The 56,514-nt window shown below is 39.6% G+C and overlaps 4 protein-coding genes across 4 annotated transcripts; 1 reads left to right on the top strand and 3 right to left on the bottom strand.

Annotated features, from left to right (window-relative positions):
* Nucleotides 1-11,485: 11,485 nt before the first annotated feature.
* kcng4b (potassium voltage-gated channel, subfamily G, member 4b) lies at nucleotides 11,486-16,282 on the top strand (the record flags this gene model as incomplete). The annotated part of the gene is made up of 2 exons (XM_079230520.1): nucleotides 11,486-12,244; nucleotides 15,437-16,282. 2 exons carry the CDS (start codon nucleotides 11,486-11,488, stop codon nucleotides 16,280-16,282), a joined length of 1,605 nt encoding a protein of 534 aa, XP_079086646.1.
* Nucleotides 16,283-20,149: 3,867 nt separating this feature from the next.
* Nucleotides 20,150-21,825, bottom strand: LOC306747561 (C-C motif chemokine 22-like). The gene is made up of 3 exons (XM_079230618.1): nucleotides 21,776-21,825; nucleotides 21,563-21,683; nucleotides 20,150-20,525 (listed from the first exon to the last, which is right to left on the bottom strand). The coding sequence occupies exons 1-3, from the start codon at nucleotides 21,801-21,803 to the stop codon at nucleotides 20,405-20,407; spliced, it is 270 nt and encodes an 89-aa protein (XP_079086744.1). The 5' UTR covers nucleotides 21,804-21,825; the 3' UTR covers nucleotides 20,150-20,404.
* A 4,782-nt stretch (nucleotides 21,826-26,607) lies between these two features.
* LOC306747905 (gamma-aminobutyric acid receptor-associated protein-like 2) lies at nucleotides 26,608-32,089 on the bottom strand. Its single transcript, XM_079231007.1, has 4 exons — nucleotides 31,863-32,089; nucleotides 29,139-29,194; nucleotides 28,884-29,056; nucleotides 26,608-27,053 (listed from the first exon to the last, which is right to left on the bottom strand). Exons 1-4 carry the CDS (start codon nucleotides 31,894-31,896, stop codon nucleotides 26,963-26,965), a joined length of 354 nt encoding a protein of 117 aa, XP_079087133.1. The 5' UTR covers nucleotides 31,897-32,089; the 3' UTR covers nucleotides 26,608-26,962.
* A 2,441-nt stretch (nucleotides 32,090-34,530) lies between these two features.
* Nucleotides 34,531-39,675, bottom strand: nqo1 (NAD(P)H dehydrogenase, quinone 1). The gene is made up of 6 exons (XM_079230518.1): nucleotides 39,568-39,675; nucleotides 38,470-38,637; nucleotides 38,220-38,350; nucleotides 37,330-37,443; nucleotides 36,641-36,742; nucleotides 34,531-35,231 (listed from the first exon to the last, which is right to left on the bottom strand). The coding sequence occupies exons 1-6, from the start codon at nucleotides 39,569-39,571 to the stop codon at nucleotides 34,917-34,919; spliced, it is 834 nt and encodes a 277-aa protein (XP_079086644.1). The 5' UTR covers nucleotides 39,572-39,675; the 3' UTR covers nucleotides 34,531-34,916.
* Nucleotides 39,676-56,514: the final 16,839 nt, after the last annotated feature.

The raw sequence follows: 56,514 nt of genomic DNA, 5'->3' as shown, positions 1-56,514 counted from the left end.
TTCTTTTGGCTTGTATTCCATTTGAATCTATGTTAACTTAATTTAGAAACCCTCCCTTCATCTTGTTGAAGCGTCTTGTTATTTTGTTTCTGGGTTCAAGAAGGACGATGACGACGATGGAGAGAAAAGGAAGATAATAAGTTTTGTCTGCCAAGAAAGCGTCATGAATAATAATGATTTATTGTGTGCTAGCTGACTATTTCTATTTCTAACAGTGATAATAAATTATATCAGTGGCAGCCGTAATGGATCAAGGACATTCCAATCATGAAAAATCACTCCGATGCAATTATTGAGTGTGTTTTAATGTGTGAATGTCCAGTTTCATTCTTGCAGCTAGTAATGCTCTTATATTTCCATTGTCCTGTATTTGCGTGCATATGAGTACGTTTCTGTGTGTGTGTGTGTGTGTGTGTGTGTGTGTGTGTGTGTGTGTGTGTGCATGTGAGTATGTGTGTGTGCGTGCATGTGAGTACGCGCATGTGTGTGTGTGTGTGTGTGTGTGTGTGTGTGCAGGCATAATACAATGTGGAGGTTTCAGTGCCAGCTGTTATTTCTGCATAAACAAACTGTGAGCCCTGAGGCAAGAACCAAGCCAATGTTGACAATCGTGCACACATTTACACACGCACGCACACGCACACGCACACACACACACACACACACACACACACACACACACACACACACAGTCCGACAGCTCATTTGTTAAACTCGAGGGAATGATTCGATTTCAGCAGAGTTACTCTCTCCCCATCTCTTCCTGCTACTTGACCTTTTCCTGGTGTTTTCCAATCAGCAGCTCTCCTTCTTTTTCTCCTTCTTCTTCTTCTCCTTCTTCTCTTCTCCGCTGTACAATTTCCTATATTGATTTTTCAGGGGAATAAAGGCTAAATACTAAACACATAGCATGTCTCTCTTAAATGGATCATGTCTGGATTCCTGTCCCTCGTGTTTCGTAAGTATTGATTAATAAGTACGTCGAAAATTCATGGACAGCAGCTGGACCAGACTCATGATTGGATTTGAAAGAAGTATGTCGATGGAGCGACTTTAATCTTCGTTTAGTGCGCAATCCAGCGGTGGTGGAAGAAGTAATCAGATCTTTGACTGGAGTTAAACTAGCAGTGTAAAAATACTCTGTCACAAGTAATTAAAAAATCCTGCATCTCAAGATTTTACTTCAGTAAAAGTACAAAAGTATAAGCACCAAAATATACTTAAAGCACAGAATGTAAACGTACTCATGAGCCACAGTGGTTCCTTTCAGAATAATATAATTGGATCATAACTGATGATGCATTCATGTGTTCATCACTTTAATGCTGCAGCTGGCCATGGAGCTAATTGAATTACTTTACACACTGCTTGGTAGGTTTCACCAAGGGATCAATAATAATAATTAATTATAATTATATTTTCTTTTACAGATGAGCAAGAGAGTAGTGTGCTGACTGGAAACATCTCAAACCGGCACGGGGCTGTGCACATCCAGGAGGGCTCTGCAGTAGTGCGTTAAAACTGCCAAAAACATCATTGGTGCCCATCTACTGGGATGTTGGTGAGAGGTGTCTGTGAAGAGATCAAAGGATATTAAAAGACAATTCCCCCCAAAAAAGTATCAGCTGCCAAACCACCAGACTTCATTTTTTGTTTTGTTTTGTAGCAAAATGAGAGTTCAATCTGCATTTCAGTAATAAACCTCATAACCTTGTACGGTCCTACCTTTAACACTTTATAATATTACAACAAGTATCATTAATCTGAATCTGCAAAGGAAGTTATCAGATAAATGCAGTGGAGCAAAGAGAGTGCAAAGCGTCTCTCATCTGCAGGACCAGAAAAAGTTCTACCCGGAGCCATTTGCTTCTGAAGGACTCTTTTTGGGGGAAACGTTTTTTCAAGAGTTCTTTGAGAGACTAAGTTCCATTGAAAACCTGTTTCATCCAAAGAACCCTTTTGGTAGAAAGAGTTCTTAAAGGATTGTTGAAAGCTGCTAGTTAATTGTTGAAAGCATCTAGTTAAAAGGGAACGCACACAATCCAGCCCTCCCAAAACAACTGTGACTTTGAACCGTGGTGGCTGGACGGCCAGTTTGAGATAAAACCCTTAGAATATAAAAGGCTAAGCCGGAGAACCTCCTGGCGTTCTTGCGGGGAACTATTACGTCATACTGAGGGGTTTTACCCCCAGTGTGTCTGCAGGCAGCACTGCTGAGTTGCAGCGATGCACTCAGCAGTGTGCGTACTAATAGTTCCGTTAGCCGTTAACCGTTAGCCGTTCGACAAAACACACCGTCCACAATGCGCTCGGCTGTGTTTTCCTTCCCGGCCCTACCGGCCCGGCGTGGGGGCAGTTAAAAGAATAGTGAGAGAGGAGACAGCAAGCAGTCAATGGCGGTAATAAAAAGATGTTTTTGAGAAAATGTGAGTCACCGCAACCATGAGAGGTGCTTGAGCATGCAGCCATGACTGGAGACGCAATTTATTCATGCAGTTTGCTATCGGAGAATGAGAGATTATTCGTGGGCAGACTCAGAATGGTGCTTAGTCTGGAAGTGTGAGAGATATATATATATATATATATATATATAAACTGGTATGGTGGAAAGGTAAATAGTACATTGTCAATGCTTTAAATGAGAGCTGTATAATCCTTTAAAAGATTGTGTCCTTGTTCTTGTGAATCTCCAACAACTCGGCTCGATTTATCTCTGACAGCTCAGGGAAATTTGAAATCCCTGCTCTCCTAGAAGATGACCTTTATCCCATCATGCATCTCCTCCCCAAAGATAACAGTGTTGTCCATGCAGTGGTTCTTAACCGTGAATCCCATCTAATGCTCCTCTCTTTTTCATGGACTGAATGTATAATGTATACCTGGTGGACAAAGTTGTACCGTAAATGTTTGATATTGGTGATGACAGATAAATTAAAGCTATAAAACATTATTTTATATTACAAACTGTCTTCTGATAAGTCTTCAAACTCGTGATTCTATTACTCAAACTGAATAAAGTATTATTAGCATAAAGTACTTGGAAAAATAACTCCTCACGCACAGTGTAAAAATACTCATTATTGAAGTTGAACATCTTTCTGCACTCATGCATTATGTAAGTTACACATTTTTTATGTTTAACTTTGCCATCGCGACCGTTGTAGCAGGTTTTCTTTCCTATTTCTAAACCGCGGACGTTACGAATATTGACTGTATTGGACATAATCACAGTGACGTCACTCTTTGGTTTGAAGACTGATGCGGTGAAGCCTTGAGTTCGCCGTCGCCATCTTGGATTACGGCCCTCGCCATGTGTTTTTTTTTTGCAACCAATTAACAGAAGTGACCATATTTTGAATGCTGTATACAGCTCTAGAGACCTGTCAATCACCTCATAGCCCCGCCCTAAAGCGTCCCCTGCTTTATGGTCTGTTTGACTCTAAATGACCATAATTTACTAAATGAACATCATGCTGTATTGAAGAAGACTTGAAACTAGAGATTGAGACATAAACTCATGTTTACAATGTTTACTGAGGGAATAAATCAAGAGAGGAGTCATTTATATAGACTTCTATACAACCAGAGGAGTCGCCCCCGGTGGTCAGTACAGAGAATGCAGCTTTAACACATGAAGCATATACTTCTATACAACCAGAGGAGTCGCCCCCTGCTGGTCAGGAGAGAGAATGCAGCTTTAACACATGAAGCATATACTTCTATACAACCAGAGGAGTCGCCCCCTGCTGGTCAGGAGAGAGAATGCAGCTTTAACACATGAAGCATATACTTCTATACAACCAGAGGGGTCGCCCCCTAGTGGTCAGGAGAGAGAATGCAGCTTTAACTCATGAAGCATATACTTCTATACAACCAGAGGAGTCACCCCCTGGTGGTCAGGAGAGAGAATGCAGCTTTAACTCATGAAGCATATACTTCTATACAACCAGATGAGTTGCCCCTGGTGGTCAGGAGAGAGAATGCAGCTTTAAGACACTTGGCTTCACTCGGAACGTAGAGACGAGTAAATGAGTAACAGTCAACAACTTGATGCTTCATCCACACGCTCTTGTCACAGCAAAACACATTGCTATCGCCAGATGAGTGAACATTTTCTGTTGCATTAAATGGTGGAATTAGCAAGATAGCTATCTAGCCAGGTAGCGCGCTAAGGCCACCATGCTTTGATGCTACACTGGTTACAGAACTAAAGCAGAGCAGCGGGATACGGGAAACAAGTTCACTGTTCTTTTAAAACGGAACTACTCAAGTAAACAGGTACCTCAAATTGTGAGTGACTGTACTAAGTTTGACTAAATAAATTCAAAACTACCTGCAGGAAGAGAAATGCACTGGACTTAACTGAAGACATTTGTTTTTCTTTGTGTGAACTTTAAACAACATTTAAGGAGCAGCCGCTGTGGCGTTGTCTTTGAGCAGGATGGTTGAGTGTACGACGCTGTCTTAAGGATCTGTCGGGCAGCTCGTCGATAACTGTAAAAGGACACTTGGCCGATATAATCTGATTCCGTTCTGAAGATTTCCTTCCCGTCTCTGCGCTCCATTGACTTCCTGTTTGTCTTCTTTTCATTATTAGAAACTGGAGAAGGAGGGGAGCAGCTCCAACAACGCCTGCATTCTGAGTGAAGCTCACGTCAACGCGCCACGCTTAATGAAATACAGCTAATTTGAACGTTTGGAGGAGACCTGAATTGAGGCTGGGGTAATTAATCAAGTGCTTTTTTGCAGAGTTATCAGTTGCCCCGCTACCCGGGTCCCCTGGTGATTGGACACAAATTGAGAGAGCAGAGCAATTCCCCAGGAGTTTGGTTTAATTTCTTATGTGGGAGCACTGAACCATGTCAACCCCACTGCACCGTCAGGAAATGAAGTAAAAAAGAGGCTTATGCTTCCCAAACAGGATGAAATGAAAGGCTGCAGCTGCCGGCCGATCAGGCTCTGAAGAAAAGAACACTGTTTTAAATATGAATCACGAAAACAAGAACAATGCGTTTTCTTTAAGTCGACGAGAGCTGGAGAACTTTTATTGCTCTGGAAAGTGAGGTCAATGAGTTCAAGGTTACATACGAGGCTCAAGTTGTCTTCTCTGTATTACCACTAATACATTAATAATCATGTTTACTTTACTAATACTACACTAATATGCATGTTTACATGACTAATACTACACTACTAATCCTGTTTACATGACTAATACTACACTAATATTCATGTTTACATGACTAATACTACATTAATATTCATGTTTACATGACTAATACTACACTAATATTCATGTTTACATGACTAATACTACATTAATATTCATGTTTACATGACTAATACTACACTAATATTCATGTTTACATGACTAATACTACATTAATAATCATGGTTGCATGACTAATACTACACTAATAATCATGTATACATGACTAATACTACACTAATATTCATGTTTACATGACTAATACTACACTAATACTCATGTATACCTGACTAATACTACACTAATATTCATGTTTACATGACTAATACTACACTAATATTCATGTTTACATGACTAATACTACATTAATATTCATGTTTACATGACTAATACTACACTAACATTCATGTTTACCTGACTAATACTACACTAATATTCATGTTTACATGACTAATACTACACTAATACTCATGTTTACATGACTAATACTACACTAATACTCATGTTTACATGACTAATACTACACTAATATTCATGTTTACATGACTAATACTCATGTATACCTGACTAATACTACACTAATATTCATGTTTACATGACTAATACTCATGTATACCTGACTAATACTACACTAATATTCATGTTTACATGACTAATACTACACTAATATTCATGTTTACATGACTAATACTACACTAATATTCATGTTTACATGACTAATACTACACTAATAATCATGTGTACATGATTGTCAAACACCCCCAAAAAACTCCATCTGCTGAAGAAGATCATGTGATATAATTGAAAGCTCCAGAACCGCTACTAAAGGGACCTTGAAGGGAGTTTTATTTCTTTCTTTCTCAAAGTCAAGAATGAACTTTGAAGCTTCACATTCAGTTCATAATGTAAACTTTGTGTTGAAAAGAAAAGACTTCCCAGCATGCTCTCTGGTTTCCCTCCGCCTCCCTCCTGCTCGTGGATTATCATGTAATCCCTGATATTCATCAACTCGGGAGGTCAGAGGTCGATTTATTACAACATTGCTCTGGTTTTGAGGTAGATTAACTGGACTGTACTGGTTCATGGGGTTAAAGAGGAGCACAGAGACGTTTCCAAATGAAGAAGGACTCCTTGATATTCTTCCTCTTTAACCAACACATCACCGCTCAAATGCACTCCAGTCAGTGAACGCATCACCACAAAAATACATGTTAAGTGAACACATCACCGCTCAAATGCACTCCAGTCAGTGAACGTATCACCACAAAAATACATGTTAAGTGAACACATCACCGCTCAAATGCACTCCGGTCAGTGAACGCATCACCACAAAAATACATGTTAAGTGAACACATCACCGCTCAAATGCATGACAGTCAGTGAACGCATCACCGTTCAAATGCATGTCAGTCAGTGAACGCATCACCGTTCAAATGCATGACAGTCAGTGAACGCATCACCGTTCAAATGCATGTCAGTCAGTGAACGCATCACCGCTCAAATGCATGACATTCAGGAAACGCATCACCGTTCAAATGCATGTCAGTCAGTGAACGCATCACCATTCAAATGCATGTCAGTCAGTGAACGCATCACCATTCAAATGCATGTCAGTCAGTGAACGCATCACCACTAAAATGCACTCTAGTGAGTGAACACAGCACCACTCAGATAAAAGTCAGTAAGGGAATGCAACACAGCTCAAATGCACATCAGTAAGTGAACGCATCACCATTCAAATGCACTGCAGAACGTACGGCAGTAAGTGAACACATCACCGTGCACACGCTTGTCAATGAGTGAATGCATCGCGGCTCAAATGCACTGAAGTATATTTGTCAGTTGTTGAATCCCTCACAGTTCAAATGCACTTAGTTTATACTGGCGATAACACTTACATCCTGCTTCCACTGTTTTGAAAGCAGGATGAAGAAAACCCTCGTTTAAAAGCTTCAAAGAGCCTTTGTGAGCCCGATGCACGAGGTTTCCTTCTATTGAAACAACACGTAATGCATTCATTTGTATTCATTCAGCATTCATTCATTTCAGTGGGTTTGCATGCAAACCCACTGCTTTTTAAATCCTCTGAATCTGAAGATCTTATTCTTGAGGCACACTCGTCGAGGCCAATCAGTTACCACGGCAACGCCATCACGAATAGTCAAACAATACACACGATAGCCAAAAAAAAAACAACACAAAAAACACACGTATAGCAAAGCAAGTCCACAGAAGAAGAAACCCAGCTAACATTTACTTAACAGGTCAAAGCCGGCAGAGCGAGAATGTCAGCGTTTATTAGACCTGCAGCAGAAGAAGCACCTGCTTCTTGTAAAGCAGCACTGCAAATCATGCATGACATAACACTGTGTGTGTGTGTGTGTGTGTGTGTGTGTGTGTGTGTGTGTGTGTGTGTGTGTGTGTGTGTGTGTGTGTGTGTGTGTGTGTGTGTGGCTCTGTGTTTTATCTCCTGTCCTTTATTATTAATCCTCTCTGCGTTTGGACGTCTGCCGGCACAAACTTAGTCAATCAGCTTTATTTCAAACAAAGGCTTTACAGTCCAGTTTGTGCTGAAGAGTCCTGGTGGAGTACGGACACGCAGCCCTGCACTGTAAAAACTAAACAGCAGCTCGTTGTTTACTCTGTTCGTTGTGTTGTAGAGCGTTTGTGTGGTAGTATGGTCCCGGGCTTTTTCTTTTTGCATGTTTTATTAAATAAATCTAATCAAATTAAAAATGACAAAGTAACTAGTCAGACTTGCGTCACAAACTTGATAACCGTAGACTAGACTTGACCTGTACTTATTCACACACAGTGGTGCTACTTTACTTATGCGATATTATGTACTTCCTCCACCGTATTTTAGTATTTTTCACACTTCTTCTGGAGTATTATTACACAGTGGTACCTTAGGCTCAGTAAGAGAGTACCTCTTGACCGCATTCTGCAATACTTTTACTGATTTCACACAGCGGTACTACTACGTGTACTTGGACTAAATAAAAGGCCGGAGTACTTCTTCCAGCCAATTCTGAGTGACTTTTATTACTACTGGAGTATTATTTTACTGTGGTACTTCTACCTTTATTGCTCAGTAAAATAGTACTTCTTCCAGCACATTCTGCATGACTCTAATATAATATAATATAATACTTTACTTTAACTCCTTTACACTGCCAGTAAAAGATCTTATCAGTACTTTCTACACAATGTTGTGAGGGGAATTGCCTGAACGTCGTTTTTTACAGTGTAGAAGCGAGCTGGAGATGAGAGGGAGGTGTAGGGTGAAAGGAGGAGGAGGAGGAGGGGGAGGAGGAGGAGGAGGAGGAGGAGGAGGAGGAGGAGGAGGAGGTCCTGCTGTCAGACACAGATGAGGATGCAGCGGCAGGTTTCAGGAGGGCACCGCCGATTAGATCATCACATGTATTCTCTCCGTCGGGACCAATGGAGGAGCAGCGACGAGTTGAGCACGAAAATAAATAAATAATTGTATTGTAATTTAATCCAAACTCCAGAGCTGCCGGAGAGACGACGCGTGCAGACCGGCGACGCTGCGCGGACACACGGAGAGCCGCAAACTTCAGAGCGGATCATAAACTGTGGGAAGACTGAGGGACCGCTTCCATCATAAGAATAACAAGATAAACAATATGGATTAAATAGTGAGGCGCGTCGTCAGTAGAGCAACAGATGAAGATGCACGGGGCGGATGACAGCTGAGCACACCTGTGAGGTGAGTGAAGAGCAGCGGCCATTACTTATAACGGGACTTCTTTATCTGATTTATGATTTTAATTATTCCACCTCAGAGGAAAGACTTCCCTCTCCCCTGCTGGTAGTTTCCACATTGACTCCATTGAGTCATGCTGCTTTTTTCTTTCTCTTTCTCTCATGTTTGAGGTTATGTATATTTGTAATAATGTGGAGGTTTGGACTAAACCAACAGGTGTCACTTTGGGCTTTTCTCTCTGTCATTTGTGTAGAACATAATCCATCATGAACATAATACTCAGTGTTCAAACCGAGCAGCTAAAGCAGTACAATCCTGCAAATAATAATCCCATCATATAATAATTAACAGAAGTACATTTACTCATAACACGTTTTTTATACTTCCTCCAGCGCTGTTGTCATCTTGTTATTCTAATTATTTAAAAGCTGGAACAGATAGTCTTCTCTGTTTAATTATGGAGAATATGTGCAGTGTATTCAGAATACATTTGGAAGTCTACATACATTTGGAAACTAATCTGTATAATGTGACAAATAGAAGATAATTTTGCTTAGTTATATTTTACTTCTTGTATTAAGTCATGTATTCATACTTTTACTTCAATAGACATAAGTATTGCAAAATGTACTTAAAAGCATCAAAAGTAGACATTCAGGCAGTAGAATGACCTTTCAGAGTGTTTTATATTATTATTGTATTGTTATTATTATCAGCTGTTTAATAGCAGTTTGATGTGAGGCTCATTTCTGGTACTTCTATATTATTTAGTTTATTCTAAAGACTGATGACATGTTTAGTCTGTAAAATATGAATCTGCAATGTCATTTGTAACTATTGCTGTCAAATACATTGAGGGGAGTAAAAAGTACAACATGTATTGGAGTAGAAGTACATCACAATTAATGTGAAGTGCAGTACTTGACTTGAGTAAGTGTACTTGGTTCTTTTCCACCACTGACCTTCAGCATCTTACCAAGGATCCACCTGCTGGAGAAAATGTGGAAGAACAAGGCTTTTGGAGAATGCCAAAGTTATATATTTTTACATTTTAATCAAATAAATATGTGATAACCCGGATAAATTCGGTGTTATAGTAATAAAGCAGGACGAACCACATGATGACGTTAAACACCACATGGTGGCGTATGCAGTGAAATAAAAAATGATCTTCGGCTTCTGAATGTAAAATGTTCAAAATTGCACTTTTATTAGAATCTAATCTAATCTAAGGACAATAATGTATCCATGAAGCAATGCACCTGCAGATCAAGTTAAAGCGTCTTTTCCATTAAAAACAAAACATAGAAGAATGAACCGGTGTATGAAAAGGATTTACTTTTTGGTGCTAAAAATTCAACAGCAACATTAATTTCTGGGCTCAAATGTGTTGGCCTCCGTGCAGAAGAGCTGGAAACCTTGAAGAGTGTTTAGTGTTGATAATCTGTGGCCCAGTCTAATGCTTCGTACGGCTGGTTTCATGTCAATTCATCACCAAATCTTAGCCGACATTTTTACTTGAATTCATTTTGAATTAAATTGAAATGAATACAAAGTCCCAGTGAAAACGGTTGACAGTAAAGTCTATCAGAGGTCGGTGAGAAAAGGTGTTTTTGTATAAATGCATCTGCCCTTCACGCTCAGTGTGTGTTTGCATGTTGGCAGATTATATTTCCATTAAACACCTTTTTATGGATGTCAGGTTGAAACAGAAGTTGTTATATACAGGAGTTTTTTTCCAGTTTTTCCGGCTGGTGGTCCTTCCTCAGACATCGTAACCTCTCCGGCTCGTTCACACCCGCGATGTCACGCCGCGCCGGTGAGAGTTTTTAAGGTCACGAGAATCCAAGCGTGAATTGTTGTGAAGTCCACTCAGAAGGGTGTCAGGACTCAAAGTGGGAGTCTTTCTTTCTTTCTTTCTTTTTCAGTGAATTATGATTTTATTATTAAGAGCTGGAAACAATGTGGCAAACATAGATTGTATAACATCTTCGTAGTCGCCGTGACGTCACCAATAGGTTTCTGAAGAGACACTCCAGACTAACCTAAAAAATGGGCAAACAGGTAGATCGTAGGAGGAGCTGAGACGGCATCCACCTGTCACTCAAAGAGGCCACGCCCCAGCGTATATTCCTGAAAGTTTGCCATTTTAACTTGGGGGTCCGTGGGGATTGAGTCGTTGATAACAATAAATTATGCTTTGTCCTGAATTAGCTTGTGCACTTTTTGGATCAAACATAAATTGAAGAATCAGGATCAATGGCTAGATATAGATGGGTGTCATCTGCATAGTGATGAAAGTCAATGAATCTGAATCCATACTGCTACCACACTGAAAAGTATAGGGGACCCAGGACAGAGCTTTGTGGTACTCCACTTCAAGTTGGCAATTAAAAGGCTGCATTAATAGAAAAATAGCTTCATCAGGACTCGATGTACAAAAGATTGCCCTTTTATTTGAATTTGTCGTTGCAGCTTCTCTGAGGATCCTCCTTCTAACAACACACAAATACCTACTCCGTCCCGTCACACACACTGAAGCCAGCATGCCCATCATCAGCAATGCCAACCACGACTTTAGCACCTACTCAATCAGCAGCGACGACAGCAGCCTCGACCGATTCTTCACCGAGATCCCGGAGACCGAGACCATCAAGGGCGTCTACTTCCAGCGCGCCCAGCTGCTCCGCGACCCCAAGGCCTCGTACGTCGTCGACCACGCCCTGCAGGTGCTCATCAATGTCGGGGGCAACCGCTACACCTTCCCCTGGAGCACCTTGGAGCAGTTCCCGCAGAGTCGCCTGGGACGTCTCCGATTCTGCACCACCCCCGAGGAGATCGCGCGGCTCTGCGACGACTACGACGAGACGTGCAGAGAGTACTTTTTCGACCGCAACCCGACCGCCTTCAGGGTCATCCTCAACTTCTTGGCCGCGGGGAAACTGCGTCTGCTCCGGGAACTGTGCGCCGTGTCGCTGCACGACGAGCTCGACTACTGGGGCGTGGACGCCAGCCACATGGAGCGCTGTTGCCGCCGCCGCATGAACACCCGCGTGGAGGAGGTGGTGGAGCGAGAGCGCAAGGAGCAGGAGTGGAGGCAGAAGAGGGTGACGCTGAAGAAAACCACCACGGAGACCAAAAAGGGCTACCGCAAACTGACCTGGATGCTCCGAGAGGTGGTGGAAAACCCTCAGTCGGGGTTGGTGGCGAAGATGTTCGCCTGCCTCTCGGTGGTCATGGTGCTGGTCACCGTCATCAGCTTGTGCATCAGCACCATGCCGGACCTCAGAGATGAAGAGACCAGGGTGCGTATGAAGCCGGCGGAAAGCTGACAGCAGCACAACATCCTGTTGAACCAGTTGTACACACATTCATTATTTTATCGGCCAGTAAAAAGAGGTGTATGGAGACACAAAATAAGCAAATTAACCTCATAATATTATCTGCTAATTATATTTCCACATTAAAATGAGGGTACAATCCTTAAGCTGCGCTAATTAACATCTACATAGTGTGGTGATGAGTTCTGCAGGTCCTTGTTTTTTCGTTGTTTTCCGGTTTTTCCCTCCATCAGTGGCATTTTCAGCCAAAAAGCACAGATGAGCGAAACGACAGACACCGCTCGCAGCAAGCTGGTGATGACAGTCGAGCCTTTTGCAGCTAAAAGGTGTTACTGGGAATTAAAAGTGACAAATGAATGCTCTGTGACACATTTATTCATTGCAATTCTTCAATTGCCCAATGCATGGGAACAATACAATTTACCTTACCTCAATTACAATGTATATTTTGTAGCTTTTTATCCAGCTTTTTCAAGTCAACAGTTAATAATCAGAGGCGAGAATGAAATTAAATATGTTCCGTTTGAAATGCAAATAATAAATTAACCAATGATAAAAGTCTATTGGTGAGTAAACATAGATAAAATATGTCACTGCAGTAAGAAGACTTCCAAAAGGAAGCTACACAAATGGTGGACTAAGCACACACAAAAATGCAAATATAGAGCGAGGCAAAAGGCCAAGTGGACGAAGCTAAAGCCAAAGCGAGGGTGAATCCGTGGTTTGGCTTTGACTTTCCCCGCAGTGAGCGATGCTGCAGTGGCACTGAGTAGAGCAACGGGGTCGCGAGGAAACTTTGAACACGCTTACAAACAGAAAGCGGCAGTTTGCCAACGTATCGGTTGAGTCGTAGATAGTCAACAGAAGCAGACTGTAGAATTGATTGTTTAAGTAACTGTCGGTGTAAAGAGTCTGGGGATTATGTTTCTGAGCCGGAGACGGTGGATTGATTTCTCCCTGATGCTTTGATTTGTGATCGGTGCAATCAAGACACGAGAGAACCAAAGCATGAAACGTGTGTTTCAGTTCAGAAGCTGAAAAGCACGACATTGTTTTTCTACATCGAGAATACGAGGAGTAAATGTACTTCTATGGTTCCAGCAGCTTTTCTTTGTGTTTCTTTATTCATGTTGTTGGTAAGCAGGAAGTTCAGATAAAGTTCACCCACATTTCCTAAATATTACTCCCTATAAACAAATAATTCACTAATTTCTGGGAGTTATGTTTTCGTTGGTAACACAAGATTAGAAGTATTGATTGAAGCACTCAATGAAAAACGTTCTTGTCAGTGAACAGAAGATTATGAGGCAGAAAAGTGTTTCAGAAGGTCAACATTTCTCATCTCTTGGTTTCTGCCATCATTCCAAAATTAAGTGGAATTTTTTTTCGTTCTACTTTATCGACTGACCCTCCACAATACAACATGCACTTACTTGTTTTAATGTATTCTGTGCCAAAGAAATGTTGCACGAGCTCAGGTAAAACACTAAAATCAATATATGTGCTGTGTAGTTAAAAATAGGCTTTTTGCTTTGAAGTTGAAATGAACGTGGGCACAATTAACAATACAACACTATGTGGAGGGCAAATTGTTTTCACAGTCAAGGTTGCTTTTTTTCCGTTTTTTCCTCATTAAAATCCAAGGCATTTAAAGCTGCAGGGTGTTTGTTGTCCAAGGTTCATTGATTTAGCCGTGAAAATATCTGTTGTTCTCAAGGACGAAGTTATACGGCGTAATACATTGAAATGAAAACGACAACTTTCAAGTGGAATGATGGGACACATTTAAATGGTAAAAGAAGTTTTTGCTTTCAACTTAAAGTGATTGTAGAAAAGTTGCCAGTTTAGTTTGATTCCATATAAAGAGACAAAATGTGTGAGGAAGACTTAAAGGGACAGTTCACCCCAAAATCTAAACCACATATCTTTCCTCTTACTTAAGTCCTATTTTTCAGCCAAGATCATTTAGTATGAGTTGCCATAGTTTTGGAGACAACTGTCATCGGTTATTTGGGGGTACTGTCCCTTTAACTCCACAATCTTCAATTCATCACTATAATCTTTTAAATGATATTGATATTATATTTTATTCTTATCTTTTATACATTTTTCCTCTTGTATTTATTTTTCTAAATATTAGTTTTCTTTGTGGCGGGGTTATGTGTATACATGAATATATACTGTATGTGTATATATGAATATATACTGTATGTGTATACATGTATATATACTATATGTGTATACATGTATATATACTATATGTGTATACATGTATATACACTTTATGTGTATACATGTATATATACTGTATGTGTATATATGAATATATACTATATGTGTATACATGAATATATACTGTATGTGTATACATGAATATATACTGTTTGTGTATATATGAATATATACTATATGTGTATATATGAATATATACTGCATATGTATACATGTATATATACTGTATGTGTATACATGAATATATATACTGCATGTGCATACATAGATATATACTATATGTGTATACATGTATGTATACTATATGTGTATACATGTATATATACTATATGTGTATACATGAATATATACTATATATGCATACATGTATATATACTATATGTGTATACATGTATATATACTATATATGCATACATGGATATATACTATATGTGTATACATGTATATATACTATATGTGTATACATGTATATATACTGTATGTGTATACATGTATATATACTGTATGTGTATACATGTATATATACTGTATGTGTATACATGTATATACTGTATACTGTATGTGTAATTGTGTACATCTTATTGGCTCTACCATCTAGTAATCCACTATTCAGTGCTTAATGGAAATTTGACAAAAAAGAAAGTGGAGAAGATAATTGTTGCATCAGATATTCTGGTCCTAAATTGCCCACAATGCACTCTGCCTGAGTGCCATACTAACAGATAATAATGCAGGTTTTTTACTCTAAATTGGAGGCCTGTGGGCCCGGGTCAAAGTCCTCCAGATGAGATGTTAAACAACGGCTTTCACAGGCTGAGTAGCGTTAACCCCGACCAGTAAGCTGATCCCGTGTGTGTGTGTGTGAAAATGGCGGCGGGACCCTTCGGAGTGTCTTCTCGTCACAGTGCGTCTCTGTGTCTGCAGGGCGAGTGCTCCCAGAAGTGTCAGAGCATGTTTGTGGTGGAGTCCATCTGCGTGGCGTGGTTCACGTTGGAGTTTCTGCTGCGATTCGTCAACGCCCAGAGCAAGCTGGCCTTCGCCCGCGGACCCCTCAACATCATCGACGCCATCGCCATCCTGCCGTACTACGTGTCCCTGGTGGTGGACGTCAGGGACGGCTCGCGGGACGACGTCATCGTCATGGGCGCCGGCCGGGGCTACCTGGACAAGCTGAGCCTGATCCTGCGCCTGCTGCGGGCGCTGCGGATCCTGTACGTGATGCGGCTCGCCCGCCACTCGCTGGGCCTGCAGACGTTGGGGATGACCATGCAGCGCAGCATGCGGGAGTTCGGCCTGCTGCTGCTGTTCGTCTGCGTGGCCGTGACCCTCTTCTCGCCGCTGGTCCACCTGGCGGAGAGCGAGCTGGCGCCGTTCGCCGCCACGCACCCGCAGCACAGCTTCAGCAGCATCCCAGCCTCCTACTGGTGGGCCATCATCTCCATGACCACGGTGGGGTACGGCGACATGGTGCCGCGCAGCATCCCCGGACAGATGGTGGCGCTGACCAGCATCCTGAGCGGCATCCTCATCATGGCGTTCCCCGCCACGTCCATCTTCCACACCTTCTCCCGCTCCTACCAGGAGCTGAAGCAGGAGTACGAGCAGCTGTGGAAGGAGGAGCGAGGCGAGGAAATGGCCGCCGAGTCGGAGGAGAGTTGGTCCAAAGTCAACTGGTCACCAAACAAGTTCACGTTTGCGTCCAAGGAAGATAACGACGGCCCGATTCCAGGCAAGAGCCCTCAAGCCACGGTTCCATCGACAGCTTTCTGATGAGAGACGCTTTCATTCAGTAATTACGTGTTAGAAATGGTGACATCATACTCTCCTATATAAGCACATTTAGACCGTTAAGGACTGTTATATTAAGTTAATGGAGTCAAGTGTGTTACACTTTAAAGTTATTGTCTGTTCACGTCTTGGATTCATGCTTTTATACATTCGGCTTCCAAACTATAAGATACTTATCAGGTAATATTCCGCTTTCTTTTTTTAAATATCAGCAAATAAATGACATACAAACCTTTAATGAAAGTACAGATAATCAAAATTCTTCTTTTTGTGTAAGAGAATATATATTCTGCAATCTTACTGAAACTGTGTGCACATTTTTTACAAAAAGATATACATGCATATATATATATATATATATATACATATATATACAGTAATATTAAATATGATTTAATATGTACGAGTGTTGGCAGGAGACTCTCTTGCTGTATTGAAGGCTTTTTCATATACAGTAGTGTTAGCTGTCGGCCGACATTCTTCTAAATTTGCTGCTTTTATGTTTTTGTTCCATTCAGAGAAGAAGCTAGTTAGCATCGCCTGTTAGCATCGCCTGTTAGCATAGCTGGTTAGCATAGCTTGCGAACGTTGGCACTGATTTCCACTAGACGCTAGTTTTTGTTCATGTTATGTTATTTTATCAGGAAAACAAGGGAGGCGTCTTTCTACATGGGTCCAGGAGTGATGAGATATATATATATATATATATATATATATATATATATATATATATATATATATATATATATATATATATATATACATTAAAAAAACATAGGACTCTTGATACAATATGTTTTCACATAGCATTAGCTGGCTGCCGTTAGCAATTTTGTTGGTGGACCGATTGTCACAAACAGAGGAGATTTGCATTCTATTGACATCTGAGAATTGTTTTTTATTATTTCAATTGTGACTTTTTACACTTCGATGTTGTTTGCAAATTAAATGAGGAAACCGTGAAGGTAGATGAATATAATAATGAAAACACAGTCAGGGAAAAGGCAACAACACAAAGAAACAAATACAAGCACAAACAAAACAAGTCACTTTATCCATTACTTCACTGTTTGCTTATTGTTTGTATTTCAATTACACGTATAATGAATGTGTTGCTTTCACGTCACCAACTCTCACATTTCGGATGTTGGGAGTGTCCTTAAATGCACCATCAAGTGACAATGATTCAGTGGTGGTGGTGACACAGTCTTCACTGTGAGAGATTTCACAGCGTTATGTGTCCCATATCTGTCGGTTAGTTTTCGATCGGGTATCAGTTTGCTGTCTGGAAGGTAAGAAAGTAATTTAAACCTTTGGTATGTTGTGGAAGCCGATGAGCAGACGTGCACGACGTGCATTTAATGGACCTTTAATGTGTAGATTAACGTCATAATCTTGTTGCTCTTCTTGTCTCGCTGTTTGTCCGACCAGGCACTTTGTAAATTGACAATAAACTCTCTTGCTTTTATTTTTAACTGCCTTAGTGTGTGAATGGTTTGTTCAGTCTGCTGGAAAGTTAAGGAACCCTTAAAGTTACAACAAGCAACTTTCCTGGCGCCCCCTGTGGACGTACGTGGTAGTGTCTCTAGGAGGAGAGACGCTGCTGCTGCCGGGAGCTGAGCTCTCCTCCTCCCTCCGGAGCTCCAGACTGCAACTAACTTTAAGGAGCTCCAGAAAAACTTTAAAGAAAACGTATCTACTAAATGAAAGCACAATTCTACCTGTTGACTGAGTTGAGTTGTTTGAGCGGATCAATAATAGATATAAACTCAGTTTCATGCCCAAACTGCATCATTCCTATCACATAGAACTAATTTAATTTAATTCAAATTATGTTTACATTGAGTGTTATTCACCATTGTGTTTATCCTTAAAGTCCAACAAACGTGTTTCCTTCCCTTAAACATTTGCAAAGCTGATTTTTTTGAAAGGTTTCACATGGAATTGTTTGCAATTAGGGGTTCTTCTTCTTCTTCTTCTTCTTCTTCTTCTTCTTCTTCTTCTTCTTCTTCTTCTTCTTCTTCTTCTTCTTCTTCTTCTTCTTCTTCTTCTTCTTCTTCTTCACTGTCTTTGCTACATGTGAGGTTTAGATGCATTTTAATATACAACTTCAGAATAAACAATCAATGGGGAACATTATAATGGCTATAATTGTAAAAATACACGGCTGTTAAAATACTGAAAATAAGCAGCAAAATGCACCAAAAGTAAAAGTACAGATTCAATAACATGTTCCCTGTGAGGGTTTTACTATTATATATGATTCATAATATTCTGTATTTGTACTCCTTTATAAACTCTTCTTATTTTTACTTTCTCATTTTCTCTTTTTTTACTTCATCTATTTATACAGTACAATAGTTACCTCTGAGATGTAGTACAGTAAAAAGTACAATATATATATATATATATATATATATATATATATATATATATATATATATATATATATATATATATATATATCTAAGATGTACAAACATAAAATAAAAATGTTGTACTTAAATACACGACTTGAGTAAATGTACTCTTTTGCATTCCAACAGCTTCAGCTTTTAGGAAATCTACTTTTTCTAATATTCGGACATTTGACAATCAGAGACAGCATTTAGCATTTTGTTCTTCTTCTCTCTGCCAATGATCATTTAAATGAAGCTGAACTGAACACGCATCAGTTCTCCTCACGCCGACATCTGTTGTTGGTGTTGGAGACAGATGGAGTGTTTTTGAAGAGCCTCTTTCTGCCGCCGCACAACTTCTTCAAACACTGTTTTTGGCACGACGACATTCACTCAAGCCTCAAACAATGGAGACATTATAAACTCACCAACAGCCACTTGTCCTCGTCCACCACCTCTTCTTTCTTCCTCCACCCTCAGCAACAACCATTGTAGCATTAAATCCTTCATTTTAAAGATAATTAATTAAACATCTTTTTAGCCATCAGATGGCAATCAATGGTGGAAAGTACACCTACTAAAGATTTGTACTTATTCTCCATTTATCTGGCATTTTATAGTTTACAGATTCAGATTGAAAATACAAAATACAATGCAACAAATATATGACAAATGTTTTGTATAGAATATTACCCATACTAATACATACTTAGTCTAGCGACATGTTTTAATTTGCGCAATACTTTTATGACAAAATATTTGCGACACTACATTTATCATCAGCCTCAGTTGTACTTTGTGTTTAGTGCTAATTAGCAAATAGCATCATAGAGATAGAGTACGGGTGGAACACACTCCGTGGTCATTTCACTGGTACAAAACAAAATGGCGGTTGTTGTTCGTTGTTCTGGCGAGAACACATCTCAGGGTAAAGTGTTGCGTGGACGGGCGCCCACGTAGCACTAAAGCATGGTGGAATTAGCAAGCTAGCTAACTAGCCGCAAGTATGCTAGTTGGCTGGCTAATCCCACCATGCTTTAGTGCTATGCTGCATGCTCTAATAATAACAATACATACTCCACAACATCTATATGATTGTATAGATGTAGTGGAGTACAAAATATAAAGTAGCAAAAATTGGAAATACTTGAGGAAAGTACCTCAATATTGTGCTTGAGTACATTAGGTAAAAGTACTATCCACCAGTTGCAGAGTCCCTTTTACTTTTAAATTATATATTTACCCTATTCACCCAAAATTTATATATATATATATATATATATATATATATATATATATATATATATATATATATATATATATATATATTCACATATTCTTATTTTGTATAAACTTAAGCAGCTTTAGTGAGCAAACGCACGTCACTCAGTTTGGTTTTTGACTCCAAAATAAAGACAGCAGAACATTTAATACAAAAATCAAGCTTTTATTCAGAAAGGTTCTGAACCTTTTGTTGCAATAATACATCTTCCTGTTATTAATATTAAATTAGACCACAGCTGTCTTTCGTATGAGGATATAGCTAATATGTTTGATATATTACACAAGACATTTTTAAGTCTTTTCACATTAACTTTCCAGGGTCACAACGTCCTTTAAGGGCATCAGTTTTACAAAGTTCTGTCAGATCGTCATTAATTATTCAGTTGTGACCTAAATGTCAAAGGAACAGCGTTATCACTTGTTAGGGCTTCTTCAGACACTTCTTTGGATTTGAAGTGGGAGATGCATTCGTAAAGCGCAGCTTCTTCGCCCAGTCCAACTTCGGATCAATGCAGAACGTCTTGTTGTGTACAGTTGTGATTCTGTAAGGAAAAACGCACAAGTTGCACATTGTTAGAACACACAAGTTGCACATTGTTAGAACACACAAGTTGCACATTGTTAGAACACACAAGTTGCGCATTGTTAGAACACACACTGTGTCATTGAGGCTGAAAACAAGTATTCAGGTCATTATGGTGTTTTGTAAAAACACAGCATTTTATCTGTTTCACTAAAAGGAAAGTTTTGAGTGTTTACTTGATTACATTAATCTGATATATACATATATATATATATATATATATATATATATATATATATATATGTATATATATATATATATATATATATATATATATATATATATATATATGTATATATATATATATATATATATATATACTACAAAACATACAAAGCCTCATTTACAACATGCATATTGTAAAAGATGAAATAACCCGATGATATCAGTTCACAGATCCTAGAATAAATCTTCACCGGATACTTTAAAGGACATTTAGTTGTAAATACGCTAATACTTTTCCTTAAAACAAGAAACAGCAAAAACATTGTTTTTTTTGTAAAATATTGTGGTCATTTTCCTTACATAACATATCATCTTGCTTCATTTGCATATTGGAAAGCTACAATTTCAGAAAACTTGTAATACAAAAAATATCTATGAGGTCATGTGTTGACCCTCTTCACCTGTAGAGTCTTCATCATGATGTCATGTCACTAAACTTCTCTTTAAAGTTTTCTCTCATGAGTTTGTTCTCAGACTCTGACCCAGAAACCTCACTTCAGCAGCTCTGACATCACCAAACTTTATCTTTCATTCCTACATATATTCTGAGGCTTTATGCAGAGGGGTGTGTTCACACATTCATAACCTCATTTATACTTTTACAAAACAAAAACACATCTTGAAACATGCATTTTGAACCTGGCTTCATCCAATGTCCCTTTTTTAACGTGAGTTAAGGAACTCAGTGGACCTACCAAAACATTTAAATTACAGGCCTTTTGTGCTATCATCTGCAAGCTCTTGCACAGGTGAACAGGCGTGAACACTTACATCATGGACTTGAGTTTACATTCATTGGAGGTCATCACCACGCGGGCCACGCAGTGTTTGGGAACGTGCTTCCGATCGTGTCCTGGGCAGCATTCGCCCTTATGCAGGGAGAGCTGCGTACCTGGTGGCGCGAACGCAGACGCACACATTTAATATTTAATGCAGTCGAGACTTGACGGCTCACAGAGGAAAAAGCCAAGCAGAGTTACTCACCGGCAGAGATGTGACACAGGCAGCACATCAGAAGGACGAGAGGCGCCAGAGTCTTCATGGTTCAGAGTCAGAGGAGTCAGAGCAGCTTCTGTTTGGAGGAGAGAGCCTTTAATCTTCTGTGTTGGAAAGCTGCTCCGTGCCCTCTTTATACAGCTGGAGTCCCCGTCGCCTTCCATCCACATTCTCAGAAAGCAGCTGGTGCTTTCCTTCCTCTGTTTCCTCTTCTTCTTTTTCTGCACTATACAGAGAAAGGGAGAAGGTTGTAATACCTCGTAAAACACTTCTGCAAAAAAAGGCAATGTGGGGTTTTCTGCTTCACCACTTTTATTTTAATTAGACTAATCAGGATGTAACTGACATTAAGAAATTATTTTTAGCTGCAAACCCAACATTATAATAAACGTCTATGAGTCAATATGTCTTTGAATCCAAAATTAGCACCGCTTATTGATAACTATTTACTCATTTACTTGTGTATGCCTTTTTTCAAAAGTAGCTCATCTGATGTCTTTTGTGGACAAACATGTCTACATTTATGTATAAATATGATTTTACACTTTAGTTAATCTTTTAACTTCATCAGTGCTGATCATAGTGAACACATATTCATTCATTTTCAGTATTTTCAGCCTTTAAATGCCACTGTTGTTATTTATGTGAATAAAATAAACATAATAATTGAATTATTTTCTGTATATTAAATATTAGAGGGGATTTTTTTGTCTGAGTTATGTCAATTACCAGCAAGAACATTGATTTTGATGTATTCTATTCAACATTATACGGCAAAGAAGAGGAATAAGCTCAATCTGGTGGAAAATGTTTAAACTACATTCATGAAGCTTGATATACCAGAATGCATGCGTATATATATATATATATATATATATATATATATATATATATATATATATATATATATATATATTGTTATGGCTGTGGGGTTAAACATTGTGGTTTTAATGGAGACATTTCTGTTACACAGTTTTTTATGGACACACACTTAAGGCCAACATTAAAATGCCAAAAAATCCCCCCTGTGAACGAGGGTTGAGAACAAATTTGAAGTACTTTGAGTCAATAAATACACAAAGGTCGACTGACATTGAATTTCAGAAAGAAAAAGAAAAAAATGTTTTCCTTACAGAAATATTTTTTTTAAATTAATTTTCTGATTCTTTCGTTTCGTGCATTGTACGCACTCAGAAATCAAGTATTTGTTAGTATGTGTACTTAGTGTATGACTGTTAATGTTGTCACTTTACAAGCATGAACACGCCACATTATCAAAACCTGCTAAGAGTTTGTGTTTGATATAAAAACTGGAACTTAGATTCAGATTGTTGTATTCAGCAAAGCTTTCTGTTTCAGGGAGTTGACTGAAGTAGAAGTAATAGTAGTAGTACAATGCTGAGGTAGTATGTAGAGGTAGTATAGGTTTACTTCTAGACTAACAATAGCAGTAGGAAATAGCAGGTATAGTCGTAGTAATCGTGGAGGTGGAGTAGTACCTGAAGCAGTAATCCCATGTGTGGAAAGTACATTTCCTGAAGTATTGTACTTAAGGGCAATTTTGAGGTACTTGTACATTAGTTAAGTATTTCCATGTCATGCTGCTTTGTACTTCTACTCCACTACATCTCAGGAAGTAATATTGTACTTTATACTTCACTATATTCATCTAAGAAATATAGTTACTTTTCAAATTAAGATTCATTACAAAATTAAAGTACAAGTTATTGCATCACTACTAATGATCAGTTGTACAACAGTAAAACACGGACAGAACCCATTCAATGTATAATGAGTACTTTTACTTTTGATGCTTTAAGCACAATTTGTTGCTAAAACGTCTGTACTTATACTTAATTAACTACATATTTGAATGCAGTGTGTTGACTGTGATATTGCTACTTATGTAAATAGATCTGAATACTTCTTCCACCACTGAGTAGTGTACGGCACTACAATACTGTATTGAATAGTACTTTGGTAGTAGTAGTAGTAGTAGTAGTAGTAGTAGTAGTAGTAGCATCACTTGGGATATTAGCAGTGTCAGTAGTAGTATTATTCACATTATTAACGTTGTGAGTTGATATCTAACTGACATGTGATTTTCACTTCCTCATCTGTTTCCATCAGAAATGTCACGTCAGCGTTTCTGAGAACAAACCGAGACGTTTTTCACAAGAAGAAGTCATTCACAATAATGTAATATATATATATATATATATGACACCCGATATATATACTATAAATATATTTGTACTCATGTATTTCACCCCCTCTTCTTCTTCCTGTAATCTGCAGAAGTAACGCTAGATATGTTAATATGTGCAGGATTTAACACTGATAGAAGTGAAGAAGAGTATTTCTTGTTGGTAAAAAGAACACAGGTGGAGGTTTTACACAAAGAGTGCCAAGAAGAAGAAGTGGGCCGAGTATGATTCCCTGAGGAACCCCGAAGGAGAGGAAAGTAACTAAGTACATGTAATCACGTCCTATTTTAGTTCCATTACAGTAACTTGAGTATTTTCAATGTAATGCTGCATTTTACTTCTACATACTCCACTTCTTTTCAGAGTGAATATATTTACTTTTTTCTGCACTACTTGTATTTGCAGCTATAGTTAGTATACTTACTTTGTTTTTGCAGTATTGTGGATTAGAGGCCCGGCACACCCACACAGGTGTTTTCAGTGAAAAGGATCATTTACTAATATTTGACATTTTACAACACAGGACTGCAAAAATAAAATGTAAATTGTGTAAGAATGATGTCCACGAAATTGAAGTCTGATTTGAGGAATTTCTAAACGAGGACGTTCTGCTTGTTTGATACCGAGTATGCAACACATTCGAGGAAAAGCTGCTGCAGAGACGAGGAAGTGAAAACAGGGAAAGAACAATTACTTAGCCAGACAATTTTGTCTTCATTGATAGTATTTATATTTTGTTATGAATTAACTCTTTTACTTTCACTTTTCCCCTTTTTCACAAATCTTTCAACACAGTCGTCTATAAATCTTGTATTGAATAGATATATAAACTTGAAACTGAAGTAAAACTACAAACAATACTTATGTGTACGTAAATATATACCACGATAGTGACTGATACCATTATGTATAGCATACTATGTTATAAATGGTTTTGTATCTGTAAGTTGAGTTGCATAGATGATAATTGAGAATAAAATACAGAAATATATATCTATATATATATATATATATATATATATATATATATATATATATATATATATATATATATATATATAATACAATTATTATTGTTATAATTATTTTTAGAATGAAAAGTCAAACATTAGAGGTAGTAATGATAATCACTTTTTGAAGATGTGTAAAGACATTTTAAAGTAAAAAGTAACAATAGTGAAGTGTAGAAAATACGATCACAAGTAAGAGTATTCAAAATCTTAATGAGTAAAGGTACAGAAGTATTAGCATTAAAATATACTTCAAGTACTCATTATGCAGAATGGCCCATTTCAGATTAATATATATTATATTACTGGATTAGAATGATTGTGTTCATCACTTTAATGTTGAGCTGTACTTCATGTTGAGTAAATTAATATATATAATAATTTAATAGTTGATTTATATTTAGTTTTAATAACCTGAATCTGCATAGTTGCTTAAGATATCATCATATATTATATTATATTAGATAAAGCCGCACAAAGTGAAAACATTGAAGTACAAAAACCTCAAGATTGTACTTTAAGTACACTTGAGTAATACATGTATGTTTGGTGTTTCCCATTAGTTCCTCATTCCCATAAATATAATTCTGTATTTAAACTTTGACTTTTTTAAAACCAGTACACTTACATTTGTCTTAATCATTCATTTATTTGTTATTACAATATGTTGTAATGAAGTTCCCACAGCGACATCAGGAAGATGCCCTGCAGCACCAAGAGAGATGTAAGAATCACATTAAGTAATGTTTATTAATTTAGACTTTGGGGATTTCAGTTCACGTTCAACAAACTCAAATTAATCACATTTCAGTTGAACACACGCAGACGTACTAACAACCGATCCTGAAACAGCCCAGCCTATTTATTACTGTTATTTAACTCTTTTTAAAACTTATCTAATACCATTTACTGTACATATACCCCGTATTTATAGTGTTTTTATATTTTTAGTGTGTTTTTATTTCCTAAACTGTTGACTCAGAGCCCTGCACAAGCATCCTAATGTGTCTGGACTGTTGGTCGAGGCACAAATAGCAAATTAAAAACCTTGAACAGTGTGTGTCTCAATACCGCCACCTAGTGGACCCCAACGTGTAGAGACAGCTGACGGAGTTTTTCATGACTTCATGTCACAACCATACTTGGATATTGTAACAATGCATAGTGCGTTTTATACAATGAGCAACACTATTATCATACTTTTGTGCAATACTGCTACTATATTTTGTGCCTTATTTTTATTTATTTTTAACCTTAAGTTTATTGTAATTCTGTGTGTAAAATAAGCTTTTCATTGTACAGAGTAACTGTCTGTTATCTGTGCATATGACAATACAAATATCTTGAATCTCTTATCTATATATACATATAAACATGATGGTAACTAGGTCTCTCTCTCAAAATGGACATTTATATTACACACATATACAGTATACACTGTACATGTATCTCTGTATCACTTATCGTTATTTGGAAAAACGACAACAACAATAGGCATATTTCATTTTAAGCTTTTTATTGGTTAGGTCGTCCTAATTTAATTTCAAATATTTAAATTAAACTTTCTTTTTAAATATTGTATTTGAAGAGGAAAACATAACTAAAAGCATTCATTCACGCATATCATTTAAAATGTGAAAAAAAAAAAAAAAAAAAAAAAAAATAAAAAAATCACACCAACAACAAACAATAATAATAATTGAAATGGAACACACTATACACAACTGAATCTATCAATCTTTTAAGAACTGGTGCAACTTGGGCCAGAACCAACACGCCGCTGAGCTCGTCTGGTCGTCCAGTCCGGTGAGCCGCTCTGCTACCTTCATGTCTCTGATTCTCTGTGGGGTTTCCCTGCAGTTTCTCCAGGGGGCCGAGTGAGGGCTGTGATGAGAGGAGGAGGAGGAGGAGGAGGAAGAGGAGGAAGCGCCGGATCCGATCGTGGCGTTTCGTCTCATCTAAAAACCAAAGGTGTTCTCGCCGCTGTAAGCTACGTACAAAAAGCCGTCCTCGTCCTTCTCCTTCTCGTACAGCTGCCCCATCGTGATGCTGCAACAGGAAGGAGACGCAGCCGTTATTGATCCGGACAGCCGATCAGCTCACGTGACCAGATACCTTTCAACTAACCGTAAAAGTCGGGTTACAAGCCGCTCCTACCTCCGATCAGTGTCCCGCTGTAGCAAGCTAGGAGCAGCGCTGCCACTAGCTCCCCGCTCCTGCTGCTAGCTCCCCGCTCCTGCCACTAGCTCCCCGCTCCTGCTGCTAGCTCCCCACTCCTGCTGCTAGCTCCCCGCTCCTGCTGCTAGCTCCCCGCTCCTGCTGCTACTTCCCCTCTGCCCAAGTCGGGTGTCAAGCCGGGGCTGGTCCCGCTACCTTCGGTGGTTGTCGGGGAGCTAGCGGAGCGGAAGTTAGCGGAGAGCTAGCGGAGAGCTAGCGGAAGTTAGCGGGGAACTAGCATGAGCGCCAGCTGGCTATAGCGGGGAGCAAAAGAGGACACTGACCGACGGTAGTAGCGGCGTGTAACCCAACTTTTACGGTATTCTGAAAGACAACATCCCCAAACACTAATATTCTGATTAAGGTTTTTATTCTATGTTAATATTTAGATATTTTATTGATAAGTAGGATTGTTCAGTTATTCTAGAAGTTTGCTTATTTACTGTATGTCAAAATAGCTTTTTATTTTGACCGATAGACGATAGTTGTTGTTGAGAATACTTAGTTTTTTTAATTGGATAACACTGTGGGCACATTCTGCCTTACCGGTTGAGTCTTTTTAAAAGGTGAAACAACGAATATCAAAGAAACAGAACTTCTATTAAATCATTTATTCTCTGCGCAGGGAAGAGTCCCTATGAGTGACGAGTGGTTGATTACTTGTACCAGGTGCGGGGGATGGGAGGCCATTTGCTTTGTAAACTGCAGGAGAGAGGAAGATTTGCATACAGAGGTTTGTGAAAAATAAAATACAACTAAGGATTTCAGTATCAACCAATGGGATTGGAGCTGAAAGCCACAGAGTAGAAACCGAAGACTATAAGCTCGGATAGTTTGGTTTCTGCACCAGAGCTTCTCTGCATTGTGTGAAACTTTAAAGCCGCTGTCCTCAGAGGTCTTGTTTCTCTGTGACGGAGCTAAAAATACAGACAGAAAGTGCCGAGTCACGGCCGGTCTGAGGAGCGATGGTGCAGCTCCTGCTCGCCGTGTCACCGTGGATCCGCCTGAATGTTGAGGGCTTACAGCACAGTAACTCCAGGCCTTTGGCCTCAAGAGGATCGTGTCATTCTCCTTACTCAAAACCAAAACATTCTCCGCTTTGCATTTTCTTCTTTTAAATCTAATTTATTTCAACAAACATTCACTTTTCCTAAACTGGCATTATAATGGAGGAGCAGTCACACGGGTAATAATTGAGATAAAAAGCCAGTAATAACTGCTAGGATCCCCAATAACATGACAGTAATAACTGCTAGGATCCCCAATAACATGGCAGTAATAACTGCTAGGATCCCCAATAACATGACAGTAATAACTGCTAGGATCCCCAATAACATGACAGTAATAACTGCTAGAATCCCCAATAACATGACAGTAATAACTGCTAGGATCCCCAATAACATGACAGTAATAACTGCTAGGATCCCCAATAACATGACAGTAATAACTGCTAGGATCCCCAATAACATGACAGTAATAACTGCTAGGATCCCCAATAACATGACAGTAATAACTGCTAGAATCCCCAATAACATGACAGTAATAACTGCTAGGATCCCCAATAACATGACAGTAATAACTGCTAGAATCCCAATAACATGACAGTAATAACTGCTAGGATCCCCAGTAAAATGACATAATCATCCTTCAGAATCCCCTCACCTGGACTGGGGCACCGTCTTGTCCACGAACAGGAAGATGGCCTTCTCGGAGGGCAGCTGGATGCGCTTCCTGATGATCCACATGAACTGAGCCACCGTGATGTCGGAGGGGACCAGGTACTTCCTCTTGTCGATGTCCACGATCTGCGAGCCCGACACTTTCTCCACGATCACCTGGCGGAACGCACACAGACGGCGTGAGAACGGGCCGACCGCCGAGCCGGCGCACGGCGGTCGGCACAGCAGAGTCACTCACCGGGACGCGGTCAGGGTACTTGCTGCGGATCTTGGCCGACTCTATGCACCGATGTTCTGGTGGGAAGAAAGAAAGAAAGCAGCGTTACATCAATGATCACATGGAGGCAGAAGCAGGGGTCAGACCATGACGTTTAACCAAATGTCCATGACCAAACATGTTGTGAAATCTGGGTGTAAACAGTAAAAAGTGAGTAAATGTAGTATTTAAACTAACAATGAGAACACAAAGCATACAGTAAACCTTAAATGACTCACATAATAAAAATAATTTGAGCGTCTTTCTTTTAAAAGCATTTTAATTATTTCAAACTTTTTTTTTTTAAAGGACTTTTCCAGGCCTGGAGATAACCATTTTAAAATTCCATGACTTTTCCAGGTTTTCCATGACCGTATGAACTCTGCATCTAGAAAACTCACGGGAGATTAAATCGATAATGAAAATAATCGCTAGCAACATAAACTACAAATCCCAGGTACAGGGTTCATACACATCTTGACCAATAGATTTCCATGACTTTAAAACAAATTTCCATGACTTTTAACCAAATGTCCATTACAAACATGTTGTGAAATCTGGGTGTAAACAGTAAAAAGTGAGTAAATGTAGTATTTAAACTAACAATGAGAATACAAAGCATACAGTAAACCTTAAATGACTCAAATGAATGAGACAATAGTTTGTTTAAAAGAATAAACATTTATATAGATGCCTGTATGTATGCCTGCTTATATTTTGAGAGTCTTTCTTTTAAAAGCATATTAATTATTTCGAACTCAGCGTAAATGAACGACATGAACACATGAATATAACACATTTAAATGACTTTTACTAAACTTTTGGGATTTTATTTTTTTCAAGGTCTTTTCCAGGCCTGGAAATAATCATTTTAAACCTCCAGGACCTTCCCAGGTTCCCCATGAGCGTAAGAACCTGCAGAATGCTCGTTCTCGCGCTGGGCTTCGTCTTGTGAGCCGACAAGAGAGAGACGGCGATGGACAGAGATCAATATTTAACAGAAGTAGAGTCCAGTCACTTAAGAGGGTGAAAGTGCATCATCAATAAAACACCAGCGCGTTCACTCGTTGTGTTTTTACCTCTGGAACATAATCCTGCAGAAACCCATCATCAATTATTATTAAATATTTAACTTCTTTCCTCAAATTTTTACTTGATGTTAATTTTTATTATTATTCTCCTGAATTGTCTTATTTACGCTCCTATAATCGGCATTAAAATGTGAGTTTTAACCAATTAGAAGGAAGATTCAAAGACATGCTCCTCTTAAAAGACAGTAAAAAAAATAATGTGTAAATTTTAAATGTACACAGACTAAAGGGACTACATTAAAGTTACATTATTTTATGCTCCTGAAACGATTAATAAATAGGCATTAAAATGACTTCTGATAATTAGAAATGTACTTTATACTTTGATTATTAATACTTTAACACTATTTTATGTTTAGACTAATGTATCTGTACGATCAATCAGACATTTACATATCACTTCACTTTAAATATACACTTAAACAGTTTAATAACATTCTTCTGTTAAAGTACTCTTCATTTGTTTGTTTATTATATTGTTAACTCTAATATTGGTATTGTTAAATACTTTCTTACACTATTGCCCAGTGTGTTTACCAGCAGTCCAAATTCCTCCTATGTGCAAACACACTTGGCAATAAACATCCTCTCTCACAGGAAGCAGAGGGGTTTATGGGTAATGTAGTCTCAGCACTGACACCAACAATAACAACTGTGGTGGAGAGATGCCAAACGCCGGTTTTACACTTTTAACATGTAAAATGTGAAGCCCACATTATTTCTCAACACTATTAATAATATCATAATTAATAAACATGTAAACTGCGCATTAAAGGTTATTTTTAAAGTATGATAAACAACTACTTGCTACCGCCAGCTAGCCTGTCAACAGGAAATAAATATAGATTATGAATGTTACAACATTTTAGGATCACAATAGTCATAATTACACCATCAAATTTAGTTTCAGATCAATAAACGCAAAGAACTGCTTTGCTTCCTGACTCTCAAATGTTTCAGCATAATTAATGAGAGTATGTAAACTACTTAAGACAAAGTATGCTGTTTTAAGGATTTAGGAACCTAAAAACATTTGTCTTCACGTTTGTGGAAACAATAAGTTTATTTATAGATAAAACAAATCTGAATTAATGATATTACACTAAAATGTGAGGTGAAAGCCTGCAGGCCTCACAACTTTTCCTTTGGTCCCGTCGGGCCTCCAGTTGATGGCAAACTGGAAGCTCGGGGATGAAACCCGTTCATCTTGATAAAACAGACACAGGTTCGATCCCCAGGCGGCGGGCTGTGACCCAATGCAGAGAGGAGGCTTCAGCAGCTTAACGCGCCTGCACCTCCAGCCTGAATACGAACAAAGACACGGTGCTATTTCACCGACAACGCGTCAGATGTAAGGCCAGCTAACGTGTGCACCAGCTGACATTAATACACAACATTTATATTTATGTTTATGCACAGAATAAACCCCAGAGCCTTCTCTGGAGACAAAAGCCTGCACAGGCCAGCGCGTGCCACCACCTTGTTATGAAGGCTTTACGTAACTGCACACCCGAATTTAACCCACACCTGCGCACAAATTGAGCATTTAACTTTATACACAATTAAATAGGGTTTTAAATGTGTGTTATCGATGCAAAAGTCCTCCCTGCCTCACCCAAGGAGTGATCCTCTTTGAACATCCATTTCATGTTTCCGGGGCTCTTTGCTCGCGCGAGGCAGCTGGAAAGGTCACAATAAACACGAGATGTTAAATGTATTTTCTGAATATGATTCGTCAGAGTTTAAGCCTCTGTTTAGCGTGACTGTTTTAAAAAAAAATGAGCGCACGAGACGGACGCAGCACAGCTGTGTAACACTTCGGAGCTAAAACAACAAACAACAATCTCCTCTTCGCGATCAGTCTGCTGCCCGGGGACGGTGACGTCACAGCCGGATTGGTCCATTCCGCCGCGCACCTGAGGGGTGCGTCGGCGGGAAAGAAACTGGGACACGCTGAGTTTCTTCACACTTTGAGGATTAAAATCAAATACGAATATTTATTTTAGTTGGAGACTATGATGTTTATTGTTTTATGTTCAGAATTCACGTTGTGTTTGCTTTTTAAATGGCAACCCTTTGACATGGTTCCCCTGTTCATTATATGTGGTCCTACCCTCTGCGAAGAACATAAACATAACCATATCCTACAGTATCGCCTAGTTAAAGGTGCAATTCACGATTACTTTCACTAGCAATCACTCTGTTGATTTTTTTTAATTTATGAAATAACAGAAAATGGGAGAAATAGCCATCACAACATCCCAGAGTCCAACAATTAAGATATTCAGTTTTTAGAGATATAAAAACGTCAATAAAAACGTATTGGTACCTGTGGGAGGATACAGGATACAAACACATTGCACAGAAATGTGTATATCTGTACAAAATAGACAGTATTTCTTCCACTGACATGCATGATCCGTTAAATTAACATACACAATTGTCAACAGAGGAACAAAATGTAATTTTCTGAAGGTTTCAACAAAAAACTAAACTTAAGAAACTTAAAAAGTTGCACTTACTGTTTCTTTCCGCAATATAGTATATTATTGTATAGTTTAGTATAAAATAGTAAAGTGTTGCATTGTATAGTATAGCGTAGTATAGCATACGACAGCAAAGTATAGTATGGCCTTGTATATTATAGCATAGTAGGGTTATTTATAGTATATTGTAGTATCGTATAGTCTTGTGTATTACAGGATAGTATAGCATTGTATTGGATCGTACAGTATAATATTGAATAGTAGAGTATTGTTAAGTATACCATATTATAGTATAGTATATTGTTGTAAAGTATATTGTAGTAAAGTATATTGTAGTAACGTATATTGTAGTAAAGTAGTCTTGTGTATTACAGGATAGTATATTATAGTATAGAATAGTATAGCATAGTTTAGAATAGTATAGTATAGTATTGTTAGGTATACCATATTCTAGTATAAGATAGTATACTACAGTATAGTATAGTATAGTTTAGCCTCAATTAAAGTATAGCGTAGTAAAGTGTTGTATAGTATATTATATTAAAGTCTGGTATAGTATAACATAGGCAGCTTCGTCGGCTGAAGAGGAGGCCAGAGATGGGGACAGGATTCTGTAAACCAGAAACACACTGACGAGGGAGACCAGCTAAGAAGAGCTACACTGAAAAGCTGGGGACAGTTTTCAGCCAACGACCTCGTCAGTTAGGAGAGGCCTGGAGGTCCTCATGAACTACAGGAGACCATCCCCCCACTGAGGACAATCACCAACTGGCTGACGACCTGGATGTCTTGTATTGCAGGTTTGAAAAGCCCACTTCCACCTCGCCCAACTGCCCCAACAAGAAATCCTCCATCCCAGGATCACATGACCACAGACCCGTCGCCCTGACGTCTGTGGTCATGAAGGCCTCTGAGAGGCTGGTGTTGACCCACCTGAAGGACATCACAGTGTTGCATCACAGGGTTGCCTGGTAGGCGAACTGCAGGGGGCCCTGCTGGACCCCCTGCAGTTCGCCTGGTGGATGATGTAATCAACATGTGACTGCACCATATGCTGCAACACCTCGACTCAGCAGGGACTCATGCAATGGTCCTGGTGGTGGACTTCAGCTGGGCATTCAACATGTTAGTTAAATGTTAATGTTGATGCTTAGTTCTGTGTTCTACTCTGTTGTCTTTCTCTTTTCAGCAGCCCGCTGCTCCTAAAGGGCTTTGGATGGATTAAATGCAGAGACCGCATTTCATATATGTATGTAAAAAGTATGTAATATGACAAAATAAAGTGTATTCTTCTTGTTCTTCTTCTTCTTCTTCTTGTTCTTCTTGTTCTTGTTCTTGTTCTTCTTGTTGTTCTTGTTCTTGCTCTTCTTGTTCTTGTTGTTGTTCTTGTTGTTGTTGTTCTTGTTGTTGTTGTTCTTGTTGTTTTTGTTCTTGTTGTTCTTGTTGTTCTTGTTCTTGTTCTTGCTTTTTTTGTTCTTGTTGTTGTTCTTATTGTTGTTCTTATTGTTCTTGTTGTTCTTGTTCTTGCTCTTCTTGTTCTTGTTGTTGTTCTTGTTGTTGTTCTTGTTGTTGTTGTTCTTGTTGTTTTTGTTCTTGTTGTTCTTGTTGTTCTTGTTGTTCTTGTTCTTGCTTTTTTTGTTCTTGTTGTTGTTCTTATTGTTGTTCTTATTGTTCTTGTTGTTCTTGTTCTTGCTCTTGTTGTTCTTGTTGTTGTTCTTATTGTTCTTGTTGTTCTTGTTCTTGTTGTTCTTGTTCTTGCTCTTCTTGTTCTTGTTGTTGTTCTTGTTGTTGTTCTTCTTCTTGTTGTTTTTGTTCTTGTTGTTCTTGTTGTTCTTGTTCTTGTTCTTGTTGTTCTTGTTGTTGTTCTTGTTGTTCTTCTTGTTGTTCTTCTTGTTGTTGTTGTTCTTCTTCTTAATGTCTTTTTGTTATAATAATATAATATAATATGTACATAGGTACGAAGAGAACAAGGTGTAAGCGGAGTAAAATTCCATGTATGTGTACACACACAAGGCCAATAAAGCTGATTCTGATTCTGATATATAACTTTTAGTCTTCTGTCTTCAATATGTAAACACAACATTTACATGTTTTGCATCTAAATAGAAATAGAAGTTCCAGTAATTTAAATAGTCTTTATTTCAGCGCCCATACATTGGCATCCACATGAGAACAGAAACGTTCTACTTCCGTCCGTCCGGAGCTTTCGTCTGGTTGTCCGGCGGCAGCGGTTTCCCCAGATGGTGTCCCGTGGTGATGCCGTACGGCCGCGACTCTCGCTCCTCTCTCACTTTGGGCCAGAGCTGGAACCCGCCCTGAAAGCTGAGGTCAAACAGCTCACAGGGGGCAAAGGTCAAAGGCTTTTCCGCCAACAGTCCTTTAACCCGGGCTCGCCACCCGTCCAGCATCACAGTTCTCACGGCGTTGGGACTGTGAGCCGGACTCCAGAATATCTGAGGAGCGAGAACCTGAAAGCCACAGAAGTGCAAAGTGCCGTTCTGGAGAAAATACAAGACACACAAGTTAACAACCGTCCACCAACACAGAACACATTTGAATCCTTATAGATTATATTTATATCATTGTTTTTTGCAAAAACAAATTAGTTTACAGCTGAGATGCAGACAAGAAGCTGCTGGAATCAGACCAGGATATGATCATGTGGTGTTTACAACAAGATCACCATTTCGCCCTGAGATTCATTCATGAGTGCTATGAATTACGGCAAAGTTTAACACAACTTCCAACCCTTTAAGGTGCAGGGTGTAGTTCTTGGCGCCATCTAGTGGCGAGGCTGCAGATTACAGCCGACTGACATTTCCCCCGTGTGCTGAGCGTGTCGGAGAACGTTGACCGGCGTAAAAAACACGGAGGTCCCGATCTGGAGCCAGTGGTTTGTTTGTCCGTTGTGGGCGACCGGCTCCGGGAAAAGGACGCATTACAGAATGAGACGGCTCATTCAAAGGTAATTAAAACACAACAATTCTTATTTTAAGGTTATTAAACACTAAAGAAAACAATAATATTGCATTTCTGCTAATGACAATATTAGCGTCCGTATTGATGTGTTTCAAAGCGTTAGTCATATCTTTTAGTTTACGGCTCAAAAAACACTTTGTTTGCAGTGTGCAGTAGAATCACAGACAATCCCTTTATTGATTCTTTTATTGTGTTGTAAAATACTTATTTTATTTAACTCTAGCTGTTTTAATGCCACTTATGTTCCGTCATGTTGCGTTTTATCTTCAGGTCCAAATCTTGCCTTTCTAGTGCAAAGTATTAATTACCGTAAAAGTTGGGTTACACGCCGCTACTACCTTCGGTCAGAGTCCCCGTTTGCTCCCCGCTGTAGCCAGCTGGCGCTCATGCTAGCTCTCCGCTAACTTCCGCTAGCGCTCCGTTAGCTCCCCGACAACCACCGAAGGTAGCGGGACCAGCCCCGGCTTGACACCCGACTTGGGCAGAGGGGACGCGGGCAGTAGCAGCAGGAACGGGGAGCTAGCAGTAGGAGCGGGGAGCTAGCAGCAGGATTGGGGCGCTAACAGTAGGAGCGGGGAGCTAGCTAGCGCTGCTCCTAGCTTGCTACAGCGGGACACTGATCGGAGGTAGGAGCGGCTTGTAACCCGACTTTTACGGCAAATATATTCCATCTCCAGAGCTGGGTCCACCATTGCTTGGTGCTGCACTGGTAACAGAAAATATAAAAATAAATGGCTAAGCTTGCACTTCACAAGAGATTCGATTGGCAGTTTATCATCTCAAACGATTCCAACACCCAACAACTTAATGAGATGACATGTTTTAAAGCGTACCTTCCGTCCATTACTCGGAGGTAATTCCTGTCTCCTTAGTTTTTTCCTCCAGCGATCCAGGGATGTACATACAAGAGCTAGTGTGTTGTGTTCACCTGCAGAGGCCAGAGGGCGATGTTGATGTCTCCATTGATGCCGTCCGGCTGGTACATCGACTGTGTGGCTCCAGTAGTGAAGCACAACATCGCCTTCTTGTCCTTCACGGAAACATACAAACACACGTTTAGTTCAGCATGAAAGTGGAGGCTGCCGTTTACACACAAGGGAAAATACAATAAAACTATTTTAATGATATATGTATGTTTTAATATCTGACAAATACTGTACATTAATACATATTGCAATGTGTTAATTATTACATTATTGTTTACTATCAATGTTAAATAGTGGGAATTGAAGTGAAGTGAAGTGATTTTATAAATCATGGTTATTATTAACAAATACTTAATATAGTATATAAATATGTGACAATGTGTGCAATTCTGTTAATGAAATGTGTACTAAAGTAATCATAATGTAATGGTTATTGACATTTTTGACATTTATCAGCTATGATACAATATATAATTTATACATTAATGATTTCATATTAAACAAACTAATGATAAAAAACACATTACAATTAATACAAACAATTGTAATTATCATTTCATTGTTTGTTAGCATTAAAATAAGTATTAACTAAAGAATCATTTAGTATTAGTGTACCATATATGTTAATAATAGTTCATATAAAGTGGTATCCTCCGTGTAGATAGATGTGCTGTCCAGAGGAGAGACGGACCTTGAACACCCCGTGATTGTAGATCTTCTCCAGGGAGAAAGCGAAGCCTTGTGTGAGAACTCGGTCTATCCAGCCCTTCATGATGGCCGGCACACTGAACCAGTACAAAGGAAACTGGGAGAAGAGACAGACAAATATATTTACATTTTTATACTTTATTGTGTTATTTCTCCCAAGTTTTATTTATTTATTTGCTTGTTTTCTCACTTAATTCTATGTTTTTAACTGTAGAAAAGTTAAAGTTAAAAACACGGACCGGTCAGTACTGTTAGAGACCTGTCAATCACAGTAAGCCCCGCCCCTAAAGCGTCCCCTGCTTTATGGTCTGTTTGACTCTAAATGACCATAATTTACTAAATGAACATCATGCTGTATTGAAGAAGACTTGAAACTAGAGATTGAGACATAAACTCATGTTTACAATGTTTACTGAGGGAATAAATCAAGAGAAGTCGAGTCATTTATATAGACTTCTATACAACTAGAGGAGTCACCCCCTGGTGGTCAGGAGAGAGAATGCAGCTTTAACACATGAAGCATAGACTTCTATACAACCAGAGGAGTAACCACCTGGTGGTCAGGAGAGAGAAGGCAGCTTTAACACTTAATGCATATACTTCTATACAACCAGAGGAGTCGCCCCTGGTGGTCAGGAGAGAGAAGGCAGCTTTAACAGTTGAAGCATGTACTTCTATACAACCAGAGGAGTCGCCCCCTGGTGATCAGAGAGAATGCAGCTTTAACACATGAAGCATAGACTTCTATACAACCAGAGGAGTCGTCCCTTGGTGGTCAGTAGAGAGAATGCATGTTCTTCAGCATTGACTTTACTATTCAGAAGATGAAGTCGCCACCTGGGAGAAACTATTGCGATGTCAGTGACCTCTGACCTGGAAGATGATGAGCTCAGCCTCCTCTACTTTGCGCTGCTCGGCCTTGATGTCGTCGCTGAGGCGGCCTTCCATCCAGGCATGCATGGTCTCCTCTCCATACTGGAAAAGCTCCAGGTTCTTCAGGTCACCTGAACACAACACACTCTGTCAGAACTGCAACAACACAAAACAGTGAATGTTTAGTGAACACAAAAAAACAACAACAGCATGGCCCCGGGTCTCGAGAAGGGATAATATGTGAGGTCACCGATGACGTCGTCCTGCGTGCAGTTGGCTTTGAAGTTCGCGGCGTACAGGTCGGACACCAGCACCCTGAAGCCCTGCGCCGCCAGCTCCTGCTCCGTCACGGCGCGCACCGCCGCGTTGAACGAAGCCGGACTCTGGTGGGCGTACACGATGAGGGCCGTCTTCTGAGCTGTGTGATAAATACGTGGGTTATGGTTCGGCTGTACTTGCATCCACCGATCATTTTACTTCCATAGAAGAAGTGGGCGTCACCCATTGCTTTTTGGAGCCTCGAGTTTAGCATGTTGGCCGTAGCCATCTTGTTTTTATTTGTATTTACTTTAATTCATAAAAGCATAAAATATTACAGTGTGAAATATCATAGTTTAAAAACTGTATGCAACATTGACGAGTACATAAAGAAACATTCATTGATCTGCACAATCTACATTTTTGCAATTAATATTATTTTACGACAAAGAATCTGACAAAATTGGTCAGAGCAGCAGGAGAGAAACACATTCATAAATATTATAGATTTTAAGTTATGCCCTACATTTTTTATTGATTAAATGGGGTCACACATATGATCAAACCAAAAACTATTGCCTCCTGATTTCTTCAATTTGAAACCTATGGAGCCAAATCTGGATCAAATGTTTTGTTCATTTGAAAAAAAAAAGATTCGATACTGTAAAAAAAAAGTAAAAGTTGAAAATATCAAATCTGCTACTGAAAACTGAAAAAATATATTTTATAAAATAAAATAAAAAACAGAACTGAATCAAAATTATATTTAACCCCCCAAAAAGTGTTCATACACTCATTTTCATTTAGAATACATTGTTGAATTTTTAAAAGTTCAACAACAAAACTTGATTTTTCAGCTTCAAATCTTTTTTTCAAATGAACAAAACATTTGACCGGCACATGGCTCCGTAAAAAGAGCACTTTTTAGCCAGAGTTTGGTTTGTCTGGAGAAAGTGTGTGTGTGTGTGTGTGTGTGTGTGTGTGTGTGTGTGTGTGTGTGTGTGTGTGTGTGTGTGTGTGTGTATGTGTGTGTGAGAGAGAGAGAAACAGACTTACAGGAAGTGAAAGCAGGAGACGAGTAGATTCTTACCCATGTTGTGTGTCTGCTGGACCCGTCCGCTCTGTAGATCTGGTCCCTGTAAACCTGGTCCCCGTCTGCTCTGTAGATCTGGTCCCTGTAAACCTGGTCCCCGTCTGCTCTGTAGATCTGGTCCCCAGTGGCTTTTATAGACTCCAAGGCATGCTTTGCGTGAGAAATATGGCTCGATATCAGATGAAGCAAAGGTCCCTCAGTCACGACTAAAAAATGTCTGCTGTCAAACTGTAGAACCGGTTTAGTTGATTGCCTTGAAAGGGAGAAGTGTTTGTCTAGGTGTGTGTGTAGTGTGTGTGTGTGTGTGTGTGTGTGTGTGTGTGTGTGTGTGTGTGTGTGTGTGTGTGTGTGTGTGTGTGTGTGTGTGTGCGTGATAAGTGGGATAAGATTGGTTTCATTTGGTCTGGAAAAGAATGTTTGGGTCACTTTCAAGGGATTATCCGGCGGGGTCATGTGGTTTAATAAACTCTTTAATCCGACTTAATTTCACCTCGTTAGAAGAAAAGCGGAGGAAGGCGTCAGGTTAGTGATGCCTGAGCTGCTCCGTCTCGTCCTCGTGTTGCATGTCACCTGTCACCGGTTTCCCTAGAGCTGCAGAGGCGGGGAGAAACCCTTTCAAACACTTTATGTATGTATTTTCCCCTCATTGTTTTTTTTTATTAATTTATTTTGTGTTGGATTTGTTATCTATTATGTCAGGTTAGTTCTCTTTTTAAACTTATTTATTATTATTATTATGGATTTGATGAAGTCTTATGTGTGTGTTTTTTCACATACCATGTACTGTGCCAACATGGAGGCTCAGAAAAACAGACGTCATGTGATAACGAGGAACAGAGACATGTAGGCATCCCCTCTCATGACTATCAGAAGGTCACTTGAAAAGCAAAGTAAGTCAATGAGAAGTCACTTGCGTTTACACAGTATGTGATTAATAAACCGAACATATGATTATTAATATAATTATTTATATTTATAATTAGGTTTTCAAAAGGATTATTTATAAAACGATTTTTGAGGGTTACAAGTGTGAATGCAATATATGTATATGGAAGATGTATGTCTACATTTTATTTATTATTATTTATTTATTTTTTCTTCATTTCGAATGAATTATCTGATTTAATTGTTAATAATAATTTAGGATAGGAATATATAAGCATTTTTTGCTTCTACCTATACCGTTTCAGTCTTTCTGTTTTGTATACATAATATTGTATGACTGAATAAAACACACAAACAAACAACAATTATTAATATAACAGTGAAACAGTAATTGATTAAGAGTAAATACGTTTTTTCTTCCAACACCATGGTTTCTTCGTTTTCTGGCTTTTATTTTGACATGGAAAAAAGGATGTGCAAAAAACTAAATTGGCGCATATTTCGAGTTTGGTTTTCTCTTTTTGCCGTTTTTGGATTCAGAAAAACGAAGAAAACGAAGAAACCATGGTATTTCCGTGTTTCCGTGTTTTCGAAAGAACCATAAAAACAAGCGAACAAAACGTACACGGACCAATGTGGTGCACTTTTGTAAAGGTAGATCTCAAACTGTGAGATGGTGGAGGCCTCACAAATCTGACTGGCTCGTAGAATCACATGTTTTGTGACTGAAGCAGCCCACGAAAAAAGAAAAAGAAAGACGGGTTTGTCTTGGTCGGGACGCCAGAGGCCCAGATGTCCGTAGCTTTTAAAACCCGACAACTTAAAACCACGTGGCAGAAGACAGGGAGTGGATGGTGGCGGTTGGAACGCGTCCAAGCCGCCGGTTATCCTGCTTATGTCTGCTCCTCACCTGGAGCAGGAATGTCACCTGAACACTTCTGCCACCTGGCGATCAGCTGACTGAGCTCAGAGCTGCTCAGACTACCTGAAGGGTATTTAGACCCTTTATGAAGTAGAATGCATGTAGAAGTACAAAAATACTCCAATCTACAAGATTCAGGAAAAAAAAACACTTTAAAATCCCCTACTATCAAAATAGTTTGTGGTAATCTTTTAAAAGGCACAGTGGTATTTTATATATATATATATATATATATATATATATATATATATATATATATATATATATATATATATATATATATAAACTAACTTTGATGCCCGTTCTAAATATGTGATTGTATCCCACATTCATCTGTGCATATACGTGCGTGTATGTGCGTGCGTTTGCTGTTAGTAGAACATGCTTTTCTTCATTTGCATGTGTGTGTGTGTGTGTGTGTGTGTGTGTGCGTGTGTGTTTGTTTCTCACCTCTCCTCTCTGCTGCTTACACAAGATTTCCCCCTTATCTCTCGCTTGCCCCCTCCTCACATCCGCCAGATTCCTGATGTCTTTGTGCTTTCTGCACTTGGTTTTCGTCCCACTGTGGACACTCAAAAAGTCCAATGTCTCTGGTGGCATTTGTGTAGCTATCTGCCTGTGATGACGGCGTCCACGTCCACGTCCGTTCCTTTGCTTAGTGCCGTCAATGATTAACAGATCGACTCATTTTGGAAACTGGACTGTGATTCCAGCGCAGAGTTCAAAGGTTCCAATCAGATATGACAAACAAGCAGAGTTTCTCTGGTCAAGACAAAATGCCTCCATTCGTTTATTCATGCTTGCGCAAGCAGGGAGAAATCTCAACAGACATGAATCAGCAATGCCTGTCAGGGTTTTCACACAAATCATCCATCCGACAGTCAGTTATATACATTTTCAAATGACCATCCCTTTAAGACCCATCTCATCTCTAATTGGTTCCCACTGGACCGGACATGTGATATACATTGAACTGTGTGTTCCACGTCAACACACACATTGAAGATCTTCCACGTGACTTGTACTTTGACCTGATCCTATATTATATTTTTAACCAATCCACTGTCTCCTTAGAGTCTGTCTTAGAGTTCTTATCAGCTGGTTTGAACTTGAGTAGCTTCAAAACCTATGTTTATCAGTCTCTCCAAGTCTACTTGCACGTTAATCATCAATCTGGCCCTGAATATAGACCTCGGTGTAGTCCTGGTCCTCTACAGACCTCAGTGTAGTCCTGGTCCTCTACAGACCTCAGTGTAGTCCTGGTCCTCTATAGACCTCAGTGTAGTCCTGGTCCTCTACAGACCTCAGTGTAGTCCTGGTCCTCTACAGACCTCAGTGTAGTCCTGGTCCTCTATAGACCTCAGTGTAGTCCTGGTCCTCTACAGACCTCAGTGTAGTCCTGGTCCTCTACAGACCTCAGTCTAGTCCTGGTCCTCTGTAGACCTCAGTGTAGTCCTGGTCCTCTATAGACCTCAGTGTAGTCCTGGTCCTCTATAGACCTCAGTCTAGTCCTGGTCCTCTGTAGACCTCAGTCTAGTCCTGGTCCACTACAGACCTCAGTGTAGTCCTGGTCCTCTATAGACCTCAGTGTAGTCCTGGTCCTCTGTAGACCTCAGTGTAGTCCTGGTCCACTACAGACCTCAGTGTAGTCCTGGTCCTCTGTAGACCTCAGTCTAGTCCTGGTCCACTACAGACCTCAGTGTAGTCCTGGTCCTCTGTAGACCTCAGTCTAGTCCTGGTCCACTACAGACCTCAGTGTAGTCCTGGTCCTCTATAGACCTCAGTGTAGTCCTGGTCCTCTACAGACCTCAGTGTAGTCCTGGTCCTCTACAGACCTCAGTGTAGTCCTGGTCCTCTATAGACCTCAGTGTAGTCCTGGTCCTCTACAGACCTCAGTCTAGTCCTGGTCCTCTACAGACCTCAGTCTAGTCCTGGTCCTCTACAGACCTCAGTGTAGTCCTGGTCCTCTACAGACCTCAGTGTAGTCCTGGTCCTCTGTAGACCTCAGTCTAGTCCTGGTCCTCTACAGACCTCAGTGTAGTCCTGGTCCTCTATAGACCTCAGTGTAGTCCTGGTCCTCTACAGACCTCAGTGTAGTCCTGGTCCTCTACAGACCTCAGTCTAGTCCTGGTCCTCTGTAGACCTCAGTGTAGTCCTGGTCCTCTATAGACCTCAGTGTAGTCCTGGTCCTCTATAGACCTCAGTCTAGTCCTGGTCCTCTGTAGACCTCAGTCTAGTCCTGGTCCACTACAGACCTCAGTGTAGTCCTGGTCCTCTATAGACCTCAGTGTAGTCCTGGTCCTCTGTAGACCTCAGTGTAGTCCTGGTCCACTACAGACCTCAGTGTAGTCCTGGTCCTCTGTAGACCTCAGTCTAGTCCTGGTCCACTACAGACCTCAGTGTAGTCCTGGTCCTCTGTAGACCTCAGTCTAGTCCTGGTCCACTACAGACCTCAGTGTAGTCCTGGTCCTCTATAGACCTCAGTGTAGTCCTGGTCCTCTATAGACCTCAGTGTAGTCCTGGTCCTCTACAGACCTCAGTGTAGTCCTGGTCCTCTATAGACCTCAGTGTAGTCCTGGTCCTCTACAGACCTCAGTGTAGTCCTGGTCCTCTATAGACCTCAGTCTAGTTCTGGTCCTCTAGAGACCTCAGTCTAGTCCTGGTCCTCTGTAGACCTCAGTCTAGTCCTGGTCCTCTGTAGACCTCAGTCTAGTCCTGGTCCTCTATAGACCTCAGTGTAGTCCTGGTCCTCTATAGACCTCAGTCTAGTCCTGATCCTCTATAGACCTCAGACTAGTCCTGATCCTCTATAGACCTCAGACTAGTCCTGATCCTCTGTAGACTTGTATGAAAAGTGCTCCAAAAATTAAGTTAATTATATTACATTATAATAAAAGGTGGAGCTCAGGTAAACCACACTGTTGGGTCTTTGTGGATCTGCAAAATAACTGAAATACATTCATGTAGTGGAGTAAAAAGTACAATGTTTTCTTCTGAGATGTCATGGAGTATAAAGTGGAAATAAAACACAAAAAGTCTCTAAAGAATTGTACATAAGTTCAGAACTCGGTTCCCTTTCCACTAATGCATAAACTTCAAGATATTAGTGTTGAAATACTCTTTCATGAAGCATCAAATACCTCTGTCTGCTGTAAACATACAAAAACTCCACTAGAAAGTTACTATAATACTGTTAATAATAATATCTGATCAATCAATGTTGTGTTCAACTCCTCTTTAACGTTTCCTCTAGCGCCATCTTCAGGCCAGAAGTTGTATTTGACCAGTACTGTAGCCCTTTAAGCCCTAACCCTAATATCCTATTTATTGTTTGAGTTGTGTTTAGAGCTTGTACATCGAGATTATATATTATTGTAGCCCTGATTTTTATGTTTAATTTGATACCTAACATGTTTGTTTTTTTGGGGGGGAGGGATTTATACCATACATTAATTAACCATATATCAGGAAAAACAGGTTTTAATTCAAGACCCAAAACCTGCAGAACGAAAGACATATTATATTTTACATTATGTACTTTATATTATGTTGTACATGTACCACTATGTCACAATATTTCCCATTTTATTATATCTCATACCCCGTATTATGTTTCTGTATACAGACAAACACTCGTGTAATTATTTTAATCATAATATTTACTATTCGTGTACACTGTTATAGTAGATGGCATCATATTACTGTTACGTATACTACACTTTGCATATTTTACTTCTACATCTTCAAGGGAAACAACATCCCCTTAAAGGCACAATTGTTAGTATTATTTATACTTTGTATTTATATTTGTTCATATTGTTCTCTCCAGAAAAGGAACAAACCTTGCCCTATCACAGAAACATAATCATATTCCTCCAGTAATACACAATGAACTCGATGTATGAATCCACATTATTCTTTACATGATATAGTACTCTTTGTGTACACCACTTTGTTGACTAATCAGACCTTTATGACACTTTACTTGAGACAGCACTGCAGTATTACTTTAAGTACAACTCGTATACTTCTAATTATTACTTATATTTATTTAACTGTACTTGTTCATGTCCTTGTGACGCTCCAACACCTGTATTTCCTTTCTTGGGAGCATCAAAGGTCTCCTCTCATCTCATCTTATGCGGTGCATCCTGAACCAATCACGTGCGAGGAAAACTGTTTTCCAGGTTTCCAGGAGCTCCCGCTGCTCGGTTGTGACAGTTTTGTTTTCCATTGCGCACCGCTGGTAATCCAGAGAGAGAGAGACGCTGAGAGAGCACAGCAGAGAGGCGGATCCCGGCGTGTAACTGGATCTCATTATTTCCCTCCAACATCGTTCGCTTTTATTCACAGTGAAAACTGGACCGGCGTCACAGTCGGTGGGATTCTCAGAATCAGAGAGTTACCTGTCGCAGGAAAAACACCTGCTTTAGCTTTAGGGTCGCAGAGGGTCGGGAAACGTCCGGAAAGTAAAGGAATAGTTCACCCAAAGGGATAATGTCAGGAATATATATATATATATATATATATATATATATATATATATATATATCCCAGAGAGGCAACGGTGGACTAGTCTCTGCTGGAGTCTGAGCTGAAGGAGGTTCTGGTGAACCTGCATGATGTCTTGCCTGAATGTTCTCTGTTCTAAACCCTCTCCAACTTTGTTCTGCTTCACTTTATCAAAGTCAACCTTTGCAGAGAGAATGTTCACATATTGAGCTATGATTTGGGTTAGAGAATGTTCACATATTGAGTTATGATTTGGGTTAGTGAATGTTCACATATTGAGCTATGATTTGGGTTAGAGAATGTTCACATATTGAGTTATCATTTTGGTTAGAGAATGTTCACATATTGAGCTATGATTTGGGTTAGAGAATGTTCACATATTGAGCTATGATTTGGGTTAGAGAATGTTCACATATTGAGCTATGATTTGGGTTAGAGAATGTTCACATATTGAGCTATGATTTGGGTTAGAGAATGTTCACATATTGTGTTATGATTTGGGTTAGAGAATGTTCACATATTGAGTTATGATTTGGGTTAGAGAATGTTCACATATGGAGTAATGATTTGGGTAAGAGAATGTTCACATATTGTGCTATGATTTGGGTTAGAGAATGTTCACATATTGAGCTATGATTTGGGTTAGAGTTGGACCTTACAGCTGCATCATTTCAAAGAAATAATCATCCTGAAAGTGATTTTTTTTATAGGCGGACCTGAAACCTTTTCATTGTTTTTCTGTCATCTTCATTTACTCTTAACCAGTAACATATAGACTGATATTTAGACCTCTGAACAAAATCTCACATGTGTACATTTTATTATAACACCAACATTATTCAAATAGCCCTAGTGGTTGCAGAGATACACCCTTTATAGTTTATAGAGGCCTAAAAATAGGTTGGTTTTATATTGGTTAAAAAGATACTCAAAACAAAAAACAGTCAAAGCAATAACAATAAAAACAAAAGCAAATAAATAACATTATAACAGTAACAAAAAAACATTATAAAACAATTAAACAATGGATCACAGGTACAACCAGATTTAAATAGTTGGGTTTTGAGGGAGAATGTGTGTCCATCTCACACTGGAGGTGTCACACGGCTGCTTTACTGAGGGCTGAGCTTCTGTGAGGCTAAATACAGGAGGCACACATTTATACCGAGAAAGAGGAGGAGGAGGAGGAGGAGGAGGAGGAGGAGGAGGAGGAGGAGGAAGAGGAGGAAGAGATTGCAGCCAGTTTGCATCACCCCACATGACATCACTGGTGTTTGTGGCCCTGAGGAATGTCAGCTATGTGAGCTGGACGGCCACCCAGGTGGTGAGGATCACCTGATAGACACGAAACCTTTGTCCTCTACCTGGCCATCAGCTCCTCTGCCTTTTCTGCTTCTAAACAAAAGTTTTGAATTCCAGATAATTCTCATAAAAAGACAAAAAAACAATGCAGTAAAATCACATTAATCTGTGTAGTTAAGCTATAAATAATGATGTATTGAGTTTAAAAGTTCATTATTGACTATAGGAAAAATACTCTCAATTTGTTTCTATTGTTTTATATGTAGATTTATTAACACTATGCGGCATATTAGAGTCAAATAGACCTTAAAGCATCTCTACGTCACTCCTCCACCCTTAAGAAAAAAATCGGGTTACATTTCGCTTATTCTTGCCCTGCTGTCAGCAGTTGGATTTCATTGTTTAGCTGTTTAATTGCTTAATATACTGTATATACACCGGATGAGTGTACATTTAGATTGCGTGGACCCAGAGGTAGAGGTGAAATGTTGCACACTGTTTATTTGGTGCGCGTGGAATTGCACAGCGTTCCACTGCTGACGACACATGGAGAGCAGTATCACTGAGTCCTCATAGCTGCGTCTGGATGTTTGCCAAAAGATGTCCTCAGCCTGTTTGACCTGTGTTGCAACAGCCTGTACTAAATCAAAGGTGTTGCAACACAATAACTAAAAATAGCTTTGCGTGTCTATATATGTCTACACATCTACAGAACAGCAAAAGATGATCAAAATAACCTCAAGACATTTTGTGAATGAGTAAGTTACATTTACAGCAACCTCCTAGAATGTCGACATTTCCTCAGGAAACAGATCGAATGACATCTTCTGAAAGAGTTACTTCCCATTTCATGTGCTTTTACGTGTCATGGTACACATCATGGTTTGGGTTGAAATCACTACAAAAGGGACGTTACTTAAGTAGGAAGGTTAAGTGACAAATAAATCAATGTTGACTGCTTTGTTTACACTAACAAAGGTCACCTGGTGGAAAGCTTGGTGTTTGCATGACCCACCTGCCGTGTGCGGGCTTTTTGCAGTCTTTATTCTTAGTTCATGATTACATGGATTACATATGAAATAATTTCACGGGATATTTACGAATTAGGTAAAGCTACGAACGTTAGACGAGAACAGGCTGTTCACACAAGTTTCATAAATATGTTTTATAACGTAATGTAAGAACTTAATGTAACAACTTAACGTGATAATGCAACAATGTAACGTAACAACTTAACATAATAACTTTCCGTAGTTTGCACATTTTCCTTTTTTCTTGTAATAACGTAACAATGTAATAACGTAACAATGTAACGTATTAACGTAACAATGTAGTGTAACAATGTAACGTAACAATGTAGCATAATAATGTAACAATCTAATGTAACAACGTAACAATGTAATGTAACAATGTAACGTAATAACGTAACAATGTAATGTAATAACGTAACAATGTAATGTAATAACTTAACAATGTAATGTAACAATGTAACGTAACAATGTAACGTAACTCTTATACTGATCCACGTAACAGCGTTGTACTACGTCCACATTCAACGTATCCGTAGTTTACATTTTCAACAAAACATTCCGACTGGACTGTATTTACAGTATTATTGTTATTTAATTACGCAACGCATGCCAGACAGCTGGATGTTAAATATAACGAGCAACAGTTTTGTTTCGACAAAGACAATGATTCATTCTTGATGGCTGCCATTGAAAAAAAGTACAAGTTGATGATGTAACTGGGAAATCCCCTCGGACAATCAGCATTTCCCTGAGAGGCTTCCTGAAGGTGCTAGAACATTCCTTTCTTTTAAATTAGCCGAGTCAGCAGTATACAGAAATATCTCAACAAAAATTCTATGAATTGCCATGAAACTTTGAATAGACATTCATGTTCTCCAGAGGATGAATCTTTCTGGTGACTATAGCCCCACCATGGTTGGGAAATGTTGTTGCAGGACAGAAAAAGTTCAAATAAATAAAGTAAAAGAAAGAAGTAAGAGGTTTAAACAACTTAATGATAATAGAATAAAAATAGGAACGCAGCAAGAATATAGACAAAAAAACACGAGATAGCGTGACAGTGGTGTGATTTAAAGTCGGCAGGTCTTTGTGTGCACTGATTACATATGTATAGTAAACATTGTACTGGAAATGCAAACACATGCAACTCAACCTGATGTTCTTGGTGCTCTGGGGTTTTCTGTTTACTCCCCGTTTGACTTTAGTGATCTTGTTGAGAAATGAAGCGAGCTGCTCTCCGTGTGTCTAAATGCAGACTGCAGAGCATTTATATCTGCCAGGATCCGAGGGGGAGGAGACATGTGGGGCAACTCTACAGAGGAACGGTGTCGTCATGTGTGTGCCAAAGTCCACCGGGTGTTTTGTTTTCTCCTCACCTGCATCTGAGGTCAACGGCGCACTGAACTGTGTAACTATGGGTGTCATTAGTGGGGAAATGTTGCATTGCATCAGAGTCAGCATTTTTAAATACACTACATGTTTTTAAATAAATAGAAATAAAAGCACTAAAATACCAACAACATAAATAAACTAGATATGTGAACAAACAAATGAACCCATATGATAACATAGAAGGGTAGTGTGTCAATCATTAAATAAAAAAATGAAAGCATGATGAATAATGTATGAATACTCCTTATATCGTGTGCTATTTGTATGTGGACCATACATACTCCCGAAGTGTGTGTGTGTATGTATATATGTATTTATATAAATATGTTCCAGCTGGTAACAGTGGAGCTCATAAATAATTAATAAATGTATGACTTCATCGGAGAATACCATAGATTATGGTATACAACAATTGTTTATAATATATATACTTGAATTATATTAAAGCAACAGTGTAAAGCATTTAGGGAGGATCTATTTGAAATTTAATATATTATTAATAAGCATGTTTTCTTTCGCCTATCATTTACATCAATCCCCTGAAAATAAGAATCGTTGTTTTTTCTGATGGTAGAATGAGACGCGGATATCTAATCGTATTCTCAAAGCCGGCGGCCATGTTTCTACGGTAGCCCAGAATGGACAAACCAAACACTGGCTCCAGAGAGGAACGGTCGCCTTTTCACGTCGGCTCCCGGAGATCTCCGACACGAGTCGGATGAAGTTTCGGATGAAGTTTCAGTCTGTTGCAATCTTCAACCCGACCACTCGATGGCACCAGAAACTACATGCTGCACCTTTATAGTAAGGATCTCTTTGTGAGAGCTGCACGGTATGTGCAGTGGCGAGCGCTGTCACCGCGCAGCGAGAGGCCCGGGTTCAACCCCCGATCCTGTGTGGAGTTTGCATGTTCTCCCAGTGGCAACGCGCATTCTCCGGCTTCCTCCCAAAACCATGCAGCTCCGGTTAATTGGAGGCTCTGAATTGCCCGTAGGTGTGAACGGTTGTCTGTCTTTATGGTTCTGTGATAAACTGGACACCTGTCCAGGTGAACCCTGCCTTCGCCCAATGTCAGCTGGGATCAGACCCCGCGACCCTGAGGAAGATAAGTGGTTTGGATAATAAATGTGAAAATATACATTTTAGATAAATCATATAAATCTGAAATGTTGTGTATAAAGTTGAAGCACATTCTCATGCTTCTCTCATCCATTCAAAACTATATAAGAACTATAAAGAATAATTAGAAACAACAACAGTAAGACATTCTAAGACAATAAATGAATAAATAATCGACCACATTGGGATAAATATGTTTATTTCCTTTGTTGCATTTGAGAGCAACTTATTTATAATTTTTGTCTATATTTACATTTTATTTTAGCTAATTTTTAAAAATCTTAATTGATTTAATGATGTTTTTATGTTCATTTTTTGCTTGTGTTAGAAATGTGCTATAAGAATGAAGCTGAGGATGATGTGAGAAATAGTCAAAATAATTTATTATAAAGTAATATAATTTAAAATAAAGTAAATAATGTTTACTTATATACTACATGCACACAATGCTGCGTTTACAGAGGAACAAACAGACTTTTCGCGGGACTTTTGATCATAAATGCGTGATATTAAACATGCATTAAATTACGTTTTTAAGCTCAGAGATGAGAGAAAACGCCCAGGGCTGGTGGGCGGGGCCACGATGCTGATGTTTCTCTTTCGTTGACACAGGAATTCAGCAAAAGGAAATAGTGCGATTACAAAGATTTCCCCATTCAAGCAGCAGCCTGCACATGTATGGATGGTGTATAAATACTGCGTCCAATGGAGCTGCAGGACTCACTCAATCTCCTCCGGGCTCAGGATGACAAGACTTGTCAGTCTGCAGATGGTAATGCTGCCCGCGGCCAGAGGGAGCGCACTTTCTACCTGAGGAGTCCGCCCGCAGCTGTGAGCCTAACGTTTGTGTTTTCACGTTCACAGATCTCGCTGCTGATCTTCAACGACCACATGTCTGCCGCCGCCAGGTGCGTGAGCGCGGAGCAGGTGAGCAGGTCCCTGGACCGGTTCCAGAGGAGGCTCTGGGGCCGGATGAGGGTCCCCAACCTGCCGCAGGACGCGCGGACCTGCGCGCAGACGGCCGCAGCCACGCGCGGAGGAGACCTGAGCGGCCGCTCCGTGTCCCCGTGGACGTACAGGTGAGTGGCAGCATCTACGGACAGCGCGGAGGGACAAACGCGCTCACCGTTATCACGAATGAGGAGAACTCGCTTTCACAAGAATACTGCAGAGGTGGAAGAAGTACTCAGATATTTATATGTATAAGTAACAATGCTGCATAGATGGAATAAGTACATATAGTTTACTCAATTTAAGGTAATACAACAATGTGAAAATATGTTAGAAGTATAAGTAACAATACTGCAGGGGTGGAAGTAGTATTCAGATATTTTACTTAATTTAAGGTAATGCAACAATGTGAATATATGTTAAGTAAGTAAGTAAAAGTCCTGCATTACAAGTATAAATACTGCACAAGTGAAAGAAGTACAGAGACCTTTTACTTATTAAAGAAGCAATATGAAGAGTTCAAAATACATGTTATAAGCACATGTACTACAATAAGAAAATAAATATTTAGAAGTACAAAAGTATTACTCTGTTTCAAGTAAAAGTTCTCAAGTAAAGCAGAAATACTGCAGTAGTGGAAGAAGTACTCCAGTAAAATAAGATTAGCTATGAAATAAACTAAAAGTACCAAAAGTAAAACTGCATGCTGCAGAATGGCCCATTCAGATTAATAAATATTAGATCAGAGTGAGTACTTTTACTTTTGGTACCATAATTTAATGATATTACGATGCCAGTACCTTTGTACTTTTACTAAAGTAGAAATAATAATGCATAATAATAATAAACATAATAATAATACTAATAATGCAATAATGCAGACTGGGAATAACTAGGAAATGTGGAAAAATATGCGACTACTTTATTGAATATCATGATATTACTTGCGATGAATGAACAGATATTAAAGTGTACTCAGTTTTGCTTTGATCAGAATTCCACAAATAAATAAATAAATACGCATTTGACTTCTTATTCCCTTTATTGAACAAATGTAACACAAAGAAACTAAAACACAAAAAGCACAAAGTAAAAAAAAAGAGCGGTAGTTACATTTTAAAGTGCAGTTTTCTACCGATACTCCCTTCGTGTAATATTGCAGTATTTGTTGACATTGAGATTGTTGATAAAAAAAAAGATAAATTGTGCAGCCCTACCTTTGAATAGTATTTCCCTGCATTCAGCTCAGTGCCTGCAATCACAGAAAGGACATTTTGGGCTTAAAATAAGAATAAGAAACAATTCACAATGGAGAACAAATACAAACGTAAATCGCTCCGCCTGAAGTTGGTCTGTGTTGTGCGATCGTCTCCTTTCAGACTCAACAAAGACGACAACCGGATCCCTCAGGAGATCCCCTTTGCCGAGTGTCTCTGTGACGGCTGCATCATCAACCGGCGTGAAGACATGCGCTACAACTCCGTGCCCGTGTTTGCGTCGCTGGTGGTCATGAGGAAGACTCGGTGCCCACGGGACCCAAACAAGTTCTTGGTGAACAAAGGTGTCATCAAGGTGCCGGTGGGCTGCACGTGTGCCGTGCCCAAGTACGCCGAATGATCCAAGACACTGGTGCGCTCGCGTCGGTGCGGATTCTTTATCAACCGACCACAAAGAATCATTAAATTGATCTCCTTCTATGTGATATGTAAAGGTGGCATTAGTTACATATGTTTGTCTGTTGGAAATGTAAAGTACAAGTGCCTCAAAGTAGTACTTAAGTACAGTACTCGACCAAATGTACCACCCATTCTCGCACCGACAACTCAAACGCAGACGTTTGGTCACTAAGCTGCAAACTGAGACGCTCTGGCGTCAGTTTTGGACGCGTCAGGGACGGCGTGTACATGTCTGTTAGCAGGCGGCGATCTCCAGTGTGTGTTAAAGCTGCATTCTCTCTCCTGACCACCAGGGGGCGACTCCTCTGTTTGTATAGAAATATATGCTTTACGTGTTAAGGCTGCATTCTCTCTACTGACCACCAGGGGTGACTCCTCTGGTTGTATAGAAGTATATGATGTGTTAAAGCTGCATTCTCTCTCCTGACCACCAGGGAGCGACTCCTCTGGTTGTATAGAAGTATATGCTTTACGTGTTGAAGCTGCATTCTCTCTACTGACCACCAGGGGGCGACTCCTCTGGTTGTATAGAAGTCTATGCTTCATGTGTTAAAGCTGAATTCTCTCTCCTGACCACCAGGGGGCGACTCCTCCGGTCGTATAGAAGTCTATGCTTCATGTGTTAAAGCTGCATTCTCTCTCCTGACCACTAGGGGGCGACTCCTCTGGTTGTATAGAAGTCTATGCTTTATGTGTTAAAGCTGCATTCTCTCTACTGACCACCAGGGGGCGACTCCTCTGGTTGTATAAAAGTATATGCTTTACGTGTTAAAGCTGCATTCTCTCTCCTGGCCACCAGGGGGCAACTCCTCTGGTTGTATAGAAGTACATGCTTCATGTGTTAAAGCTGCATTCTCTCTCCTGACCACCGGGGGGCGACTCCTTTGGTTGTATAGAACCATTTGATCTCTCTTTATTGGGAACAATTGGAGAGAAAAAAAGGAAAAAGACGCCATGAGGACAACAAGAACGGCAAATTGACAAATAGTTCCGGCACACGTAAAAATCCAGGAAAATGTACTGTTTTTACACCTGGACAGAAGCAGGCTAGCTGTTCCCACCTGTTTCCACTCTTTATGCTAAGCTATGCTAAGCTAAGCCTCTCCAGTCCGTGGCTTCAGGTTTAAGTGGTAATCTTACTCACGGCAGGAAAGTAAACTTGCATATTTCTCAAATTGTCGAGCTATTCCTTTAAAACGGGACAGCATTGGACACACGTCACACACGCGTTACTTCAATTAATTTATTTAAAAAAACTGTAAAACATCAAACGCCTCGTTTAAGTTACGTTATGTGTTTTACATTTGACGTAAGCCTTGTTAGACGAAATGTGAGGATTGTCAAAAACTTTTTGATTATTTAAAAAAAAAAGTCTATATTTATTAAATTTGTTTTACTGTGAACAAATGTAATGTTGATGTTTCCACTGAAGTCACCTTGGTTTTACAACTGTGAATGTCGGCCTCTGCTGGATTAAATGTGTAAAGCTCCTCTGGAGGTTAAAATGTGACCATTAATCTACTAGTTTAGGTTTATTAGTAGATTGTTTTCCACTATACGATATTTCGTGATGTGTTTTTAACCCTTGATCCTGATTTATGAAACCAGGAGGGAATGAACCAATTAGATGTTAAGTAATGTAACATCCCTCTTCTCCGGGCCAGTGAATAGTTGAATGTAGGTTTGTCATTTAGGCTTTTATAAAGTGTGAAGGCACACACATGAAATAAAAGGTTTTCTTTGTGTCTTTTGTCTTGTTGTGTCTTTTGTAGTCTCCTTCATCTAAATCAAAGCCAAACAATTTAATTTCATTACTTTTCACGTAAAAAAAAGTGTCAGATAGGTAATTTCACTAATATTAGAAATATTATATTAGAAGAGTTATAATAATTCTTAATTTTACTTGGGAGATAATTGTGATTTGATATTTTGGAACTACACCGGAAGTAGTTTAGCTGTGGGCTACAACTTTACCTCCTTTTATTTTTAGCCTATATTTGTTTATATTCTGGCAAATTGCCACCATTAAAAGTAGGCCGAATAAAGTCTAATTTATGGTTCTCCGTCAGGTCGACGCAGACCCCTACGCCGTAGCTACGTCGTCGACGCAGACCGCAAGCGCTGTGATTGGTCCGCTCAGAACGTCATTTCCGGCAGTTGCTTTTTCCGGTCTGTCTTCTTACGCCGCCATTTTTTTAAAGTTGTTGTATGTGGACCGGTAGGAACAATGGACCAAGCAGAAGAAAGAATCATCGAGGAGGTCAGGAAATATTACCACCTTTACAACTTTTCTTCGAAGGATTACAAAGACTGCAAAATAACAATGAACTCATGGAGAGAAATCGCCCAAAACACGGGGCTGGAGGTCGCCGAGTGCATGAGAAGGTGGAAGAACCTCCGGGACAAATATGTCCGGCTGCGGAAAAAACTCGCAACAAAAAATGGCGACCCAGGCGCCCAAAAAGTGCCTGCCTTTTATAATTTCCTGTCATGGCTGGCACCACACGTGAAACACCGCGAAACGGATTCAAATTACGAGGCAAAGGTATGTGTTTCCTGTTATTAAAGCTACATCATCGGTTATGTGTAAAGCCTAATTTATGGTTCTCCGTCAGGTCGACGGCGTAGCTACGGCGTCGACCTGACGGAGAACCATAAATGAGGCTTAACGTTAAACATTAACAACATATAATACTGACTACTGGTTGTAAACAAACACAGACTAATCAAGCATCCACTCTTTCATTAAACACAGACGTCGTGCGGTTCATCAGAGAGCGAGACGGCCTCTACATCTGCATCGCCGTCGCCCACCGAGCCGCCCCGGTCTGTCACAGCGGGTTTGCGTGCAACTAGCAGGCCACCGGCTTCTTCCCCAGTGGAGTCCCCCGTGACTCGGTCCAAAAGGAAGAGGGACCAGCAGGACGACCTGTTTGCTAAGCAGGACGATCTGTTTGCTAAGCGGATGGCAAACCTGGACGAACGTAGGATGGAGGTACAGCAGAAGCTACTGCAGGATGATGAGTGCTCCAGGTTCGGACAAATGGTGGGCGACTTGCTCCGGAGGGTGCCAGAGGACCAGAGACCTGATCTGATGTTTAAAGTCTACGGGCTCATACATGAAAATAGACAATGATCGACCCGATGCTTTGAA

The sequence above is a fragment of the Taurulus bubalis genome (genome assembly GCF_910589615.1).
Source record: "Taurulus bubalis genome assembly, chromosome: 15".
In the NCBI taxonomy this organism is placed as follows: domain Eukaryota; kingdom Metazoa; phylum Chordata; class Actinopteri; order Perciformes; family Cottidae; genus Taurulus; species Taurulus bubalis.
The sequence above is the reverse complement of the archived record's forward strand: the minus strand, read 5'-3'. Positions and strand labels throughout refer to the sequence as shown.

Coding starts and splice junctions, on each gene's coding strand:
- LOC306747561 (XM_079230618.1), bottom strand. CDS start 21,803: ATGTGCTGCCTGTGTCACATCTCTGCCG. Junction 21,684..21,775: donor CCTGTGTCACATCTCTGCCG/GTGAGTAACTCT, acceptor TCGCGCCACCAG/GTACGCAGCTCTCCCTGCAT. Junction 20,526..21,562: donor TGTAAACTCAAGTCCATGAT/GTAAGTGTTCAC, acceptor TTTTCCTTACAG/AATCACAACTGTACACAACA.
- LOC306747905 (XM_079231007.1), bottom strand. CDS start 31,896: ATGAAATGGATGTTCAAAGAGGATCACTCCTTGG. Junction 29,057..29,138: donor AGTACCCTGACCGCGTCCCG/GTGAGTGACTCT, acceptor GCGTTCCGCCAG/GTGATCGTGGAGAAAGTGTC. Junction 27,054..28,883: donor AAGACGGTGCCCCAGTCCAG/GTGAGGGGATTC, acceptor TTCCTGTTGCAG/CATCACGATGGGGCAGCTGT.
- nqo1 (XM_079230518.1), bottom strand. Junction 36,743..37,329: donor ACAATCACGGGGTGTTCAAG/GTCCGTCTCTCC, acceptor GTTTCCGTGAAG/GACAAGAAGGCGATGTTGTG. Junction 35,232..36,640: donor TCGCCCTCTGGCCTCTGCAG/GTGAACACAACA, acceptor TATTTTCTCCAG/AACGGCACTTTGCACTTCTG.